The sequence below is a fragment of the Alnus glutinosa genome, chromosome 10 (genome assembly GCF_958979055.1).
Source record: "Alnus glutinosa chromosome 10, dhAlnGlut1.1, whole genome shotgun sequence".
Classification (NCBI taxonomy): domain Eukaryota; kingdom Viridiplantae; phylum Streptophyta; class Magnoliopsida; order Fagales; family Betulaceae; genus Alnus; species Alnus glutinosa.
The window spans coordinates 4,373,064-4,445,000 of record NC_084895.1 but is presented as its reverse complement, the minus strand read 5'-3'; the positions used below and the strand labels follow the sequence as shown (position 1 = coordinate 4,445,000).

General features: G+C 35.3%; 2 protein-coding genes and 1 pseudogene across 3 annotated transcripts; all 3 read right to left on the bottom strand.

Annotated features, from left to right (window-relative positions):
- Positions 1–38,256: 38,256 nt before the first annotated feature.
- On the bottom strand, positions 38,257–42,750 carry LOC133879325 (uncharacterized). Of its 2 annotated transcripts, XM_062317850.1 has the most exons (3): positions 42,383–42,750; positions 41,915–41,996; positions 38,257–38,966 (listed from the first exon to the last, which is right to left on the bottom strand). In XM_062317850.1, exons 1-3 carry the CDS (start codon positions 42,727–42,729, stop codon positions 38,937–38,939), a joined length of 459 nt encoding a protein of 152 aa, XP_062173834.1. In that variant the 5' UTR covers positions 42,730–42,750; the 3' UTR covers positions 38,257–38,936. The 2 variants fall into 2 exon arrangements, with proteins under 2 accessions (XP_062173834.1, XP_062173835.1); XM_062317851.1 differs by lacking the exon at positions 41,915–41,996.
- A 3,942-nt stretch (positions 42,751–46,692) lies between these two features.
- Positions 46,693–51,386, bottom strand: LOC133880541 (PHD finger protein MALE MEIOCYTE DEATH 1-like). Its single transcript, XM_062319490.1, has 3 exons — positions 51,073–51,386; positions 48,649–48,896; positions 46,693–48,560 (listed from the first exon to the last, which is right to left on the bottom strand). The coding sequence occupies exons 1-3, from the start codon at positions 51,196–51,198 to the stop codon at positions 47,066–47,068; spliced, it is 1,869 nt and encodes a 622-aa protein (XP_062175474.1). The 5' UTR covers positions 51,199–51,386; the 3' UTR covers positions 46,693–47,065.
- A 3,216-nt stretch (positions 51,387–54,602) lies between these two features.
- LOC133880485 (probable inactive leucine-rich repeat receptor-like protein kinase At3g03770) lies at positions 54,603–61,416 on the bottom strand (annotated as a pseudogene).
- Positions 61,417–71,937: the final 10,521 nt, after the last annotated feature.

Here is a 71,937-nt window from a genome sequence, read left to right as displayed (position 1 = left end):
ATATGTAGTAGTGCAAGTAAGGGTCGATCCCACAAAGAGTAATTAGCCGAGTTTTATGCTACGTGAACAAGGATTGGGAGGGTTTTTGAGTCTGAAAGTAATAACAAAGAAACAATTTAAAATTTTAATCAAGTAAGGAAACATTGGTCTAAGTCAACTTTCACCATCGGAATTTTACAACTGATCATCGATGCAAAAATATATCAATTCATACTTGAATATTCACCGTTGGAACTATTTTCCTATCTCTCCTTAGTCGTAGTTAATTAGAAGACAAGCGCTCTAATTAACCCTAACTACTAAACAACCCAAGACAAGCGCTATAGGTCTAATCTAGTAGCAGCCTTAAGAATTAGAGAGATCGATGAAGCGAAACAACACAAGCACAAGCGGTTGCATTTAATTTCGTCAAATGTTCTTCCTAAGATTTAATAATCACTGAGAAGCAGCAAATCATTAAATCTTAGTTGCTTCATAGATTGTAGGGATCAAACAATTACGGATTTGATATCCAACCCAACAATAGATTGCAACGAATAACAAACTAGTAGACTTCCTAGCATTTAATGATCGCCAGCGCGGAAACTCAGTCAAATCATTAAATAAACTAGTTGCTACTAGTGGGCTCCTAGGATTTAATGATCGCCAGCGCAGAAACTCAGTCAAATCATTAAATCTTAGTCATTAAACGAGACAATCATAAAAATAAGTATAGAAAAACATTTGATACTCAAAGCATAAATCGAACAATGAAAACAAATTAGATCTCACAGTTTTATTGATTCCGAGGCTTCCGTTTCCTTCGACCAATTATGAAAGTTTAGCCACACAGGGCCATGACTAAAACTTAGAGAAGAGGGGAGAAGATGGAAGATAGAAGATGGAAGAAGATGTGTCATGGTTCCCCCCTTTTATACACGTTCAGCCCATATGCTAGAAGCCTAGGAAATCTCCTAAAGAAAGATATTGTAAATACTATCCTAAAATAACAATACATAAATCTACTAATTAAGGAAAATATTAAACATAAAATAAAGGCTAGGATAACTAGGAAGGTGATGATTTCAATGGGGACTTTTGTTGCCATATGCTTTATCGATTCTTTCCTTGTTTAAGTCCCCACAAATCAGCCAAGTATGGAGAGAAAATCAATTTGCCTTGTCATGGAAAGAGATGCTCCTTTCATGTTGTCTTCTTCACGTGGTCCCCACAAATCTCTTCTTTATTTTCTTGATCCTCCACGCATCTTTTCTCTCCTTTTCTTCCTTTTGCTTTAACTTTTCATTTATTTGCTTGGCTTGGCTGGAATTGATTGGATGATTATGAAAAAGGCTCCAAGTAAAGAAATTTCCATATCTGAAAACTTCCGCAATTAAACCGCATCAGATCCACATCAGAACGTCAACTTCAAGCCCGATTTCGACCTTGATTCATTCGGTATCTCTCAAAATTCAAAACATAAAAGTTGCAGATCTTTTTCTTGGCGTTTCACAGCATCTTGAATCATCTCAATCGGAGCTTTTATGAGAGAGTTATGCCCAGATTACGAACTGACGTCAAATCTGTCCAAAATCGCCCAATTAGCTTTGTTTTGCATTTAATGCCTCAATTTGTATCCTAAATCAAAATATAAGAATAATGAGTGTATTTAGGCATTAAATAAGTATAAGAGATTAAATATAAAGGGGAAAAATATAACATTTTACATTCTCATCAAAATCTAATAACATTTATTCACTCTCATAAAAGCTCTTGTTAACTTAGCAATCGGAGGAGGTTTTGCCGGCCAACCCCAGGTGGTCCTTTGTTATTCTGCATATTCGTGTACTTGGTCCCTTGGAGAACAAATCAGGAACTGACACGTCACCACACTGAAAACTGTATCAACATAATCCATTAGATGATGACTTGAATGATTTTTTATTGTTCGGTCCAAATTAAAGTTGTTGCATCATGAGGAATACCGGGATCTCAATAAAAAAAACGAGTATCGTGCAACTTTGATTTAGTGATTTTAGTACTTTTATCAAACAAGTGTTATGTAGAATTAATCAATTGTTTGTCCAAAATCATAGAAAAGAAGCTTAGATTGGATTATTATTAGAATAGAAAGACCAATAATAGTAACAACTGTTTGTATTGTATTGAGATGTATGTACACCTTTAGGGTGTCTGATTATGCTTCACCTTTGTGGTGTCTGCTGTTGTAATGCTATTTGTTTTTCAATGAAAGGTTTTCTTTTCCTAAAAAAGAAAAAAAAAAAAAAAAAGTTGGACTCCACGACACCTAATTTGAGAGCTCTCGGTCAATTCATTTTAGGAAAAAAATGAAAAAATAAATAAAATATTTTCTAATGTGCCCTATTACAGAAAAAAGGATGAATATGTCATTTCACATTTGCCTCATCCAACGCAAGCCCATTTGAAATGGGCTTTTTCACTTTTGTCCTTTTCCCACAAAGTAGGGCATTCCATCAAAAAGCCGAACTGTCGCCTGACGTCAGCCATTGCATCCTCAGCTATCATTCACATGTGGCCAACAATCCAGCAATTTATGCCAACTCATATCCCTGCTGGCATCAACGGCAACTTGCCCTCCCGGCCACCTACAAAATAAAAAAGAGAAGGAAAACATGATTTTTTTTTTTTTTTAAAAAAAAAAAAAAAAAAAAAAATCTTTTTCCACTTTGAGAAAATTACCATACCACATGGGATTTGGATAACGTAGAATTCCTTAAATTTAACCATCGTTTTCAACTTAATTAATAATTCAAATTTTACGACTGTTTATTTATCATTTCAAAATAATCTAAATTCAAATTGATAAATAATAAATGCTAAATTAGTGATTGAAATGATAAAATATGAATCATTGAATTTATAAACAATAAATAAAATTTTAATATGTCCAAGACTATCCTTGTCCCAATTCAGGTTGGGATTGACTGCAATTTACTGTTCGAATTGCATTTTGTTCAAACCCTCTAAAGAGAGAGGATCTTAATGGTACCATCTGGTGGTTTTAGCACATTCATAGTCTGCATAATCGCAAACTGTAGTGTCAATTGTTCAATAAACACTACAAAGTCAATTTCGCCTTAACGAGATTTCCTACATAATACGCTAACCACGACATTGGATTAAATTGTATAATAGAACATCTTGCACTCAAAATCTTCCAAACTACGAGCCATTATTGTTGCCTCATATTTAAGTTTGTCCTCAAAGAGACTTAAGCGAGCAGTATGATTTTTACACACTTCATCGTAGAGGTAGTATCAATATCTTAGCAAGGGTACAATCGACCATTCCAAACTCCAAATCATGAGGAACATCAAGATCCCATATATTTAGGCATATATCCAAATAGCTCGAGACCTACTTGGGGCAAGTAGATTCTATTGAGACCCTCTCTCAATTGCATGGCCAAGTTAATTGCAAGGGAACTCAGTTTTGCACCCGTCTCTTTAACACGTTAAAAGCTATAGCCTTACTTGTCAATTTGTCCAATTTCTTTTTTTAAACTTGTCGAATTGTAACACCCCCCTTCAAAAAAAAAAAAAAAAAAGAAGACAAAATTGCAAGATTTATATTAAAGTAACGCTAAAAATTACATTTTTATTTTATAATTATTTGATAATGTTGATATTGTAGGCTCAACAAATCATTGAATTTATTTATTTTATAACAGTGACTAATCTAAAGATTAGTTGGGACGGTGCACATAATTTTTAGTATTTTTCTTTATATTAACTTCGGTTTTGCAGATATTAAATTGAAAAAGAAGAAAAGAGGGACGTTTCTTTATTCGGTTGTGGGTTTAACTTGCGTTTGACATTACTTTTGGAGGGCATGTCTGAAGTGAGAGATCTGGCCATTAAGCTATTCGGGAGGAATATTTCGTTGAGGGACTCTCAGATTCCGTCAGCTTCTGAACAAGACTCCGACTCGCAGTGTCAAACTCCGTCAATACCTCCGGTCATGGTAATTCAGGCCACTTTACCCATTTACGGATTTTCTTTTCGATTGGTCTAGCTTCTGGAACGTGTGTTCATCACCATAATGGATCTTCTTTTTCTTTTATGAGGAACGAATAATCGTTTCCCATAGACGGCGCCAAACTGTTGGTACAGTTTCCGGTATAGTGTAAATCTGCACGTTCTTTGATATTCTTCTCGCCTCTCAATAAATCTGCAAAACAAAAACTAGGGGCCCTTCTGGGGATCCCGCTCCGATGCCTAAGTTAGCTTCTATGAGAAAATAATGTTCTATGCATAAAATTGAGTCTTGGTTTATACCTGGGGTATGAGCCTATTTATAGGCAAATAGGTGGAGTCAAACCTGGATTAGGACTCCTGCTCCTTGTTGATCTAGAACTGCCGTCAAAGTTCTAATTGGACTCTGACCCCTTATTAGAATTCTAATATGATATCTTTATTAGACTTCTGATATGATCATTCTTCTTATCTGATATCTTATTTGACTTTTGAATCTCCTCCTTGGATCGGGTTGAGTGGGATTTATCCCCAACAATAAGGAATAGGAAGTTGGCTTCAGTATTGATGTTTTGGCTGAATATGGTGTTTGTTGTTAGTATGTCTTTCCAATTACTATGCCTTATGGTAGAATATCGTATTCAAAAGAAATCCCTAAAAGCTACATATTTTAATTGTTTTTACTCAAGGCGAGTAAGAGGACTTTTAGGTCAAAAAAGAAGTTGAAGTATCAAAGATAACATGGCCCACACAATGAAAGAAGTTGGAAATATGCTTGCAATAGCTATAAAGGAAGGATTGGATAATCTTACAAGGCAATTACCGAGACGGTAACATTTGAGAAAAGATCAAGAATTAATGAGGAGCTATCAAAAATAATTGGTTTTAACATTAAGGAGCATCTCAAGACAGCAAGATTGATTGTTTGTTAATTTAAACTAATGGATGTTTTTTTTAGCATTCCAGATGACGAAAGGAAAGAATGGATGAATGGAGTTATTATTAATAACATCTAAGTAGTTGATGAAAATTGGATCTTTTTAGTTTGCATTTATGTTTTGCTTTAATTTTAAAAAAATAATTGGTGCTATGTCATTTTAGGATGGTTGAATTATTATTATAACCAAATAGCATGTTTCACCATATCTTTGTTGATTATGAGCACTATAATTGACGGTTAACTTATTTCATTTCAGTCATAATTATTATTTTTTTCAATAAAATAATAATTTCACATACCAAACGTACCTAAAGTATAGTTAACTGAAGATCATGAATAAGTTAATTGAAAGCAGTTTCAAATATTAATTGATTTAGCCTTGAGTCACGTTTTATTACAGTTTGGTTCTTCCAAGGGGAGTACACTTTAAAGTAAGATTTAACTCAGTCATATATTGTTAACTATATAAAAACACCACTAAAATCACAAAAAAAGTAAATATTTTAACCAAGTCTTCTTGGGGTCTATTAATTTATCTTAGTGACGGGATAAGTTACTAAAATTTAATTAAAATTACGGTTCGATCTCAAAAAGGACATCTGCTCTATTATTATGTTAAATAAAATTTAAATCAAATATGTGCACAAAAAGAAAAAAAAAAAACCGAATGGATTTAATTATTTAATTAATGTTTTTTTTTTTTCTACTATACTATTTAAACTTTGTTGGGTTGGGACTTTGATGACATGGTTGAAGAATAAATTGTAAATCTTAAATTCCGGTGAATAATCTGTGGACGATTGTTGATTTGTTCTTCGAGTTAGGGCTGGACAATTGGGGCTTCTCACAGCCATTGTTTTTAAAGTACTTATGAACTAATGGGTAAAGATGTCCCTTGCATATGCTTTCCTATATACATGTGTGAAGAGCGATGTGATTTCAACAAGACAAGAGGACTTGGAATAGACTTCAACTACCTATTCTTTAAGTGCAGAATGAAATATGATTTATTTCATAAACTTTTTTTTTTTTTTTTGAAGAAGTTTATTTCTTTATTTCATAAACTAAGAATATCAAATGGTCGCACTTTCAAGAACCATCAGAACAATAGGAAGAATTTTCTGTCATTTACTACCACTACAAAAAAAAAAAAGAAAAAAAAAAGAAAGAAAGAAAGAAAAGAAAGCCCATTTCAGGCGTAAAATAAATGCCTAGAAGCAGCTATTAAACGTTAGAAAACACGATCATTGTGTTCATAGTGCATAATTTATACACCAAGAAACATATGAAAAAATATATATATTTTTTTTAAAGAATAGTATAATTTTGAAAGGTATATCTTCATATCTTGCAAAATTTGAAAAGTTCTCCCCTTAGAGCAGAATTATGCTTGATTTACGGATGAAGATCCCATACAAATTAGCTATCTAAATTGTACACAATTTTGGCAGCTTCACATTTAAGGAAGTTGTGGAGTCTACTTGCTCCAAGTAGCTCAGGTGCAAGGCTTACCTGTCTAAAGTTGACCCTGCAGCCCCCTCTATGTGGAGGTGCCCGAGTTGTATATCATTTAGGTGCAACTCTAAACACCTAGCACTTGAAGGGTTCATAGGAGTATTCCATGTTGCTAGTCCAGTTCCTTCAACTATTGTACCAAATCCCGAGGCAAGAATATCTAACTATGAATTTTATTTTTTTTCCCCCTACCTCAATACTTTTGCATTAATTGGTATAAAATATAATCAAGAGAAATCCTTAATAATATCCTTATAACAAGTGAACATGCAATGCAATGTAGTCATTATGATATTATGTAATTTCCTAAGCTATTTTCATATATCTTTTGTGAAGGTACAAGTGATTGAAATTGCAGTAAATGGCTGGTTGAAGCATTTTAAATCACTATTTATCCTAAAAGTCTATAGTTAAAGGATGAAACATGTTGCTTTGATAAGGAATACTACTAAGGTAATCAATTAGAAAATCGCAATTGTGTTTAGCTCGTAGCTCTATTTTACACAGTCATGTTCCAATACATTTTTATTGATATGAGTTGCATAACGATTGTCCAAATCTTTCTATATGTACTTTGAGTGCATAATTATGTAACCGTATGTTCCACTTAGTTTGGGTCCAATGTTGCAGCCTACGGTGAATGCAAGTAGCTTAGTTCTCATTAGTTGTTACAAACCTGAATATCATGTCCGTAACGGGGTAATTTCGAGTAGGTTTTTACTGAGAACTTGAACTGTCTTTGTGATGCCTCGAATAAAAGCTAACAATTTTTTTACAATTTAAAAACTTATGAATATTTTTGTAATCCTCACCCAAAAAATTATTTACAAAGTACCTTTTGAGTTGCCTTGAACATTCTCATTCCCTAGAACGAATGTTCGTCATTCTCTCACGAACAATCGATGGTTGCCCTTCGATAACGTTTGAAGTTCTCATTGCGAACGTTTGATGACGTATTGTACTGTGTGTCAGAAGGTACATCCTACGCTTTCAACATGTGTGTCATATCGTACATCGAACGATCGAAATCGTATAACAAACGTTCATCTAACCCTAAATAGTACATGAACATTCGAGCCTCACTTGAAGAACATTCGCTCGATGACAGATCAGTTGATCCTTATCCTCTGCATTTGTTTTCCTATAAATACTCATTTCCCCTACGTTTTCCTTGCTCCATTTTTCTCCCATGCACTTATCCTATCCCATTTTTTGCTTAGGGTGAATTAGAGAAATGAGTTAGAAACATAATCCATCCTCACTAGGGCCTTGTTAAGTTTGCGGAATGGGTATTCTATTAGGAAAATGAATAGCTAGTCCCAGGAATAAAAAAGAATGATTATTACTAATCTTTAGTTTGATAAAATTTTTTTTTTTTTTTTTTGAAAAATGGTGGGTGGTCAACCCACCAAAGAGCGGCTGTGACCATCCCTGAAGCCTATTAGGTAGGGTTGACAATTTTTGACACGACCCGCGAACCCGACATGGAAAAATAAGGTTTGGGTTTTCTATAATCGGGTTGACCCAGACACGATTCTGACCCGGTTATTAAAAAAAAAAAACTAACCCGAAAGTCCGAAACGAAATGCCCATTTGTGATTCACTGATTCTGTAAAACATATGAAAATTGAAGGAGAGATGCAGATGAGAGAGAGAGATCAGTTGAGGGAGAGATGCAGATGAGAGGGAGAGAACCCGAGAGAGACATAGAGAGAGGGATTGAGCAGAAGAGAGTGAGACGAAACAAGGAGAGAGAGAGCTGGAAAAGCGGGAGAAGACCCTATGAAGTATGAACCCCGTGACTGTCGACGCCGAGGGAACCAGGACTCGATCTTCCGATGGATCAACGCCGGCGAAGCAGAAGGTGATTTCTGGTGACTGGGCAGAAAACTACCCCTTTGATGATTTCTGATGGGTTTCTTAGAAGCTCTTAAGGGTAATTTCTTGTAATTAATTGAGTGATAAATTCTGGATTACTTTTGTGTTGTTTGATTATGGATTTATGGGTATGTAATTAATGTGAATTTCTTGTTGGTTTTTGGTGTGGGGTGTGATCTCCCCTGTTTTGGCTGATCATGGGTATGGAGTTGGGCTGTTTCGCTGTTGTGGTATGAAATTTTGAATGTGTGTGTGTGTGTTGGCTAAGCAGTGGTGCAAGAACTGATTTTTGATTGAATTTATGGGTTTTGGGTTGATGTTAGCCGATTGAAACTAGATGGTGATTTTGGATGGTATTTTGATGTTGGCCATGTATGGATTGATTTGGGGGTTATTTAGGTGTTACGGCCAAGCCCTGTTCCGGCCACTTACTGTAGTATATAGCAACCATACTATGAAATTGATGTCAGGTCGGGTCGAGTTAACAAGTTACACGATTATTAGTCGTGTTTATCGGGTCGTGTTCGGGGCACGTGTCACAACCCGATTAATAATCGGGTCGGGTTTGTGTCAGACCCGTTTACTTAAACAGGTTGGTCGGGCTAACATGAACCCGACCTGCGAACCCGAATTGCCAAGCCTACCATCAGCTGGCTTGTGCCACCCCCCATTGCGCCGAGGGTGTTGTGACCACCCCCGGAACGCCTCAGGAGTCCACCACGAGTTGTTCTGAGGGTGGTGGGCGCCCTATGTGGCGGGCCAACCACCCCACCCAGGGTGGTCAGCCAGCAAGGGTTGGAGTTTCATTTTTTTCATTTTTTTTTGAAAAGAAAAATTGAAAGAAAATAAAAAAATAAGAGTTTTTTTTTTTTTTTTTTTTTTTTTTTTTTTTTTATTTTATAGAAATTGTAGTCCATTCTCACTGGAATAGCTATTCCTCTCATTTTTAAGAGGAATCGGTATTCCTCTTCGTAAGGGAATAATTATTCAAATGGGAATAACTATTCCTATGGAGTAATCATTTCATTCTAGGGGTTTATTCCGCGAACCAAACGAGGCCTAGATGTAACCCTTGATATCTAACTTCTCTTTCATGTTGTTAATATTCTATCTTTATTAGTTTCGTGTTTTTACAAATTTTAAGTATGTAAGCTTTATAGGTTATCCATTTTATGTTTTTTCTAAACAATAGTTTATGCACACTCTTGATTTTCATAAGTGATCACGATAATATGTTCTCTAAGCCTTTATCGAACATTCTTTACCCGAGAGTCGAACAACCTTTCTTATGGTCGAACGTTCGAAGGATGCCAAAAATGCTAAAATAGGGTTTTATTAATAAATTCAAGAGTATTATTAATTTTATGGTATGTTTCCTAGTAGCAGGAACTCATGATGTCTAAGTTTTTGGATGAGTAGACAAGGTAAGTAATACTTATAAAATTGATATTACAGAAAATGTGATATGTCAGCTAATTGAACATGATTTACTTTTCTTAATAGTATGTATAAGCCTGTTGAAATTACATAACATTTTATAACTGTTTCAAAATAAGTATTATTGATAAGAGTTGAATGTGCCCTTAATTCACATATGTTAAACCTTAGTTTCTATTGTAATATAATATTTTGTTGTGTTTTAGTGTTTTGTCTTATTTTTAGGTCTTAATGGAAAATACAAGCAAAACAATTGAAATTAGGCCTAAGATGCAGTAAGGTAAGCTGAAGATTATCAAGTGGATCGAGCCCCAGCCCCAACACTAGCTATCAATCACTGCAGAAACTGAAGGCGATCGATCGCCAAAATATGTGGATCGATCGCCCCCGGTTCTTCCAGAAACATCAAAATATATGTAGACAGCAAATGACAAAAAGTTGGTTATTTAATCAAAGATTGCGGCTTGGTAGGCGATTGTCGGCGTCGACTTATCACTTCAAAGACATCCCAAGCCAACTTGACTCTCTTTCCTTATTTTAATGATGATTCCTACTCCTCTTTCTTTATAAAAGAGACTCATCTGAGAGAGTGAGGAGAGTTAGATAGTTTTTGTTCTGGTTAATTTTACAAGCTTAATTTCATTATTCTAGTGCTCTGGTAGAAGGTAGAAGCGCGACCCTTAGTTCAAATAAAGTCTAGGAAATGATTTCCTCTCTTTCAATAGAGATTTCCAAATCCTTATAGGGTTTTGATATAATTCTTTCCAAATGCCATGGTTGGATTGTGTTTTTCTTAGGATTTTCTGCATATGTATAATGATTGCATAGCCTAGAGGAATGCAAAACATTTGTAAATCGTTCTTAATGCTTATGTTCATTCATGAAAAAACATTTATCTTGTTGTCTATAAGAAATCTTTTGTCTTGAATGAATTCAAACATTTCTATTTTCTGTGATTATGGGAATGATGGCTATGCAATGATGCTTTTTGACATAAATTCATGTGAGTTTGATAAGCCACGTTAGGGGACACGAATCAATCCACATCTTAGTGTAGTGTAACATAGGTGGGAGATTGGTGCAAAACTAATATGACTTATGCTTTTTCCTTGAAATATGTATGCTTACTAGGAAATTTTGTAGGCCATGCTAGGGAACACGAATCGTTTTACAATTAGATGTTAGGTGAACGATTAGTTATTTCTTAACACAAGTATTTTCGTGTTAAGGTCGTCAAATGGTTGACAACCATTACATGCCCATATTATACATATAATGAGAATCCATGTTAGACACAATCCGCCATTGGTATGAGGTTTGGGTGAAATCAAGTCCCTATACTTCTCCTTCTACCTTTATCTCCATTTTACTTGTCATTAGTTTATGCTTACTTTAGTTTTAAATTCAAAAACAAAACAATATCTTTTTTGAGTTGAGTTGGATAAAGTCTTAAATATTTTATAAGTAAACAACCACCATAGTCCTTAAGGTTTGATACCCTCTCTATAGTCAATTCTGCAAAAATTCGTTCTATTACGAGTGGTTATAAATTTATCATTAAAAATCCATGTATTAATTAAGTTGGTATCAATTACCTATTTTATAATGACAATAAAAGAACCATATTATTGTATCGTATGACATAGTACACCGTCTAGTTCGGGATAACAGCCATGAACTTACTATTATGTATGTTATTCTTTATGGTCAAAAGTTGATGATGTGTTATAATGGGCCTTGGATCCAATAGTTGTTTTGAGACTGGTACACCATACTTGAATGAGGGTTACAGTTACGGCTTTGCTAGTAGCATGGGCCACACTAGGTTGGACTTGGTCGGGCTACTGGTGTATGACTGTATGCATACACATTCGAAGCACCGGTATTGTATTATAGGTCACTCAGGACAGTGCCAATCTTGTTGGGAATGGGTTAATATCTTAGGTAGACCATGAGGAATTGAACTATGATACATGTACAATTATAACATGATTTTTCTTGCATTAAAATGTAGGTGTTGTTGTCGGAATTATGCCTAGTAATTATTCAAGAGTGTAATGACGGGGGCAACACCCATAAGCTTTGTGAAAATTCATGTTTACGATTCCGCCAATAAAATTGATACTCGAGGCTTATTACATAACAAATTTTGTAATGATTTATTTACTAAGTCTTAGACTTATATAGTGTTTGTTTCCCCTCCCTCGTTAAACACCTTGGCCTTTGCGATTTCGCAAGTTCTAGTGTTCGACCGGGAAATTCGTTAGGATAAAGGCCCTAAGCGAATGACTCGTAGTTGCAGGTTTGTTTTTGTTAGATTAATATTGGGCAACCCTTGGTCTACGATTGATGATACTGATGTTGAAATTATGTTACACTTAGATTCTCATATTCATCATGTCTTTCCGCTTTTTGCTTTACTAGATAATTGTTCCGGTGGAGTTGTCAGTAACTCTCAAAGTTAACTAAAACCATTGCCTAATTTTAGGAGCATTACATTCTTCAAATCAAGGGTTTAAAAATAAACTTCTCTGTCTCTCTCTCTCTCTCTCTCTCTATATATATATATATATATATATATTTATATATATTAAATAGACTTACAATCATCGTAATTGAGTCATATTGCAAAAGAACTAAAAAACTCCTAAACTCTTACTGATGTAAAGACCCCAAATATAAAATGACATACAATTAAAGACTCCTAATTATAACTCAAATACTTGAGGCATAAAGACAAATGAGCATCAAGTCCTAAGCATTGAGGGACCGTAACATTAGTCTTCTTAAAGGTACTTGTGATATATATATATATACTTGTATTCTATGATTCCAATTCTTTAAATGTAATGTTTATTAATAGTTATTTTTGGTCATAGAACACCTTTTGTAATTGTATGTAAAGGTTTCAATGTGTTTCTCACTCTATGTGTGTGCTGTAATACTCCAAAATAATAAAATGAAAATTACAAGTAATTAACCGTTATATACTCATACTGCTAAATTTATTCAATTAAGTGCCCTAAAATAATTTTCTTACAAATATCAAAACAAATAGATAACTTTAACCCCTATTCGAACGTTCAAAGCATCTGTGGAACGTTCGATGTGACCCATTTCCTTGCTAAAAAACAGTACATCGAACGAACGATTATGCTTAAAAAGTAAATAACCTACTATCTACATAATTCAGTCTTATCCCCTTCAACCCACGCCTATTTAAGCCTTCCCACGCCCTTCATACTTCTATACTCGTCCATGCATCCTAGCCACCCCATTTCTTGAGAGAGAGAGATTCTAGAGGGAGAAAGAGGCGGTCTTGGTGTTGTCCAATCTTCATTAAGGTAAACTTTGAATCTTAAACTCATTTTTCATGTTGTTAGTATTTTGTTTATGTTATATTTATAATGTTTTTATGAGTTTTGATGGTTCTGGCTTCGGCTCTGAGATCTTAACAAAGACATATGAATAGAAGAGTGTATTGCTCCAGAGTCAACAAGTACGATAGCCTTGTAAGAAGAAACTGGAATAATACTTGTCACCGGGGAGTGATCCTTGCACTCTTTGTGCACAACAATGGTACAACACCAAGGCACATTAGGGTGGGGCCCAAACCCACCCCAATGTTTGGGCCCCACCCCAATGTGCCTTGGTGTTGTGTCATTGTTGTGCATTGTGAGTGTTTTGATCATTTCCCCTTGTCACCACTTCGTTGGTTTTTCAACATGAAAGAGAAACCATGGTGTTTGTGGTTTCTTAATCAATTCAGGTGGTTTATCGCTTGATTAGGCTACATGGAGCAACCATGATGTTTGTTGCTTAGGTAGAGTACAAGAGTACAATTTACAAGTTGTCATTATTGTGGGTTTATTGTTGGTTGTATTGATGATCAATCCAACATTGTTGATGGTTATGGTTGAACATTGTTGTTTGTATTGATCATCAAACCTATGTTGTTGTTTGTTGTATTGATTCTCAATCAAACATTTTTATTTGTTACTGGTAGTATTGATCATCAATCAAACGTTATTGTTGGTTATCTGTTGTTGGTTGTTTTAATGATCAATCCAATTTTGCTGGTTACAATTGAGCATTGTTGGTTGTATTGATGATCAATCCAACGGTGGTTATTAGTTTTGGTTGAGCATTGTTGATTGTATTAATGATCAATCCAATGGTTGTTATTGGTTTTGGTTGAACGTTGATGATTGTATTGATCAGTCCAATGTTGTTAGTTGTTCGTTGATTGTTGCTGGTAGTATTGTTTATCAATCAAATGTTGTTAGATCTTTGTTGTTGGTTGTTTTGATGACCAATCGAGCGTTGTTGATGGTTGTCGTTGAGCGTTCCTGGTTGTACTAATAATCAATCAAATGTTGTTGGTTGTTGAATTTATTGATAATCAATCCAACTTGGGAAAAATACAATTTAGCCCCCCAAATTACCAAGGCTTGCACTCTGGCCCTCCAAACTACAAAATCTTTGAATTTTAACCTTGAATTTACTAAGATGTCCCTTGGGATAAAGACACATGTATGAGTGGGGAAGGCCAGAAAATTACAAAATTGCCATTCGGGTACTTAAAGTGATGAATAGATGCTCGGCGTGTGTGTTTTCGAGCGGCACATCGATCACGTAGCACTCGATCACAACAGTGCCATTGCCAGTGAGTGAGGGATGGAGTGTGGTGACCGACCGATAGTTGGCGAGGCGGTGGTTGCCACCGACGATGCTGAAGTTGATAACGTGGCGCTCTTCGTCGAGGACCAGACGGTGGAGACCGGCGTGGCGATATCCTACACCACAGCAGAGCAGCACTTGTTGGGTCCCACCAGGTGCGTGTGGTAGCGCACCACTGTATCTAGCACTTGGGTGGCACAGGTGAGAGGGAACCACTCGTGCACTTACTGCATGGTGGTGTTGGTGGGTGTGGCGTTGATTCTGTGGAGTAGGAGTGAGGATTTGGGAGGAGAAGGAGGGCTCGAAAGTATTTTTGGACGATCTTTTTGTGTCGATGGGGGTTTAGATTATGAGGAGTAACATGGACCTTTTCTGTTCACCTTTGTTTTCATGTTCTAAAACAGAGGTGAACAGAGTCATGAAAAGGTCCCTGTTTAGAGGAGTCCAGAATCTGTTTTTTTTTTTTCTCTGTGCTTAAGGGACAACACTGATGATGCCAAGAGAGTGAAGAGAAGAGCTGCCGACGACTACAAAGGTATTACCAGAACCCTGCTACTATTCGACCCGACGAAGTACTTTGCCTGGCTTAGCCTTTTGCAGAACCGAACTAACTTTTTGTTGATGGTCGAATTGCTCCTCCTCAAACTGGTTCAGATATGGAAAGGAGAAAAGATGGAGGAGTAGAGCATGGTAATGGGGTTGGAGTTCCCTTGCTATGTTCATGCATGTGTGGCCAACCATCCGACTAAACAAACATGTGTGGAAGTTTTGAACTCCTGTTTTTGGCAAAAAAGAAAGAAAGTGTAAAGCCTATACGCGTGGCAAAAAAAAAGTGTAAAGCCCTTCATTTTGATGTTGTCTTCGGTTATAACCTAGGATGAGTAATTTATTGGAGGGACATATATAATGTATTTCTCAAATTGCATGTATAGAGTAAACATCAAGAAACAGGACATGATCCAATATAGTTCACGAGCTAAAAGATCTAATGCCCATAATAACACCGGCATTAACACTAGTTACAAAGTCTCTTTGAGTACGCTACATCAGAGAGGGAAGGAAATATGTGATGCAATGGAAACAAGCAAAACTGGTTTGATTACCATCTTTGAGCCTTTCCTTTTCTTTGAAGATGACTACATGACTTTTTGGATAAATACAAACCATTCCGCCATTGTTATTTTGTGGGATTAAGGCGGAAACATGTTGTTTGTGATAAAAAAAGGTGAACCATTTGATATAAGGTTTACGGTTGAAGAATTCAAGAACTCTGTGGGATGTGGATCGGTGTATCTCACAAGAAACATAGTGACATTCCTCGATCTATTTGTCTTTCTTGGTGGAGTTCAGCCTGCTAACGAAAGACCAAGAACTTTTAGTCCTCTTCAAGCGGTTGAAGGTGTTGCTAGAAGGAAAAGAAAAAGAGATGAATCTGATACTGTTAGAGGTTTATTCAACAATGGTGGTTTAGAGGAGAGCTTACAGCACCATTCTCCACGACGGTCTTGATGAATTTGCAAAGAGACTTGGTGTTGAATTTGTGGCTGGCCACTTGTCTTTGGAATTTCCAGGATTCGCCGTCCACGTTGAAGATCCCATCGCCGAGGAAGTCTTTGAAGGTTACGTTGAAAAAGTACTCTCCCTTGCCGTAATTGTGGAAGTTGGTCTTGAGGATGTGCTGGACAACGGCTGCATTGGCGGTTAACACCTACGTCTGGATCATGCCGATGCTGCGGTGGAGGATCTAGGTGGCCGAGGGTGAGTGTGACGACCTCTTTTTTTTTTTTTTGTATAAAACATTTTTAAAACATAAAGGGTCATCACAGTGGCACGACTACGTGTCGCTCAGCCAACCTACATACATGCTCCATATCATGTACCTGATATTCAGAGTAATATCTAACAGTGGAATAATCATAACACTAAAACTCATAACGGAAAGCGTATCTAAAAATACATGTGGTCCATACAAAAGAGCCATATATCTGTCTAACTGTTTAAGGCTTACAATTACCCACTATTACAAAAGAATGGCTACACAAAAGAATATGTGACACCTACGTCACTAGCCATATACAAAATACCCCAAAAGAGTGAACTCCATAGTCCAACTCAATACAACTATTGCGGAGTGCTTCAATCGTAGTATCTCAAATACGCAGCTATAGGGTCCTCCTCTAAGTCAGGTGTACCTGCAGTCAAAGGGACATCATCTATATGGTTGTGGGGGTTTGCCACATCCATATAGGTGAAATGATGAGTTCACTGCCTCAGTACTTAATACCGAGACCTCAGTGATATTAACCTTCATCATTTTACCTTTTTTTTTTATTATTATTATTTTATTATTTTCTTTTCTTTTATTTTATTTTTTATTTCTTATTCCTTTTGTAATTCCTAATTCTTTTTTTTTTTAGACTTAAAAATGTTCTCTTGCATTTTATTTTTTTGGCTACCAATTACAAGTCTATAGGATCAAAATAAATTTTATTTTATTTTACCACACACATGATAAACCCATTAAATATTTTCTAGGGCATTACATCCTCCCCTCCTTATAAAAATTCCGTCCTCGAAATTTGGACATTAGACCGCTATACGATCATGCAAACATGCACTTCTATAGAGAATCGAAAAAAAAAAAAATCATACTTGGGTTTACTCAAACAAGTGAGGGTATTTATCCCGCATTTGCTGTTCAAGTTCCCATGAAGCTTCCTCAACTTCGTGATTCCGCCATAAAACTTTGTACGGGCAACTCCTCATATGTCAAGTTAGGCTGAATATCAAAAGGCTCATGATTTATCACCTTGGACTAAGCTTGCCCTTGTTGCCAAAACGGAATACATTCCTCATTGGTGACACTTTGAGATACACAAGGTCACCAATTGCAAATTTTAACTCTCGACGTCGCTTATCCGCATAGCTTTTCTGTCGACTTTGCGAGGTAAGCATGCGCTTTCGGATCAGTGCTATCTTTTCTTTCATCACTTGCATTAATTTTGGCCCCAACAACTGTCTCTCACCTACATCATCCCAATATAGAGGCAATTGACATTTGCGCCCATACAACACCTCATAAGGTGTCATGCCAAATAGTTGCCTAATAACCATTATTATAGGCAAATTCAACTAAAGGCAAATGACGTATCCAGCTTTCCTTGAAATCCAATACGCACAACCTAAGCATATCCTCAAGAGTTTGAATGGTTCTCTCCGATTGGCCGTCAGTTTACGGATGGTAAACCGTGCTAAAGTTCAACTTTGTTCCCATAGCACTCTGTAATTTCTCCCAAAACCTCGAAGTGAACCGTGGGTCACGGTCCGACACAATGGAGATAGGTACTCCATGTAGCCTCACAATCTCCCGCACATATAAATCTGCTAACCTTTCCATCGAGTTAGTGATCTTGATGGGAAGGAAATGGGCACTCTTTGTCAATCTGTCAACAATAACCCATATAGCATCTTGCCCACTTGGTGTTCTTGGAAGACCCACTACAAAATCCATAGAGATCTGATCCCACTTCCACATAGGCACTTCAAGTGGTTTAAGTAGCCCTGCTGGCTTTTGAAGTTCAGCTTTAACAAGCTGACAAGAATGACACTGTGCAACATACTCTACAATATCCTTCTTCATGCCACGCCACCAAAATCTCTTCTTCAAGTCCTGATACATCTTGTTATTGCCAGGGTGGACAGTGTAGCGTATCTGGTGCACTTTATCAAGGATATCTCTCCTCAACTTGGTATCACAAGGGATGACTGTTTTCCCACTGCTGGTCTTTAAAGTCCCGTTTTCAGTGAGATAGAACCCATTTGCCTCTCTTTGCCTGGCCTTAAACCTGACATTTTGTAACTTAGGGTCGCTTTCCTGTGCTATTCTGATTCTTTCAATACTCATAGGCTCTACCACAACTGTTGCCATAATAGGAGCTCTACCTGTCATCACTTCATCAATCTGCACAAGGGCAAACTGCTGAGATAGCTCTCCCATAATTTCTTCTGGGTTAGTCTCTTCTTCTTGAGACTTTCTACTCAATGCATCAGCTACTACATTACCTTTAGCTGGATGGTAAAACACCTTGCTATCATAGTCCTTCAAGACTTCGAGCCATCTCCTTTGCCTCATATTTAAGTCTCTCTGTGTGAAAAAGTATTTGAGACTCTAGTGATCGGTGTGAATTTCGCACTTCTCTCCATAGAGATAATGTCTCCATATTTTTAATGCGTAGACCACTGCTGCCAACTCTAAGTCATGAGTAGGGTTAGTTTCTTTTCATGCTCTTTTAGCTGTCTTGAAGCATAGGCCACAACCCGGCCTTGTTGCATAAGAACACATCCCAAGACCTTCTTCGATGCATCTGTATAAACCACATACCCAACTGACTCCATAGGCAATGTCTACACTGGTGCAATAACCAATCTGCGCTTCAATTCCTGAAAACTGGCTTCACATTTATCACTCCATACAAATGGGACATTCTTCCTTGTAAGAGCAGTGAGTGGCCCTGACAATGAAGAAAACCCCTCAATAAACCTCTTGTAATACCCTGCTAAGCCTAAGAAACTACGGATTTCCCGTACACTAGTTGGCCTTTCCCATTCCACAACTGCTTGTACTTTGGCTGGATCCACTGCTAGACCATCCTTGCTTACAACATGGCCCAAAAATGCTACTTCTTCAAGTCAAAACTCGCACTTCTTAAATTTGGCAAATAATTTCTTTCCTCGCAGCTTCTCCAACACAATCTTCAAGTGTTCCTCATGCTTCGCACGATTGGCTGAATAAACCAATTTGTCATCAATAAATACCACCACAAAAGAATCTAAGTATTCGTGGAATACCCGGTTCATCAAAAATTCAAAATGGCCATACCTTGTTCGAATCGCCGTCTTGGGAATATCTTCTTCTCTCACCTTCAATTGGTGGTATCCTGAAAGAATGTCTATCTTTGAAAATATTGAGGCTCCCTTGAGTTGATCAAACAAGTCATCGATCCTTGGTAAGGGGTACTTATTTTTTATAATAACCCTATTCAACTCGCGGTAGTCTATACACATCCGCAGGGATCTATCCTTTTTCTTCACGAATAACACCAGCGCTCCATATGGTGATACACTTGGGCGGATGAAGCCCCGATCAAGCAACTCTTGAAGCTGCTCTTTCAACTCCCTTAACTCTGTTGGTGCCATACGGTAAGGTGCCTTGTGAATAGGCTGAGTTCCAGACACTAAGTCAATAGAGAACTCAACCTTACGGTACGAAGGCAAGCCCGTGATTTCAGAGAAAACATCTGAATAGTGACATACTATCGGAATCTCTTCCAACTTTGCCTTAAATGTAGTTGTTGGTTGTCTTGATGATCAATTCAATGTTGTTAATTGTTATGGTTGAGCGTCATTGGTTACATTGATGATTAATCCAATGTTGTTGATTGTTGGTTGTTTGTTGAATTCATGATAATCTAGCGTTGTTGTTGGTTGTATTGATGATCAATCAAACGTTGTTAGTTTTATGAATTACAATCTAATGTTGTTGTCTGTTGTTTGTTTTTTGTTGCTGGTAGTATTGATCATTAATCAAATGTTGTTGTTGGTTGTATTGATGTTCAATCCAATGTTGCTGATGTTTGTTGGTTGTACTGAAGATCAATCAAATGCTTTGTTAGTTGTTCAATGTTTGTTATATTGAGATGATCAATCTAGTGTTGTTGTCGGTTATGGTTAAGCATTATTAATCGTATTACAGTTGACTGTTGTTGGTTATATTAGGAGTGTTATTCAATATATTGATTATCAATCGAATGTTGTTGGTTTTCTATTGTTTGTTGCTGATAGTATTGATCATCAATCAAATGTTGTTAGTGGTTATCTTTTGTTGATTCTTTTGATGATTAATCCACTGTTGTTGATGGTTGTGGTTAAACATTGTTGGTTTTACTGATGATCAATCCAATGTTGTTGCGTGTTGGTTGTTTGTTAGATTAATGATCAATCCAATGTTGTTCTTGGTTGGGGTTGAGCGTTGTTGGTTGTAATGATAATACATCAAAAGTTGTTAGTTGTGGTTGAGCATTGTTGGTTGTACTGATGATCAATCACATGTTGTGGGTGTTTGCTGTATTGATGATTAATAGAACGTTGTTGGTTGTCTATTGCATATAGATTATCAATCAAATGTTAATGTCGGTTGTATTAATAATCAATCAAACACTATTGTTGGTTGTGCCTGAGCGTTGTTGTTGGTTGTCCAATGTTAGATGTTGGTTGCATTGATCATCAGTGAAACATTTTTGTAAGTTGTCTGTTGTTCGTTGTTTTGATAATCTTTCCAACGTTGTTGAGGGTTCTAGTTAATCTTTTTTGTTGTAATAATGAACAATCCAATGTTTTTATTGTGTGTTGTTTGTTCATTGTATTGATCATCAATCAAACATTGTTGTTTGTTGTGGTTGAGCGTTGTTGGTTTTATTGATGAATCAATCCAATTTCATTGCTGGTTGTTTAGTGTCTGTTGTTTTGCTGGTTGTTGGTTGCTGGTAGTTATGATTATCAATCAAACGTTGTTGTCGGTTGTGGTTGAGAGTGGTTGGTTATATATTGAGGATCAATCCAATGTTGTCGTTCATTATTCGACGTTAGTTGTATTGATGATTAATACAAAGTTGTTGTTGGTTGTCTGTTGTTTGTGGTTGGTTGTATTGTATTAATCATCAATCCTTGAGCATTGTTGGTTGTATTGATGATTAATTTGATGTTGAGCGATGTTTGTTGTATCGATGATTAATTTGATGTTGTTGTTGGGTTGTCTGCTGTTTGTGGTTGGTTGTATTGAATTGATCATCAATCCTTGAGCATTGTTGGTTGTATTGATGATTAATTTGATGTTGAGTGATGTTCGTTGTATCGATGATTAATTTGATGTTGTTGGGTTGTATGTTGTTTGTGGTTGGTTGTATTGTATTGATCATCAATCCTTGAGCGTTGTTGGTTGTATTGATGATTAATTTGATGTTGAGCGATGTTCGTTGTATCGATGATTAATTTGATGTTATTGTTGGGTTGTCTATTGTTTGTGGTTGGTTGTATTGTATTGATCATCAATCCTTGAGTGTTGTTGGTTGTGTCGATGATTAATTCGATTGTTGGTTGTCTGTTGTTTGTGATTGGTTGCATTGATCATCAATCCAACGTTGTTGTTAGTTGTGGTTGTAGTGTCCGTTCTTTGTTGTTGGTTGTATTGATGATTAATCTAATGTCATTGGTTGTGCGTTTTTTGTTGTATATATGATCAATCAAACATTGTTGTTGGTTGTAGATGAGCGTTGTTGATTGTATTGATGATAAATCTAATATTGTTGTTGGTTGTCTAATGTTAGTTGTTGCTTGTACTAATCATCAATCAAACGTTGTTGTTGTGGTTTGTTGTGGTTGAGCGGTGTTGGCTGTATTGATGATCAATTAAACATTGTTGGTTGTGGTAGAGCGTTGTTAATTGTATTGATGATCGGATGTTGGTGTTGATTCTCTGATGTTAATTGTAGGATGTATTGATCATCAATCAAACGTTTTTGGTTGTTTTGATGATCAATCCAATTGTTGATGGTTGTGGTTGAGCGTTGTTAATTTTATTGATGACAATCCAATGTTTGGTTGTATTGATGATAAATCCAATGTTGTTGTTGGTTATCTATTGTTGGTTGTAACATTGTTGTCGATTGTGGTTTTATTGATGATCAATTATTGGTTGTCCATTGTTGGTAGTATTGATCATCAATCGAGTGTAATTGGTTGGTTGGATTGATCACGGGCACGTGATCGTCGTTGGTTGTTGATCATATTGATCACTGGAATTGCGATTGTCGTTGTTGGTAGTTGACATCATATCGGCATTGTTATTTTGCGGTGGATTTCATCCAGTTGTTGGTATTTTCCAGTGAAATGCAACCAGTTTTGGTGGTTTGTTGCAAGGTCCAATCGACTCTTTGTGCGGCAAGATCCGATCGACCTTGGTGTTTTACGATGACTTCCGAATGGTTGTTGGTGTTTTCCGGATCGATTCGAGTGGCCCTAGTTTTTTGCAACGAGATTCGACTACTCATTGTAGTTCTTCTAGCATGATTTCAACCGGCGTTGAAATTTTTGGCGAATTTTTTATTTAAGTTGTGTTTTTGTGGAATTTTTTATTTGTTATGCTTGGTTTACGCATTTTCTTATTCATGTTTTTCTTATAAGTTTGTCTATGTGTTGTGTCCTCCAAACTGGTCTAGCTTGAAGGGGAATATTAGAAGAGTTTGACAGGTTTTAGAGTACATGTATATTTTTGTCATTGTAACATTTTCAACCTATATAATAAAATATGTGAAACTATGTGAAGGGTAACGAGCCTACTCCTCACGAAAGATGTCTAAATACTTGTTCCCAATCATAATATCTTCAATCATTGCTTCGTGTTTTTCCTTTGTGACACAAGCGAGAAATCCCGAACATCTTTGTTGCAACAATCAAGTAGCTTGAAGGGAAGGCTGATACGAGCTTAGGAAAACGACAGCCTTGATCACCTCAAATTATAAACTACTGACTCGAAGGAAAGCATAACACTACTTTGGGAAAGCAATCTACACGCATGCTAGGTGGACAACTAGTCCATGCCTAAAATAACGTTGATGCTTGTTTCTGCGTTGCTGGGGCCTCTCATCAGAGGAGGGTGTGGATAGATCGGCATCTTCCACCTATTCGGCATCTCTGTGATGGGGGATATTTGGGGGTGTGGTTACGTTTTATAGCATTGCAGATTAGTTGAACTGGCATGGCTCGGGTTGACCGTTTTGTCGTTCCTTGCAAAGTCTTCGTGAGGTTTCAGGATTGTATGGACACCATTTGTGACTGCTTTACATTCTCATAGACGGCACCAATTGTTAATGCAATTGTCACGCTTGGCGGCCGACGGTCTTGGGATCCTACAAGACAGACAGGAAAGCAAGTGTCGTCTGTCGTGCAAAGGGGGGGATGGGGGTGACACTACCTCCAATGCTAAATTCAGTAAACAAGTAAATCACAATCAAAATAACTATAATCAAAGCATAATAAACAAGAGTAAAACAATGTGTTCAAGTGTAACAGAGTATGTACCTTTGGTCGGGATCCTGTTAAGGCTTTAATAAAATGGTCCCTTTGTTCCTTCAAGTCTTGGGGATTGATTTCTGGCTTGATTGACTACGGTGTCTCTCGGGCTTTCCATACTTGGGTTATCTTCCTTTATTCTAGGAATTGGCCATGAAGTTACCCGTTGGGAGTTTCCGTGATTTGCGCAGTATCATAAGGTTCTGGCGAGATTGGTTTGAGTCGTGATTAGCACGCCTGGACCTGGGCTACTTGGGTCGTTGCAAGTATCAAAGTTGTCTTGCTAAGTTGGGTCAGCAAGATCATGAGTTGAGAGAAGAGCCCAACGCGTTTTGGGCCACGAGGTGTGGGCCAACAAGAATGAGAGAGAAGACCCATTACAATGATCAATCCAAAGTTGTTTGTTGTAGTTGCGTGTTGTTGGGTATACTGATGATCAATCTCATGTTGGTTGTCCATTGTTTGTTGCTGGTACTATTGATTATCCATCAAACCTTTTTGTTGCTTGTATTGATAATCAATTAAAGATTCTTATTGGTTGTGGTTGAGAGTTATTGGTTATATTGATGATCAATCGAATGTTACCGTTGGTTGTTCGTCATTAGTTGTTTTGATCATCAATACAATGTTGTTTGTGATTGTGGTTTAGCGTTATTGATTGTATTGATGATTAATTTGAGGTTGTTGGTGGTATTGATAATCAATCAAACATTGTTGTTGGTTATATGTTGTTGGTTGTTTTGTTGATCAATCCAACATTGTTGTTGGTTGTAGTTGAGCGTTGTTGGTTGTATTGCTCGTTCTTAGTTGTTATTTGTATTCGTGATGAATCCAATGTTGTTTTTGGTTGCTCATCGTTAGTTGTATTGACGATCAATCAAACGTTGTCGTTGGATGTGGTTAAGCGTTGTTAGTTGTATCGATGATTAATTTGATTTTGTTATTTGGTTGTTCTAATGATCAATCAAACGTTCTTGTTGGTTGTAATGTTTGTTCTTTATTGTTGGTTGTATTTATGATAAATGCGATGTTGTGGTTGGTTGTATATATGATCTATCAAACATTGTTATTGGTTGTAATTGAGCGTTGTTGATTGTTTTTATGATCAATCTAATGTTGTTGGTGGTGGTCCGATGTTAGTTGTTGGTTGTATCGATCATAAAAGAAACATTTCGTAGGTTGTCTGTTGTTGGTTGTTTTGTTGATCAATCCAACGTTGTTGATGATTGTGATTGATCATTTTTGTTGTATTGATGATCAATCAAATGTTGTTATTGCATGTTGTTTGTTCGTTGTTGTAGTTGAGCATATTGCTTGTTTTTATGATCAATATAATGTTGTTGGTTGCATCAATCATCAAAGAAGCGTTTCATAGGTTGTCTGTTGTTGGTTGTTTTGATGATCAATCCAACGTTGTTGATGGTTGTGTATGATCTTTTTTGTTGTATTGATGATCAATCAAATGTTATTGCGTGTTGTTTGTTCGTTGTATTGATCATCAATCAAACATTGTTGTTTGTTTTGGTTGAACGATGTTGGTTGTATTAATGAATCAATCCAATTTCGTTGTTGGTTGTTCAGTGTTTTGTTGTGTTGATGATCAATCTAACATTGTTGTTGATTGCCCACCCCAGTTGTTTGTTATACTGATGATCAATCCCATGTTGTCATTGATTGTTCGATGTTAGTTTTAATAATAATCAATACAAGATTGTTGTTGGTTGTGGTTGAGTGTTGTTGATTGTTCAATATTTCGTTATATTAATGATCAATCCAACGTTGTTGGTTGCTGGTAGTTATGATTTCAATCAAACGTTGTTGTTGGTTATATTGATAATCAAACAAACATTATTATTCGCTGTGGTTGAGTTGTTGGTTATATTAATGATCAATCCAATATTGTCGTTAGTTGTTTGATGTTAGTTGTAATGATGATCAACATAACGTTGTTATATGTTGTGGTTGAACGTTGTTGGTTCTGTCGATGATCAATTTGATGTATTTGCTTATCTGTTGTCTGTTGTTTGTTGTTGATTGTATTGACCATCAATCCAACGTTTGTTGTTAGCTGTAGTTGAGCGGTGTTGGTTGTAGTGATGATAAATGCAATGTTGTTGTTGGGGTTGTCCATTGTTGATTGTATATATGATCAATCAAACATTGTTGTTCCTTGTAGTTGAGCATGGTTGATTTTTTTTATGATCAATCTAATGTTGTTGTTGGTTGCCTGATGATAGTTTTTGGTTGCATTGATCAACAATGAAACGCTTTCATAAGTTGTCTACTGTTGGTTGTTTTGATGATCAATCCAACGTTGTTGATTGCATTGATCATCAATAAAACGTTTCATAGGTTGTCTGATGTTAGTTGTTTTGATGATAAATACAACGTACAAATGGTTGTGGTTGATCGTTTTTGGTTGAGTGATGATCAATCAAATGCTGTTATTGCATATTATTTGTTCGTTGTTTTGATCATCAATCAAATATTTCTTTTGTTGTGGTTGAGTGTTGTTGGTTGTTCAGTGTTTCGTTATATTGATGATCAATCCAACGTTGTTGGTAGTTATGATTTTCAATCAAACGTTGTTGTTGGTTATATTGATAATCAAACAAAAATTATTATTCGTTGTGGTTGAGAGTTGTTGGTTATATTAATGATCAATCCAATGTTGTCATTGGTTGTTCAAAGTTAGTTGTAATGATGATCAACATAACGTTGTCGTATGTTGTGGTTGAGCGATGTTGGTTCTATCGATGATCAATTTGATGTGGTTGCTTATCTGTTGTCTGTTGTTGATTGTATTGACCATCAATCCAACATTTGTTGTTAGTTGTATTTGAGCGTTGTTCGTTGTAGTGATGAGCATGGTTGATTTTTTTTTTTTATGATCAATCTAATGTTGTTGATCGTTGCCTGATGATAGTTTTTGGTTGCATTGATCAACAATGAAACGTTTTCGTAAGTTGTCTATTGTTGGTTGTTTTGATGATCAATCCAACGTTGTTGATTGCATTGATCATCAATAAAACGTTTCCGTAGGTTGTTTGATGTTGGTTGTTTTGATAATAAATACAACGTACAGGTGGTTGTGGTTGATCGTTTTTGGTTGAGTGATGATCAATCAAATATTGTTTTTTGTTGTGGTTGAGTGTTGTTGGTTGTTTAGTGTTTCGTTATATTGATGATCAATCCAACATTGTTGGTTTCCCGTTGTTTGTTGCTGGTAGTTATGATTCTCAATCAAAGGTTGTTGTTGGTTATATTGATAATCAAACAAACATTATTATTCGTTGTGGTTGAGAGTAGTTGGTTATATTAATGATCAATCCAATGTTGTCGTTGGTTGTTCAATGTTAGTTGTAATGATGAACATAACGTTGTTGTATGTTGTGGTTGAACGTTGTTGGTTCTGTCGATGATCAATTTGATGTGGTTGCTTATCTGTTGTCTATTGTTTGTTGTTGATTGTATTGACCATCAATCCAACGTTTGTTGTTAGGTTCAGTTGAGCGTTGTTGGTTGTAGTGATGATAAATGCAATGTTGTTGTTGGGGTTGTCCATTGTTGGTTTTATATATGATCAATCAAACATAGTTGTTGCTTGTAGTTGAGCATGGTTATTTTTTTTACGATCAATCTAATGTTGTTGTTGGTTGCCTGATGATAGTTTTTGGTTGTATTGATCAACAATTAAACGTAAGTTGTCTATTGTTGGTTGTTTTGATGATCAATCTAACGTTGTTGATTGCGTTGATTATCAATAAAACGTTTTCGTAGGTTGTCTAATTCTGGTTGTCTTGATGATCAATCCAACGTACAGATAGTTGTGGTTGATCATTTTTTGTTGTAGTAATGATCAATCAAATGCTATTATTGCATATTATTTGTTCGTTGTATTGATTATCAATCAAACATTGATATTTGTTATGGTTGAGTGTTGTTAGTTGTTCAGTTTTTCGTTATACTGATGATCAATCCAACGTTGTTGGTTGCCCGTTGTTTGTTGCTGGTAGTTATGATTCTCAATCAAACGTTGTTGTTGGTTATATTGATAACCAAATAAACATTATTATTCGTTGTTGTTGAGAGTTGTTGGTTATATTAATGATCAATCAAATGTTGTCATTGGTTGTTTGAAGTTAGTTGTAATGATGATCAACAAAACGTTGTTGTATGTTGTGGTTGAGTGTTGTTGGTTCTATCGATGATCAATTTGATGTGGTTGCTTATCTGTTGTCCGTTGTTTGTTGTTGATTGTATTGACCATCAATCCAACATTTGTTGTTAATTTGTAGTTCAGCGTTTTTAGTTGTAGTGATTATAAATGCAATGTTGTTGTTGGGGTTGTCCATTATTGGTTGTATATATGATCAATCAAACATTGTTGTTGCTTCTAGTTGAGCATGGTTGATTTTTTTGATGATCAATTTAATGTTGTTGATGGTTGCCTGATGATAGTTTTTGGTTGCATTGATCAACAATGAAACGTTTTCGTAAGTTGTCTATTGTTGGTTGTTTTGATGATCAATCGAACGTTGTTGGTTATCATCAATAAGTTGTTTTCGTAGGTTGTCTGATGTTGGTTGTTTTGATGATCAATCCAACGTACAGATGCTTGTGGTTGATCATTTTTTGTTGTAATGATTATCAATCAAATGATGTTATTGCATATTATTTGGTCGTTGTATTGATCATCAATCAAACATTGTTATTTGTTGTGGTTGAGTGTTGTTAGTTGTTTAGTGTTTCATTATGTTGATGATCAAAATCCAACGTTGTTGGTTGCCCGTTGTTTGTTTCTGGTAGTTATGATTCTCAATCAAACGTTGTTGTTGGTTATATTGATAATCAAACAAACATTATTATTCGTTGTTTTTGAGAGTTGTAGGTTATATTAATGATCAATCCAATGTTGTCATTGGTTGTTCGAAGTTAGTTGTAATGATGATCAACATAACGTTGTTGTATGTTGTGGTTGAGCGTTGTTGGTTCTATCGATGATCAATTTGATGTGGTTGCTTATCTGTTGTCTGTTGTTTGTTGTTGATTGTATTGACCATCAATCCAACGTTTGTTGTTAGTTGTAGTTGAGCGTTGTTGGTTGTAGTGATGATAAATGCAATGTTGTTGTTGGGGTTGTCCATTGTTGGTTGTATATATAATTAATCAAACATTGTTGTTGCTAGTAGTTGAGTATGGTTGATTGTTTTGATGATCAATCTAATGTTATTGTTGGTTGCCTGATGATAGTTTTTGTTTGCATTGGTCAACAATGAAACGTTTTCGTAAGTCGTCTATTTTTTGTTGTTTTGATGATCAATCCAACGTTGATTGCATTGATAATCAATAAAACATTTTCGTAGGTTGTCTGATGTTGGTTGTTTTGATGATCAATCCAACGTACATATGGTTGTGGTTGATACTTTTTTGTTGTAATGATTATCAATCAAATGCTGTTATTGCATATTATTTGTTCGTTGTATTGATCATCAATCAAACATTGTTATTTGTTGTGGTTGAGTGTTGTTAGTTGTTTAGTGTTTCATTATGTTGATGATCAATCCAATGTTGTTGGTTGCCCATTGTTTGTTTCTGGCAGTTATAATTCTCAATCAAACGATGTTGTTGGTTATATTGATAATCAAACATTATTATTCGTTGTCGTTGAGAGTTGTTGGTTATATTAATGATCAATCCAATGTTGTCGTTGGTTGTTTGATGTTAGTTGTAATGATGATCAACATAACGTTGTTGTATGTTGTGGTTGAGCGTTGTTGGTTCTATCGATGATCAATATGATGTGTTTGCTTATCTGTTGTCTGTTGTTTGTTGTTGATTGTTTTGACCATCAATCCAACGTTTGTTGTTAGTTGTAGTTGAACGTTGTTGGTTGCAGTGATGATAAATGCAATGTTGTTGTTGGGGTTGTCCATTGTTGGTTGTATATATGATTTATCAAACATTGTTGTTTCTTGTAGTTGAGCATGGTTGATTGTTTTGATGATCAATCTAATGTTGTTGTTGGTTGCCTGATGATAGTTTTTGTTTGCATTGGTCAACAATGAAACGTTTTCGTAAGTCGTCTATTTTTGGTTGTTTTGATGATCAATCCAACGTTGTTGATTGCATTGATAATCAATAAAACGTTTTCGTAGGTTGTCTGATTTTGGTTGTTTTGATGATCAATCCAACGTACAGATGGTTGTTTTGATGATCCAAACAAATGTTGTTATTGCATATTATTTGTTCGTTGTATTGATCGTCAATCAAACATTGTTATTTATTGTGGTTGAGAGTTGTTGGTTATATTAATGATCAATCCAATGTTGTCGTTAGTTGTTCGAAGTTAGTCGTAATGATGATTAACATAACGTTGTTGTATGTTGTAGTTGAGCGTTGTTGGTTCTATCGATGATCAATTTGATGTGGTTGCTTATCTGTTGTCTGTTGTTTGTTGTTGATTGTATTGACCATCAGTCCAACGTTTGTTGTTAATTGTTGTTGAGCGTTGTTGTTTGTAGTGATGATAAATGCAATGTTGTTGTGGGGTTGTCCATTGTTGGTTGTATATATGATCAATCAAACATTGTTGTTGCTTGTATTTGAGCATGATTGATTGTTTTGATGATCAATCTAATGTTGTTGTTGGTTGCCTGATGATAGATTTTGGTTGTATTGATCAACAATGAAACGTTTTTGTAAGTTGGGTTTTTGTGGAATTTTGTCTTTGTTATGTTTGGTTTAAGCATTTTCTTGTTCATGTTTTTGTTATACGTTTGTCTTTGTGTTGTGTGCTTCAAATTGCTCCAGCTTGAGCGGGAGTATTAGAAGAGTTTGTTAGGGTTTAGAGTATTTGTATATTTTTGTCATTGTAACATTTTTCAACCTACATAATAAAATATGTGAAGCTATGCGAGGGGTAATATCTTCAATCTTTGCTTCGTGTTTCTCCTTCGTGACACAATCGAGAAATCCTGAACATCCATGTTGCAGCAATCAAGTAGCTTGAAAGCAAGCATAACACTACTTCTTTGCGAAAGTAATCTATGCATGCATGATAGGTCGACAACAAGTGCATGCCTAAACTAACATTGAGGGTGCGGTTATGTTTTATGGCATTGTGGGTTGCTTGTTCTTGCATGGCACTACCTTACCTTATCGTTCATCGTTCCTAGCAGTCTTCGTGAGGTTTCGAGATCGTATGGCCACCATTTGTGACTTTTTTTGTATTGTGAATGATGAGCTTTTGTTACTGCATTATGTTCCCACAGACAATGCCAATTGTTAATGTTGTTGTCACGCTTGGCAGCCGACAGTCTTGAGATCCTACTAGACAAACAAGAAATCAAGTGTGGTGTGCCATGCAAAAGGGGATGGTGGCGACACCACTTCTGATGCTAAATTCAGTAAAACAAGAAAATCACAATCAAAATAGCTATAATCAGAGCATAATAAACAAGAATAAACAGTGTAAGAGAGTATGCACCTTTGGTCGGGATCCAGCTAAGGTTTTTATAGAATGGTCCCTTTACTCATTCAAGTCTAAGGGAGTGATTTCTAGCTAGATTGGCTATGGTATCTCCCGAGCTTTCATACCTAAGTGATCTTCCTTGATTCTAGGAACTGGCCATGAAGTCACCCGATGCGAGTTTCCCCAATGAGGCCATTGTCCACGCTGAAGCTAAGTATCTTCCATTTCTAGTGTTATTATTTTTTGTGGTTCTTTCCTCTTGAGGTTACTTCCCTTTTTTGGTGTGATTTTTCCTGGTGATTTGCACAGTATCATAAGGTTCTAGCGGGATTGGTTTGAGGCCTAGTCAGCACACCTGGACCTAGGCTGTTTGGGCCATTGCAGGTATCAAAGTTATCTTGCTAAGTTTGGTTTGCAAGACCTTGAGCTGGGAGAGGAGCCCGAATGTGGACCAACGGGAATGAGAGAAGACCAATTCCAATGATCAATCCAAACTTATTTGTTGTAGTTGCTCGTTGTTGGGTTTATTGATGATCAATCCCATGTTGGTTGTCTGTTGTTTGTTGCTGTTAGTATAGATCATCAATCAAACGTTGTTGATTGTCCGTTGTTTGAAGATTTAATGTTGTTGGTTGTCCGTTGTTTGTTGCTGGTTGTATTGATAATCAATCAAATATTCTTGTTGGTAGTTTTGAGAGAGTTATTGCTTATATTGATGATCAATCGAATGTTGCCGTTGATTGTTTGTCGTTAGTTGTATTGATGATCAATACAATGTTATTGGTGGTTGTGGTTGAGCGTTGTTGGTTGAATTGATGATTAATTTGATGTCGTTGTTGGTTGTATTGATAATCAATGAAACATTGTTGGTTGTACGTTGTTAGTTGTTTTGTTGATCAATCCAACGTTTGTTTTAGTTTAGCATCATCGTAGCATTGCCAGTTCTTTGTTATTTGTATTCAAGATGAATCCAATTTGTTGTTAGTTGTTCATCATTATTTGTATTGATGATCAATCAAACGTTTTTGTTGAATGAGGTTGAGCGTTGTTGGTTGTATTGATGATTAATTTGATGTTGTTGGTTGTATTGATGATTAATTTGATGTTGTTGGTTGTTAGTTGTATGTTGTTTGTTGTTGATTATTCTGATGACCAATCCAACGTTGTTGGTTGTGGTTGAGCATTGTTGGTTGTATTGTTTGTTCTTTGTTGTTAGTTGTACTGATGATAAATGCAATCATGTTGTTAGTTGTATAAACGATCAATCAAATATTTTTGTTGGTTGTAGTTGAGCGTGGTTGATTGCATTGATGATCAGTGCAATGTTGTTGGTTATATTGTTCGTTCTTTCTTGTCGCTTGTATTGATCATAAATGCAATGTTGTTGTTGTTGGTTGTATATATAATCAATCAAACATTGTTGTTGTTCATTATTTTGATGATCAATCTAATGTTGTTGTTGCTTGTCCGATGTTAGTTGTTCGTTGCATTGATCATCAATGAAACGTTTTTGTAGGTTGTCTATTGTTAGTTGTCTTGATAATCAATCCAATGTTGTTATTACATGTTGTTTGTTCGTTGTATCGATTATATCAATCAAACATTGTTGTTTGTTGTGGTTAAGAATTGTTGATTGTATTGACGAATCAATCCAATTTCGTTGTTGGTTGTTTAGTGTTTTGTTGTATTGATGATCAATCCAACATTGTTATTGGTTGCCTGTTGTTTGTTGCTGGTAGTTATGATTATCAATCAAACGTTGTTGTTGGTTGTGGTTGAGTGTTGTTGGTTATATCGATGATCAATCCAATGTTGTCGTTGGTTGTTCGACATTAATTGTAATGATGATCAATACAACGTTGTTGTTGGATGTGGTTGAGCATTGTTGGTTGTCTATTGTTTGTTATTGGTTGTATTGACCATCAATCCAACGTTGTTGTTAGTTGTTGGATGTAGTGTCAGTTCTTTGCTGTTGGTTGTATTGATGATAAATCTAATGTTGTTAGTTGTATATATGATCAATACAATGTTGTTGTTGGTTGTCTGTTATCTGTTGTTTGTGGTTGGTTGTATTAACTCTCAATCCAACGTTGTTGTTAGTTGTAATATTCGTTCTTTGTTGTAGGTTATATTGATGATAACTTCTCACGAAAGATGTCCAAATATTTGTTCCTAATCGTAATATCTTCAATCTTTTTGCTTCGTGTTTCTCCTTCAAGACAAAAGCGAGAAATCCAGAACATCCTTGTTGTAGCAACCAAGTAGCTTGAAGGGCCGGCCAATACGAGCTTGAGAAAAAGACAGCCTCAATCACTTCAAATTATGAACTACTCACCCGAAAGCAAGCATAACACTACTACTTTGCAAAAGCAATCTACACATGCTTAATAGGTCGACAACTAGTCCATGCCTAAAATAACGTTGAGGCATGTTTATGAAGCGTTGTTGAGCTTCTCACCGGAGTAAGGAGTGGATCCTTTCCGCCAAGACTGGCATTCTCCATTTGCTCAACATCGTAGTGGCCGGGATATTTAAGGGTGCGGTTACGTTTTATGGCATTGAGAGTGGCTCGTTCTGGCATGGCTTTAGCTGACCATTCATTGTTCCTTGAAGAGTCTTCATGAAGTTTCGGGATCGTATGGCCACCATTTGTAACTCTTGTCGTATTGTGAACAACAAGCTTTTGTGATCCTCTATGTTCCTACAGACAGCGCCAACTATTAAGGCAGTTGTCAGGCCTGATAGCCGATGGTCTCGGGATCCTACCAGACAAACAGGAAATCAAGTATGGTGTGTCGTGCAAGGAGAGATGGCAGCGACACCACCTCTAATACTAAATTCAATAAACGAGTATATCACAATCGAACTAACTATAATCATAGCATAATAAACAAGAGTAAACAGTGTAAGAGAGGGTAAGCGAGTAAGTACCTTTTGTGGTGTGTTGTGCAAGGGGGGATGGCAGCGACACCACCTCTAATGCTAAATTCAGTAAACAAGTATATGACAATCGAAATAGCTATAATCATAGCATAATAAATAAGAGTAAACAATGTAAGAGAGGGTAAGCGAGTAAGTACCTTTTGTCGAGATCCAGCTAAGGTTTTTATAGAATGGTCCATTTACTCCTTCAAGTCTACAAAAGTGATTTAAGGTTGAATTGACTACAGTGTCTCCCATGCTTTTCATACTTGGGTGATCTTCCTTGATTTTAGGAATTGGCCATGAAGTCACCCGTTGGGAGTTTCCTTCATGAGGCGCCTGTCCTCGCTAAAGCTGAGTATCTTCATTCTCTAGCTTTAGTATTTTCGGTGGTTCTTTCTTTTTTAGGTTACTTCCCTTTTTTGGGGTGAGATTTCATGGTGATTTGTGAAGCACCATAAGGTCCTGGTTGGATTGGTTTGAGGCTTGGTCAGCACGCTTGGACCTGGGCTGTTTGGGACGTCGCAGGGATCAAAGTTGTCTTGCTAAGTTGGGTTTGTAAGACCTTGAATTGAGAGAGGAGCCTGTCGCGTTTTGGGCCACGAGGTGTGTGCCAACGAGAATGAGAGAGAAGACCCATTCCAATGATTAATCCAAAGTTGTTTGATGTGGTTGAGCGTTGTTGGTGTATTGATGATCAATTTGATATTGTTGGTTGTTTGTTGTTTGTTATTTGTTCTTGGTCGTATTGATAATCAATCAAATGTTGTTGTTGGACGTTGTTAGTTGTATCGATGATTAGTTTGATGTTGTTTTTGGTTGTCTATTGTTTGTTCTTGGTTGTATTGATGATCAATCAAATGTTGTTGTCGGTTGTTTTGATGATCAATCCAACGTTGTTGTTTGTTGTGGTTGGGCTTTGTTGGTTGTATTGTTCATTCTTTGTTATTGGTTGTATTGATGATAAATGAAATGTTGTTGGTTGTATATACGATCAATCAAATATTCTTGTTGGTTGTAGTTGAGCGTTGTTGATTGTATTGATTATCAATCTAATGTTGTTGGTTGCATTGATCATCAATGAAACGTTTTTGTAGGTTGTCTGTTGTGGTTGATCTTTTTTGTTGTATTGATGATCAATACAATGTTGTTATTTTGTGTTGTTTGTTCGTTGTATTGATCATCAATCAAATATTGTTGTTTGTTGTGGTTGAGCGTTGTTAGTTGTATTGATGAATCAATCTAATTTCGTTGTTGGTTATTCAGTGTTTTGTTGTATTGATAATCAATCCAATGTTGTTGTTGTTGGTTGCATTGATCATCAATGAAACGTTTCTGTAGGTTGTCTGTTGTTGATGGTTGTGGTTGATCTTTTTTTGTTGTATTGATGATCAATACAATGTTGTTATTTCGTTTTGTTTGTTCGTTGTATTGATCATCAATCAAATATTGTTGTTTGTTGTGGTTGAGCGTTGTTGGTTGTATTGATGAATCAATCCAATTTCGTTGTTGGTTGTTCAGTGTTTTGTTGTATTGATGATCAATCCAACGTTGTTGTTGTTGGTTGCACTGATCATCAATGAAACGTTTCTGTAGGTTGTTTGTTGTTGATGGTTGTAGTTGATCTTTTTTTGTTGTATTGTTGTTATTTCGTGTTGTTTGTTCGTTGTATTGATCATCAATCAAATATTGTTATTTGTTGTGGTTGAGCGTTGTTGGTTGTATTGATGAATCAATCCAATTTCGTTGTTGGTTGTTCAATGTTTTGTTGTATTGATGATCAATCTAACGTTGTTGTTGTTGGTTGCATTGATCATCAATGAAACGTTTCTGTAGGTTGTCTATTGTTGATGGTTGTGGTTGATCTTTTTTTGTTGTACTGATGATCAATACAATGTTGTTATTTTGTGTTGTTTGTTCGTTGTATTGATCATCAATCAAATATTGTTGTTTGTTGTGGTTGAGCGTTGTTAGTTGTATTGATGAATCAATCTAATTTCGTTGTTGGTTATTCAGTGTTTTGTTGTATTGATAATCAATCCAATGTTGTTGTTGTTGGTTGCATTGATCATCAATGAAACGTTTCTGTAGGTTGTCTGTTGTTGATGGTTGTGGTTGATCTTTTTTTGTTGTATTGATGATCAATACAATGTTGTTATTTCGTTTTGTTTGTTCGTTGTATTGATCATCAATCAAATATTGCTGTTTGTTGTGGTTGAGCGTTGTTGGTTGTATTGATGAATCAATCCAATTTCGTTGTTGGTTGTTCAGTGTTTTGTTGTATTGATGATCAATCCAACGTTGTTGTTGTTGGTTGCACTGATCATCAATGAAACGTTTCTGTAGGTTGTTTGTTGTTGATGGTTGTGGTTGATCTTTTTTTGTTGTATTGATGATCAATACAATGTTGTTATTTCGTGTTGTTTGTTCGTTGTATTGATCATCAATCAAATATTGTTATTTGTTGTGGTTGAGCGTTGTTGGTTGTATTGATGAATCAATCCAATTTCGTTGTTGGTTGTTCAATGTTTTGTTGTATTGATGATCAATCTAACGTTGTTGTTGTTGGTTGCATTGATCATCAATGAAACGTTTCTGTAGGTTGTCTGTTGTTGATGGTTGTGGTTGATCTTTTTTTGTTGTATTGATGATCAATACAATGTTGTTATTTTGTGTTGTTTGTTCGTTGTTTTGATCATCAATCAAATATTGTTGTTTGTTGTGGTTGAGCGTTGTTGATTGTATCGATGATTAATTTGATGATGTTGTTGACTGTCTGGTGTTAGTTGTTGGATGTATTAATCATCAATCCAATGTTGTATTAGCTGTGGTTGAGCATTGTTGGTTGTATTGATGATAAATTCAATGTGTTGGTTGTACATTGTAGGTTGTATATATATGATCAATCAAACATTGTTGTTGGTTGTAGTTAAGTGTTGTTGATTGTATTGATGATCAATCTAATGTTGTTGTTGGTTCTCCGATGTTAGTTGTTGGTTGTTTTGATGATCAATGTAACGATGTGGTTTGTCGTGGTTGAGTGTTGTTGGTTGTATTGTCCGCTCTTTGTTGTTGGTCGTATTGATGATAAATCTAATGTTGTTGGTTGTTTGTTGATTGTGTTGATGATCAATCAAACATTGTTGTTGGTTGTGGTTGAGCGTTGTTGATTGTATTGATAATCAATCCAATGTTGTTGTTGGTTCTCCGATGTTAGTTGTTGAATGTATTGATCATCAATTAAACGTTTTTGTTGGTTGTCTGTTATTGGTTGTTTTGATGACCAATCCAATTGTTGATAATTGTGGTTGAGCGTTGGTTGTATCGATGACAATCCAATGTTGTTGTTTACTGTCTATTCTTTGTTGTTGTTGTATTGATGATAAATCTAATGTCGTTGTTGGTTGTTTTGATGATCAATCAAACATTGTTGTTGGTTGTGGTTGTATTGATGATCAATTGTTGATTATCCATTGTTGGTTGTATTGATCATCAATCAAGTGTAATTGGTTGGTTGGATTGATCAAAGGACACGTGATCGTCGTTGGTTGTTGATAGTATTGATCAATGGAATCGTGATTGTCATTGTTGGTTGTTGACATCTGACCGGCCTTCTTATTTTGTTGTGGGTTATGATCAGTTGTTGGTATTTTCTAGTGAAATGCAATCGGCTTTGGTGGTTTGTTGCAAGATCCAATTGACTTTTTTGCGGTGAGATCCGACCGGCCTTGGTGTTTTGCGATGATTTGAGAATGGCTGTTGGTGTTTTCCGGCATTCGAGTGACCCTAATGTTTTGCAATGAGATCCGACTGCCAGTGTAGTTCTTCTGGCATGTTTTCGACCAGTGTTGAAATTTTTGGGGAATTTTCGATCTTGTTGGGTTTTTGTAGATTTTTGTCTTTGTTATGTTTGGTTTACACATTTTCTTGTTCATATTTTTTCTTAGAGTAAGTGGATATTTTTGTCATTGTAACATTTTTCAAACTATATAACAAAATATGTGAGGCTATATGAGGGGCAACGAGCCTACTCCTCACGAAAGATGTCCAAATACTCATTCTCAATCATAATATCTTTAATCCTTGCTTTGTGTTTCTCCTTTGTGACACAAGTGAAAAATCCCGAACATCTTTGTTGCAGCAATCAAGTAGCTTGAAGGACTAATACGAGCTTAGGAAAACGACAGCCTCAATCACCTCAAATTATGAACTACTCACCTAAAAGACAAGCATAACACTACTTTATAAAAGCAATCTACCCACGCATGATAGGTGAACAACTAGTCCATGCCTAAAATAACGTCAAACCTGTGCATCTCAAACCCTATGAGACTTGCAGACAAGATGTGCTCTTCCATTCTAACAGGACAATCCTTAACCATCAATCTAAACCACTACACTACTGATGAGCCTGGCTTCGGCTTATGCCTTTCCAACAAGAAAGCAATGGTGACAGTAACCAGAGAAACACTACAATCATACTATAAGCCAAACAGACCCCAGATGGTATTTTTTCACGCATATAATTATCGAATTTGAGGGAAGGTTGACCAAGAAGAGAATAACATGTGACATAATTAGGAAATATTGACATTATGCATCCAACATTAGCACTAATAATGCTGCCAACTGTGAGATAATATTAGTTGGCTAGCTCCAAACACGCGAAAAACAATTCCGGCACATAGCAAGTACAATAAAATAGAGGCTTAGAAAACCCACAATCACATAAAACAAGTAACATAAAAACAGAGAAATACCTTGTAGTGTGTCAATAAACTGTTCCACAGTGGCTGTTTGCTCAGGACTGTAGGATTCCCCAGAATGACAATACCATATCGAGCACGTGTTAAGCCTTTTGCTCCTAAACAAAACTCTCATCTTCCAAGAGATAAGCCTTTTGCTCCATGTGAAACTTTGCAGTAACATTTTCAACCGAATAAATCAATCCTTGATTCTCATGAGGGGACTACATTGTAAGTGCTTGCTTAAGAATTTCCTGGATTGTAAGTTCAGAAACAAATCAAGTTGTAATTTTTTTATTGTAGGAATCCTAAACAGATAACAAATTACAAAAACAGAAGAATGACCCCTGGATACAGTTGGCTGATGAGAGGGATGGGAGTAAATCAGGTAGAAGTTCACATCCTTGTTTTGTCTTTATCAATCCTACTGTGTTCAGTGTAGTTATCACAACATGGTAGCACGGGGACACATGCATTAGATGCATATCTTAATCACAAAGTACTTTTGCAACTTAAAAAAAAAAAACAAAAATCACATCTCAATCATATGTAATCAATTTGTTTTACTAAAGCTCTTGTTAAGAAAATTGCCACAAGGCTAATCTTATATATATTAGTATATATTATTTATGTGTTATGTGTGTGTGTGTGTGTGTGTGTGGGGGGGGGGGGGGGGGGGGGGGGTGGAAACAACCACAAGAAAAGTTTTTAAAAAAAAGAGTCGGCATGAGAACCTAATCCTATCAAAATCTGAAAACCGTTTTAACTATTTGTTTCATATCATAAATGAAAGAAATATAGACAGCAAGAATAATCTATGGCAAATGATTTTACATCATGTAACCTATGATGACCTGTAATATTCATGCTACAGGCTTTAATACAATTCATCTATCTGATATAGGAAGTCCAACTAAGAGCCTATTAGAGAGAAAATAGTTTTCCTTTTGCTTGAGTTTTTGGAATTTAGATAATACCAACACAAGAAGATTAACAGGTAAGAGAAGTAGTCAGTGAATAGATATATTAAAAAAAATTGAAAAATAAAAACAAAACAGGGAGGCTACTCAATGTTGTCTTCCTGAGACAATTTGAAAAAAAAAAAAAAAAAAAAACAGAATTAGAAACATTATTTACCCAAAGTATTGAAAAGTCAAACTATCCCTCATCAATTAAAATGCTGAGGCAAACGAAATTAGAAGGGAATTTAACATTTTATACAAAGACTATCTTAAAACTCATAGTTAAGATAAATGCCAGATTATTTTCATTGTTTGAAACTCCAAACAAAACTTGTATCTGCTCTTTCTCAAAAAAGCAGGCATTTTCCTGGAAAATACAGCCTCAGTTAGGGAACCAAGAGCACATCCCAATAAGTTTCAAAAAGATGTGGAAACCAATTATCCATTATTTTGTAGACATTCATTTTACCAAAAAATCATCCAGCTCTGGTGTCTCGAATTGTATACATACAAAGTTGTGTGTGTATACACTCCAGAGAAGCTTAAATAATGTGGGTTGGTGTGCCTCCACTAAAGAGCCAAAATATTCTTACAAATAACCTATGGAAGCTTGTTGAGCCCTGCGGGCCACTGAAATAGCAGCAAGTAAATCTATGAATTCAAGCTACTAATTTTAGCAACACCACAATTTCCGCAGCTAAATAAATATGCAGTGTAAAAATGAGCAACACCGGCCAATATGTATGGATTCATTATAAAGTGGGTCGGGGGATATGTATTGTTATATATACTATTCCTAGTCATTAATAATGCCACTACTGTTTATTGGAGGTATCTTGAGCCGACACTACATAACTAGAGTTTATCCATCTCCTATAATTTGAACATCTATCTCTTACAGAGGGATTCATATCCCAAGCTCTGATATGCTGCCAAGAGTTGAGTACTAACAATTTTCCTTCAAAACTGTTGTTGGTACAGAATTTGTGAAGTTAATAATTCTTTGAACATTTCTAAAGAAACATGAATAAATAGATATAACTCCTATGTAATGAACTTTAAGACTAACAATCATATACGATTTGGCCACGAATCAGTAATATCAGTATCATCAGGGACGAAACTACATATAGACCAAAGAGGGCATGGCCTCATTGATTTTCAAATTCTCTTTTAATATTTTTTTTATTAAGCTATATATATAGGCTTAACAATTAGGCTTCGTTCCTATTAAAATTAGGTTTGACCCCTATTCATATTAACCAAAGATAGTGTTCTTCACTATGCCAGTATGGATTTGATTACCGTTGATGCTAGATTTACAAAAAGGAAAAATGATTTAGGAAACCCATCGTGAAACAGGCTCGTGCCTGCAGAATTTACAACAATCATCTTATTTATAAATAAAGACAACCTATAGCTTATTTACAAGAGCACAAAATTGACAACAGTCAGATTACTTTGATAAACGGAAACCTTTTTTTGGTTTTGAAAAACTATTTATTTTGTTAACTTTGTTATATAAAAACCAGCTTATTTTGGAAAGCAAGTACCAAAGGCAAGGGAAAGAGAGAGTTAGGAAATCAAATAATCAACTTTCAGCAACAAGTCCCAAATATAACCCAGAATACCCCCTTAAGGTAGATACAACCAAACTAGCAAGCAATAAAACAAGAGGAAAACCTGCAGAAAACAAATACCTTTTACAAAGGCAAGGAAGTAGCACAACAAGAGATCATTAAAAATCAACCTACAAAAAGTGAATAAATAGCACAACTGATATTTTTCATATATTATTGAGCATTTCTCTAATACAAGCGTAAACAAACTCTATATATCTGTGATGAATCGGATATTTTTAAAGGTTAAGCCTGACTTCTCGCCCTGCACCTACTCGAGCTTTGGGGAGAATGCAGGAAAATGGGGTAAATGTGGTGACAGATTGTATTGCTCCAATATGACCAATTATTGCCTAAAACCCAATAGGAATAAAAGGTTTAAAGCCAGAAGTATTTATTTAGTGTATTGTTTCAGACTTGCTGTTGCCCACATAATTCACCAAATGAGTCCATCAACTTGACTTCACCAAAAGTTCAAGTCAACACATTGTGTAGTTCAATGTGTAAATACTCATCAACTTTCCTTTAAGAGTGATGACAGTCTTTCATTGCCTATTTGGTCAACAAAATTTAGCAGGTCCTTTGCAAGGATTAAATAAAGAAATTCAAAAGAAGGCAAACCTTCGTATAAAATCTGAGCTCCCGGTAGTGGGTTGGGCTGTACTTTCGCTTGCTGTTTCCAGATTGATGGAAACAAGACTCCCTGAAGAAATAAATCCACCAACCTTCAACCAGTGTTCAGTATAAATCTAGTGGCATATTACGTTATGAGCGTGTATTTGGACAAGGTTTTGTGAGCACAGGAGGGATAGGTATGCCTTACTGACTGCACCTGCTCTCTCTCTCTCTCTCTCTGTCTCTCCATTTTAGATAGTTGATTATTTGAAACTCACCAAACACAAATCTGTATTCAATTATTTGAAACTCACCAAAACACAAATCTGTATTCAATTAAAACTAACACGATCATTTTATTTCAATTGCTGGAAACATGAATCGCATAAGTAAATCCAATTTCCATTATCTTTCCATTTTTCTCCAAATCTCCAGCGATTTCCATTTGAAAGAAGGGCACAAAGAAAAGAAAACCTGGAAGCGGCAGCGGGGTTCAAGGGCGGAGGGGTCGTGGACCATCTGGAGAATGAGGAGGCGGCGGTTGCCCAAGGAGGGCTTCGAGGAGAGAGCTCTTGCCGTCGGATTGGCCACCCAGGACCACGATCTCTGTAATCCGGAAGGCCGCAGCCGCCGCCTGGAGATGGTTGTAGGCCTCGAACCGAGAAAAGCGAGCCGGAGACGGCGTTGGGGTTGGGGTTGGGGTTGGGGTTGGGGTGTTTGCGGAACTTGTCGGAGGGGGTCTTGGAGGGCGTGCTGAGAAAGGTATTGGTGGTCACCATTGGAGAGAGGGAGAGAGAGGGGGAACGAGGGATGGGAAACATTTTTCTTTCTATATTTTTGAGAGCAAGAGGATGGGGACTTATTTGAATTTGAATTTGGCTCACGAAGCCGTTGGGGAAACGGATCTTTAAATGAAATGCGTCTCTTTAAAGAAAAACGTTTCAAATATTTGGTTTTGGGTTTTTAAATCGATTTTTGGAAAATGTGAAATTGAGAATTATTGTGGGGGCTTTATTTGAAAAGAGAAATACTACCTTATATACAACAATCCCACTACTATCTCACCCGATCCTACGTTGTTTTATTATTATTTTTTTTGGAAAAATTATAGTTTAGACTTCTAAATTGTCGGTCATTTTGAAAGTAGCTACTCGAACTACTAACGCTTAAACTCTACATCTCAAACTACCAAAAAATTTTAAAAAGGCATCTTTTGTCAAAATATGCCTATAATACCCTGCTACATGGCAAACTCTCAATTTTTTTTATTGGTTTTGGTCCTTAGAGGTGGTCAAACCACCCCCATGGCCAAAATGAGGGTGGCCGGCCACCCCCTGGCCAAGGGCGGTCAACCACCCCTCGTTTTGTTTTTTCTTTTTTTCAATTTTTTTTTAAAAATTTTATTATTTTATTATTTTTAATTAATTTTTAAAGATTTTTAGTTTTTTTTTATATATATATAGTACCACGTGTCAACCTAAGCGACTGACACGTGCCAAGTCGTTAAAATTTGGACAAAAAATTTAATAGAGGTACTAACTGAGTTTTTACCCCTAATTCAAATATCATATTTGATACAAAATAAAAATCAGGTACTAAATTTAAAATAGCTTAAAATCCAAATACCATTGGAATATTTAACCCTTTCTTTTTTTAATATTTTTGGATAATGATTATCCAAATCAACTAGATGACACGATCGAACACTTGGTAATCTGAATCATAATAGTAATCACCTATTTCGAAGTAATTACCATATGCACTTGAATCAGATCAAAGCTAGCAGATAGAAGTAATTGTTTTCAATCTCCTTCTTTATTAAACACAATCATATATAAAATTAAACCAAAGTACTCAAAAATTGTTCAAGTCGATGTAGTTGATACACAGTACTGTCATAATTGATGATTTATATTTCATTTGTTTCGACATAAAATGATTTTTGTCGTAAAATTATTTTCGGAAAATTATTTTTTTAAAAATATTTTTCGTCGAAAACATTTTTTGGTGTTTAATGCATACGGAAAATCACAAATATTTCTTATATTTTCATTAAATCATATTAATTTATAAAAATCAATTTTTATTCACAATATATAAATATTAATGTAAAATAATATAAAAATTATCGGTGATGAGATTCCGTCACTGATCGGCAGGATTCCGGCCATTTTCACTGAATTTTGGCTAGTGTTACCGAAATCTGGACAGTTTCATCAAAATCTGGGTTGGTCGAATACTGGCGAAAAATGGCCGGAATCTGGACATTTTTTGCTGGAATCCGGTCAGTTGGCCAAAATCCGACCATTCTAGTCGTCGAAATCTGGGCTGATCGGATTCTGGGGACAGTGGCCGAACGTTGTCAGATTCCGGCACCGGCTATATTTCGATGGTGGTCAACTGCTTGAATATGAAGGTCGACTGCGTCGTTTAAAAGAGGGTTGAATGCGTCTGTCCTTTAGGGAATATGATTTACACTTTTAAAAAGCGTAAATCATTTTCTGAAATTTACTAAGCTTTTTGGTCAAATGGAAATCATTTTCTGATTGACTATTATTTTCGCCCCCAACAAACACTGAAAAATGCCAAAATCATTTTTCAGAAACCATTTTACACTGAAACAAACGGAGCATTCGAAGAAACTAATTAAAGAAATTATAAACCTTCATTATTTTTTATCCCGCAAAATATAATAAATAAAATAACCAAAAAATTTCCTTTCATAATTAAAAATTTCAATAGCACAACAGCACAAGTTGAATCAAGGTCATCTTCGAAAATTTTAAGGTCAATATTTTATTTAATTACATCTAATAATGTACATGGTACACAATATTCAAAAAATGAGACATGTTATTTAGTACACTTGGGTTCTTCTCCCATCTTTCCATTTTAAAAATTAATCATTCGATTTAAAAATTTACATAGGATCCACGTGTGGGTCTTACAAATTCAATGATTAATTTTTTTTAAAAAAAAAAAAATTAATAAGAGAATGATAGAAAAATATAAAAAATAAAAAAATAAAAATAAAAATCTCTTTCTCAATATTTTGACAGTATCGCCTAAATTCATTGATTTGGTATAAGCGGTGGCTTAGAAGGGAAGTCTTTTATGCAATTGAAACCTTTGCTTAGGGATGGGCAAATTATCCGATTACCAACTACCGAAAACCCGCCGACCGCCAACGAACCGCTTATCGAAAAAAAAATGTAATTTCGAATTTACTATTGGGTCGGTAATCGGTAATAGATAGTTTTTGGCGGTAGCCGACCCGACCCGACCCGACAATGGTAAGGTGTCTTTTTTACTCCTTATTATGAGTAAAACGAAGACGTTTTGCAAATTCTAATGCGACTATATATTCGTATTTTTCGGCCTAAATTCACAACTTCATCCTTCACGAATCACACAGCGCCCTAACCCTTTTGCTCCCGCCTACTTAAAAAAAATCCCAGAATCACTCCCTGTCGCCCGTCCGCCCATGCCTGCACCATCCCCAGCTTCTTTCTCTCTCTCACTTTGGATAACGATTATTAAAATCCAAAGTTCAAGGCACTTTGCGAAAATTGCATGGCAAGAGGCCGACACTAGGGTGTGGCCCTGGCTTTCTGATTCCCCAAGATTATGCATTGTGTCCCTTCCTCTATCCTCATTAAAATAACAATTATACAAAAAAAAAAAAAAAAAAAAAAAAAAAGTTCCAAATAATCAAATTTAAAAATTATGGGTCATTTGCTTATTCTGCTGGAAATGCTATTACCTATAACTTTGACAACGTAACTGTGTTAGTCATTCCTAGTTGGTCCAATTTTACCTAAAGCCTAAAGGGGTGTTGCCGCATTACAATTTTAACTATAATTATTTTATAAATTGACATGACAGCATGTAATTAATAAAATAAGCATAATAACTAAATTATCAATCATACAATTTTAATTATAAAAAAAATCATATACTCTTAACTATTTTACTTACAAAAAAAAAAAATCATACTGTCTTAATTATTTTACGAATTATAAATTACCACATCAATTTGTTAGAAAAAATTTGAAAAATTACGACTGTTATTATAAAGTCACTTACAAACTGTGGTGATGTATGGTTGACTTTGTAAGGAACAATTTTTTGGAAAATGATCATTTCCATTCAATTCCCTTGAGATGCAAAGAAATCATTGCATGATTATAATTTTATTTTGTTACATTTAAACGATATACAATATGTCACATCATTTTTTAAATAATATGGTAACATATTCACCATATGATATCATGTACACCATTAACACAAAAAATAAAATATTGATCATAAAATAGCTCATCTCCATTTCAATTTAAATAGAGAGAATCTTATTCCTAAATTTTTTGATCAATTATAAACTTCCACATTAGATCGTTAAGAATTTAATAGTAAAAATTGTAATACTTGACCATTCTTTTACGAAAAGTATAATTTAACTAAGAGAATGTGTTTACAGCATCAAAACAAAATTCTCAGTTCATTACAACATCAAGACAAAACGTTCTGGTGATCTCTCAACATTTTCACATATTCTGTTTACTAAGAACAACATTTTTCACATATTCTCTCAACATCAAATACATCCTGAAGCAATCAACAACATAATTTCATCAATTTCCAAAATCAAGAGCCAACAATGTTAATCCAATGTGTTCAGTTATGCAGTGGCTTTCAAAAGAGCAATTTTGTAGGAGATAAACAATCAAAGCTGGAACAAAATATCAATGCAGCAAAGCAAGGCAATACGTTTTACAACATCAAAACAAAAATCTCAATCCATTATATTGGAATAGTGAACTTAATCCTGAAAGTATACATTAGAACCAATTAATCTTAAAGGTACACCTCAGACCTATCTAAAGCAGAAATCTCAATCCAAGGTACACCTTTGAAAAAATATACAGTTCTAACTCGAATAGCACCTCCTCTCCATACAAAAACAAAGTAGAGGGTGAGTGCTTCTAACGTGTCAATAACAATCGAATAAAGAATAAAAGTATGTTATATAGCGAGTGCTTCTAAATTCTAATGCACAACATTGGTTAGACAAAGGAAAATGCCGCCCACCATTTTTGTGCAATGGTAGCTCTTCAACTCTATGCAGGCATTAGAAACGCGCTCTCGAACTCAAAGCTACAAGGTGTCCTCGTACTGAAAGCAACAAGAAGACTCAGCTGTGAGTGCAGCAACCGAGGTGGAGACCTTGCACCCTCTGCAGATGTACCGCGGCAGGATGGCTTCAATATCCTCAATGCCAAGGCAGTGAGTGTTCAGCCACACATCACAAATATCACATGCAACCATCCTCTCCCCGTCGTCATCTTCAGTGCCGCATATGCACCTCACTGTTGAATTTTCAACCCCAGCTTGGCACCTCAGAGGATTCTCCAAAGCTAACCCGCTACCTATAATAGAAAGGCCTATTCCTGAGGCTACTGCTCCAAGAAGAACTGCCTCATCCTTGAAACCCTCTAGCTCCTCAATCTCCATAACCAAAAAATTTTCTGCAACGCAGTATGTATCCCTCACTGCATTCTCCACCGCCTGTTTTAACTCTCCAACCGTTGCATGCAGTGGAACAACCACAACAACTTCCCCAGGTGGTAACCCCTTCTGCAATTCAGTTTCTATCTCACCCAAAATTGGAATCAATCGGCAAGTAAATGTCAGAAACTGATCATTGTCATCAATAAATGGCAACTCCTTCACAAAATACTTGCTGTTCAGCACTGCCTGAGTTGCCTTATTTACCCAATCCGATCCAGGGTAATCCACCAGTATATTTCTATACAAATAAACCAGATCACAGTAAACATCAACTCCTGGTAACGGAGCTGGTGCTGAAAAGGGCTTTGGAAGTACTTCTGTGTCTGGTTCAGAGGACTTAATCCCATTATCAAGCTCATGGAGTGAGTATTCATAAATTCGAGTTGTCGGGTTCTTCATACGACACATAACATGGGTTCCTACAATCACATTGTCCAGTGATTTTAGCACATAATCCAGCAGACCTGTATCACCAATTTTAACTCGAGCTGCATCTCGCAAATCTGGTCGGGTCATCTTGCCGTGACAGAATTTTCCAGCGTTATTCTCTTTCAATGCATTTACAATCACTTCTGCAGCATATTCTAGTCTTTTTGCAGGCCTGTTGCCATCCTCCATATCGGCGATTACACTTTTTAAACTTCTATGCTCCATTGATATTCCCTTCACCAAAGGCTTGTTCTGGAGGATAATTCCGGTTGATGGTTTTGAGGTGGAAGATGAAAGAGCAGCAGTGGCCTTCTTGTTTATATGCACCGGAGCATGAGACCTGATAGTTAGCATGAACCCGAGAAGATCATTGAGTGTCAACAGCTGGGCTTCACTCATATCTCTGTAGTGACGAAATATTTGATTGATTTCTCTGCATTTGTCCGTGTCACTAAAATCTTTGACAATTTGGTCAAGTTCCAATGAGCTAAGATCTTGCATGGCTCCATAATAATCATGTTCTGACACTCCAAAGCCTCCACGGCAGAATTTGTATCCCCATTTACCATACCAAGAATGACCATAACCAACCCCATAGAGCAACCGAAGATCCATGGACTTCTTCCTTGACAAATCCTGAACTGTGATTTTCCTAAAAGAGAGCAAAAAACTGCATAAATTCCAAGTCTTTAATGTTCATAAACCTAAAAGAAACCAAGTAATTTGGTGCTTTCACTTACCGGGTTCGAAGTTTTGTGCAAATCCGGTACCACAAATCCATGAGTTCTTTGCCACGGAGATGTTTTGAACCCCCCGCAATTCCATTGATGTAGAGCAAATGACCAAACCCATTGCAGTGAATCAGCCCGTGCAAGAGATGGGTCTGAAGATCAACAAAGTCATCAGCCAAAGGCTTATTCCACTCATCAGCTGCTGGGATTATCAAATGATAATTTCTTTTTGATATATACAAAATGATTGCCCCAACCTAAGTAAGTGAAAAAAGAATTAAACACATATATCCAAAATCAAAAACCCTAGCTATCTCTCCCATCAATATGAAAAGAGCCACAAGTCAATGGGCTTTCTTTGAAACTAAAATTTTAAAAATGCATTGGCATAAAAATAATAGATGAATAAATAAAGCCAAAAGCATATAGAGAATAAGGCAACAAACGACCACAATAATAGATAAAACTTTTTTGAAAATTGAGTTTGATCCAACAAACTACTTTACAAACTTGCAGCACTGCTGGTGATTTAGGCTCATCAAAGAATCCATGTCATACAAAATTTCAGGGCCCAATATTTCATTTTCAATAACTAAGTCCTAGTTAAAAAAGAAAATAATGGAACGTTGGTAAAATCAATTTGAGAAAAAGATTTATGTTACAAGCACAGCTGCCAAATATCGTATGGTGAGCATAGGCAGATAGTCCTGTGATGTAGGAAGCTAGGGGGTTTGCATTGCAAATGCCTCATTCGATACTACTAAATACGTTTTGCTGCATCTAATTCCACATATGTAGAATTCTAATTTAGTCTTTTTCAGATCAGTAAACAAAGGGTAGAAACATGCAAGAGCCTCCCAAGTCAAGCCAATAACATCCATGATATTTCCAATAACTCCTTTAACCTAAAATAATTTTATTTTATTTATGCTGAACTAGTTCAATCAGATGGGTTTAAACCCCACATAAGGCACAGTGAAAATGCCTTCCGAACCACAGTACTGTCCCTAAAGAATACCTTATTCCAACAGGCTACCAAATTTTGCCACTTAAAATTTTGGGTTAATTATAAAGCCCCCCCCCCCCCCCCCCCCCCCCAAAAAAAAAAAAAAAACAATACGAGACGTTTTTAAAGTAGCCCCCTGATCTACCATGTGTACTAATAAGACCTCCCAAACTTAGGGGGTGGTTCCCCCATTGGCCAAAATTTGGACTTCATATTTTTTTAGTTTTTTTTTTTTTTTTTCTAAAAAAAAAATTATTATATATTTTGAGTCTTTCTTTGACTTTTAAATTTAATTTTTAAAATGTTTTAATTTTTTTAATTGAATATATGACACGTGACAAGGGTATTATAGAAATATTTTGACAAAAGTGGTTTTTTTGGCACTCTTTGATAGTTTTGGGAGTCATATTCATACACTTGATAGTTCAAAGGCTACTTTAAAAACGACTGGTAGTTTGGGGGGTTTTTTATAAAACCCTAAAATTTTACACCAAAGCTGCCGACCATACAAAAAGTAGGGTGGGCAATTTGGGTTGGCGTGTCGGGTTCGAGTCAACCCACTAACCCAGTTAGGTCAACCCGAATCCGACACGATTATTAATTGGGTGGTTGAAACCCGTAACCCAAACACGATACGACTAACCCATCGGGTTACCCGGCATGACACGATTAAACAAGCAGGTCATGTTAAACCGACACGACCCGAATTTTTTAAAGATTTTTCCAAAGCAGAATTGTGTTTACTTTTATGTTTTCTTGGTAATAAATTTTGTGTATATGATGCTAAGCTTGTTACTTTTAGGGAAATGAATTTAGGGTTGGCAAAGAACAATACGAAATGAATTTAGAGTTCCAACTTTACAATTTTGATATATATATTTTTAAAAAATATTTTAATAAGTAAATGGGTTGAACACGCCAACCCGCAAGTTGGTGGGTGACCCAATTGCTAAATGGGATGTAAATAGGTTGGTGGGTCAACCTGAGAATTGACATACCAACCCGTTTATAATTGTGTTAGTAAATGGTCAACCCGTCAACTCGTTTAGCCTAAACTCTAATTCTATAATTTCGTATCGTGTTAGTGTTAGGTTCGTATGTTATGTCAAAATTGCCACCCTAATAAAAAGCCACACTCTAAATAGAGCTCTAACCTGAAATTACGATTATAGCCATGACATCGTACCATCACCAACCCTGACTAAATGGAAGCATAACAGCTTTGGTGTCGAAACAGCTCTTTACATGCTTTGGACAGTTTTCTAACAGCTCTATGCACTATATCTATCGATTCAATTCCAATCCCAAAATCAAAAAACCCTATCTATATATCTCTCCCATCAATATGAAAAAACCACCCAATACTCAAAAGTCAAAACCCATATGAAAACGAGATAACCCCATATATGAAAAGGATATATCCTTACCGGTGCATCGACAGTGATCGCAGTAGGGCTGCTGAGTTCGCCGGACGTCCTCCACAATGGTGTAGAGAGGGACAACGACTTCGTTGGAGGAGCCGTGCCCAAGGCGAAGTAGCGTGCGTCGGACATGCTTCTGGTGTGGTTCGGCGCACTCTTGAAGCAACAGCCGGATGTTGTCGCGGAAGGCGCCCTTGGGGTCGATGGGAAAACCTGCGTCGGCGAAAGTGTGAAAATCGTAGACGTTTGATGCCGTCCGCTTCCTCTTCTTACAGGCCGCCGCAATAACAGACATTTTTCTGCTTTAAAACCTCAAAACAGAGAGACGTGGTTCAGAGAGAAGTCAAAATGTGAACTGAAATTATGGGGATAACCCTTTATGTGAGACTTAATTACGAAATTACCGCGAAGTGTCCAAAGTGATGGGGGTATCGTAGTCATTTCACGATATGAACGATGGAAGAAGTCTTGACTCTCTAGTTGGTCAACAGGAAACGTGACAGAGAAGTTATCTTAAATTACGACTCTCTAGTTATATCCGTTGGACTGTTGCACTTCACTTCACTTAATTGCACACTTATCCTAAATTGAAGAAGGGGGTTTTGGCCATAATAACTGCGGCTGAGTTCCTCAACTATCTCACCTGAACCGGTGTTTCTAAAATTCTTATTTATCTCTCTGCTCATTCTGAGGAGGAAGAACTGTCTGCTCTGTTTCTTATGTCATTTTTCTTTTGAGTTTGTAAGACAAACCACTGAATGCTGGTAGTCAATCGAGTCCAACTATTTGGTGGCAATCTAGGTGTTTTTTACATTCCTTTCCAATCCAAATAAACGAAAGGGTGTTCTTTTTCCCGTATATAATCAGGCATCAGGCTATCCATTCCGGAAACAATATTAATACCACCCTGTTGTAACAGAGAGTATGGAAAAACGAGAGGAATTAAGGAAAATGTAAGAAGAACGGAAAAAAAAAAAAGGAAAGTTGGAAAAGACTTCCCTGCCAATACTTGATGAAATCTCCATAGTTTCCTATTTATAGCTCACGTGAGCTAAATAGGAAACTATGGAGATTCCTATGGAGATTTAAAGGAGTAGTTCAGGGTCCATGGCCTAAGGCCCCTAATTTAATAAGGCCCCTAATTTAAAAATATTAATAGAGATTTATTTCTCAAAAAAAAAAAAATTAAGGCATTAAAATTAGGGTTGGCAATTCGGGTTCACGGGTCGGGTCGTGTCAACCCGACTGACCCGATTACATTAACGGGTCTGACACGAACCTGACCCGATTATTAATCGGGTTGTGACACGCGACCCGAACACGACCCGATTAATAATCGGGTAACCTGAACACGACTAATAAGCGTGTCACCCGTTTTAACCGACCCGACCTGACACAGCATTAATTTCACTGTTTTCACATGTTTCAACCTTCAATTTTAGTTTTTAATCGGGTTATAATCGTATTGGCGGGTCAACCCGCGTAATCGGGTTATACTCGTGTTGGCGAGTAATCATGTTAGCAGGTCAACCCACATAATTGGGTTATAATCGTGTTATAATCGGATCAACCCGAACCCGATTATAACAAACCCAAACTCGGTTTTTTCGTGCCGGGTTCGCGGGTCGTGTCAAAAATTACCAACCCTACATTAAATATGATCAATACACTTAAATAAGGCCCCAAATCTTGGTAAAATAAAATTAAAAAAGGCAATAATATAATGCAGTGCCCAATTTAATAAGGCCTCAATTAATGAATATTTATTTTAAGAAAAAAAAATGCTTACAAAAAGACGAATCATCAAAGCATTGTTTCCGGTAATGCCCCCAGTCAATGCCTTAAAATATGCTGCCTAGGGGCCTTCTCCTTTCAAAAACCTGCAGGTTAAAAAAAAAAAAAAAAAATCAGGCCTTAATTAATTACCAACGACTTGTGAGATATGAAAAGTCTAAATTGAAGGCCTTTAATTTTTTGTACGTCTAATTACCAACGACTTGTAACTTATGAGATATGGAAAGTCTCTGCATGAAAGGCCTTCAATTTCTTTGAACATTGACGTTCAAAATAGAATTGAAGGCCTTAATTACTCACATTAAAAATTGAAGGCTTTATGTTCAATGTTCAAAAAAGTGAAGGTCTTAAGTCCAATGTTCTATAATCAAAATAAAATGAAAAAATAAAAAATAAATGCTAAGAAAATGAAAAGTCTCTAAGTTTCCATTTTAAATCCTATTCTTTATAATTTTTTTTTTTTATTTTTTTATTTTTTTTATTTTTTTATTTTTTTATCTCAATTTCCCTATTCAAGTCTTATTTGAATTTCTCTCTTCTCAATTTTCATTATTTCCCAATAGCTTATCATTCAAGTTCTTAAAATCATTCCATATCTGATTAGTGATTAAAAAATTAATTAATTACCAAAACTCAATTAATCAATTGCATTAATTTTTTTTTATCGGTTTTAGGAAATATTCTAACACTAATTTTTCTTTCCTTTGACAAATCAAGTTTTACTATTATATTTTTTAAATTAATTAATATTTAATTTTTTTTTTTTTTTAAAAATGCCTCATTTAAATTTTTTGCCTAAGGCCCCAAAATATATTGAGCCGGCCCTGGAGTAGTTAGTAAAGTTTCATTACATACAAATAAACTTTTTTTGAACTCCAAACACATGCATTAATCAAGTTTCATTACATAGATCGTGAACATATGCCTAATACTAACTTCTTAGAGAAGTTTTCGCAGGAGAGAGAAGGGTGCCTGTGATGACTTTTTAGAATTTTTCATAAGCTTCTTGTTTTGATCATTGATAGATGTCACTTTCTACATAATTAATAATACAAGTCTAGCTGAAATTAAGCTTGGATTTGATGTTTAAACTTTCTCGTGTTTCTTGTAATAATTATTTTCGTTGTCTACATATGGATAAAGTCGTGTGGATGGAATGTTTTAAGTATATTTATTTATTTTTTAATAATATTTTTTTATTAAGATGGACATGTGTCGCATTCTTATATTGGTTTGACGTGGCGCTGACGTGGCATTTAACAGAATTTGTCAAAAATTTTAACGAAATTTGATGTCAGGGATCGATTTGTAATTATTGCTTACCATAAGGACCTATCATGAACTTTTTAAACCATATGAAGTGAAAAATAATTATGGCATACTACAGGGACCAATGATGCAATTATCCCAAAATAAAATAGTGACATAATATATACTTTTCATGAACATAGCAAGTGAAAAGCCATATTGTAAAATAAAACAGGCCTTTTGCTAATACATTTTGAGTAAATTACAATACATATGTTGTAATTACAACGAACATGTCTTTGATAATTGTAACCCTAAAAAGCCCCCATGTTCTCCCTTATAGTGAATTAAATTTATTATTTTTTATCAATTTAAACTTTTAAGATAAATGATATCCCACACAAAAAGCTTTTAAATGAGCGACTTGGACCGATGCCACACCTTTTTTTTTATTTATTATTATTATGTTTTGGTTTTTCCTTTTGAATGAATGATTCTTTAAATCAAATATTCTTCCCTTCAAAATGATACCTGCTAATTTTGCATTTGACCAAAATGAACCAGGGAACAAATAGGGGGAAACATACACCTGGGCATGTGTACATGCCCATAGACAATAAGCATTTTGAAAGTGCCTTGTAGATGCTTATATGCTTTGTGTTGCACTGGACTTGTATATCACTACATACACTGCACACTAAACATGCAAGCATAGGAGGTTGAAAGTTTCATTTCTAAGGAGGATGTCTGTCACAGCTCAGTCTTCATTGTTCTGGGTGTCTCCGTAAACGAATCCTGAAGTACTTGTGCGGCAAATTGCAGATTCCAAAGAACATCTCCAGCAGAAGGCCTATCAGTTGGTTTGCTGGAAAGACACCTGACACATATCTCCATCACTGTCTTCAATGATTCAACTGAGCACTCCTTTTGAACTGCCGGATCGACGATATTCCTTCGACCGATATCATCAGTCATAATGCTTACTTGTACCTGCATAAGAAGCAAAAGCAAGTAGCTTGATTTAGCAGAAATCACATTTTCAACCCCATATGTTCAACTTGTCTATTCTGGAACTGAAATGACTTGGTTCCTTAAGCAACTTGGAAATTAGATTCGAAGTGATAAAAGAGAAAATACTCACAAGATCTTTTAAGACGCCAACTTCATTATGGAACATGATTGACCTTCCCAAAATGATCTCTAGTAAGATTACTCCAATGTCATAGACATCATTCTTATCCTCATGATTTACCCTGTAAACATAGAAATGACAGCTATCTAAGAAATTTTTGTAACAGTAAAAAGACAATCTCTTGAGAACAGTAAACAACAATGTGTTTATTTGATCATTGATAAAAATACAGTAATTCATTTTGACCTTAAAGCGGTTTGTTATACATAGCTTATCTTCAGTGTTTACAAGCCTAATAAAATGTTTTTAATGAAATGAGGTATGTAAGGGCAGACTCTAGAATGTCAATTGAATTTTTAACCTGTAAAGAGATGATGTGTAGTTTAAATGATTCAGAATATGCAGGAGCAAGATAATAACAGAATACAAGGGTTTCAAGATGTTGGGGTTTTGTGGAAAAATGTGTGTCAATATTTGGTTATCTTGGATAATCTTTCGATGAAAAATGCGAATCTAAGGCCGATTTTGCTTATAGAACTATAGTTGAATAGAGGAAGAAGCATTTCCAAAGTCCTGACTCCTGTGCAGCCATGCACCATATAAATTGAGAATAAAAATTACACAAGACAGATATGAGGCTTGCCATATCCAATGGTACATAGGATTGGATAATAGGCACAACTTTTTCAAAGCTTAGCATGGTTGAGCCAAGGTTGATAAGTGAGTAGCAATACAGGAAATGATAAAAAGAAAAGAAAAAAAGAAACTGAATGTATTTTTGCGAAGATAGAGCTGACATCAATGAGGAGGACCTCTAAATAAGATGGTCTGCTTATTTGCAATGATGGGAACTTTTTGCAGCAAGGATAACTAATTTGGCTCAGCACAAAGACACCAAGAGAATAGGAATGCCATGAGAAACTAAATTCAGGTTGTTAAAAAAAGACCGATGAATGTTAACAGGGAAAGCTGGAAGGTGAAGAAGGATCTATGTAGCCTCAACCAAACAGTTGGAGATAAAGGCAATGCTGTGTTCTATTTCTACATGAAGCCAAAGAGGGCACTACATTATCAACACTTTTACACAACAGACCTTATTTCATATTCAGATCAAAGCTAAGATTTGGTATTTGGAAAATATAAGGACAGGAATTTCTTATTACCCTTCTGACTTACTTCCTTTTGGTCCAGGATATGAACCTCCACCTACCTGAAAGACTCAGAACAAAAATTAACTTGGAGATTAGAATCAAGGAAAGACTATTAAGCTAAATGGAGTAAAAACAAGTTTCTTTTGTCATACCGTTCCCCTATTTTCGGCTAACAGAGGCAGATTATAAGTTTTGATTTTAGCATGAAGATTATGATCAAATGAAATGTCTGTTATCTTCAGGTTATTTGAATACAGCCCAGGAACAATCCCTGTGTGCAGAAATTGAATACCCTTCACAACTCCAATTGCGGCTCCTATTCTCTGGATCCATGTAAATTTTTGTAATGGAAGTCCTGGCAAACCAAGTTTTCGATGTAAGTATCCAACTGATGGAAAGTTTAAGAGTGAAATACTGAATTTGGAATTCGATATCAAGGGATCCAAACTGTTAGGATTAAGTCCACTCAAGAAGAACGGATGAATATGTATTGAAACTAAATCAAGTATTTCCTAGATATAAATAGCTTGTAGAAAGATGCAACAAAAACTGACTCTACCAGAGATGTAGTCTCTTAGGGTCCCATTTGAGACAAACTCGAAGATAAGAAATATTCTGCAGACGCTTGAGTCATCCTGGTAGCACTCAAAGCAGTGTCCAAGAGCACTAACCAAATGGCAATGCCTAAGTCTTGAAATCAGCTCAATGTGGTGCATATAAGTCTGGAGGCTGTGCCTCTTTCTCATTTTTAAGCTTCTTATGGCGATGAGACTTCCATCAGACAGCTTCCCTTTATATATCTGACAATGCAATGGAAACAGTACAGGTTAATCAGAAATCATTTCAAATAGCTACCTATTATACCTAAGAAAAACTCTAAAGTCTTCCCTCTATTTATCTGACAATATAATGGAAGCAGTACATGTTAATCCGAAAAAATTTTCATGTAGCTACATATTTTAAGCTTAAGAAAAAATTTAATGTCTCCTATATATTGTACAAATTTTCAAAATCAATAATAGATTTACTTATTAGTTTTTTTTTTTTTTTTTGGAGATTTATTAGATGAAGTGCAATTTAATGGTTTAAGATTAGTTTAACTATTCAGAACATCACTATGGTTGGTAAAAAGGTGCCATTAAATAAATAAATAGCCCAATTTAGTAGCAAAATTTAATCATTCAAAAACAATACAATCTATCATTCTCTCTTTCAAAAGACTTTTATTACTCTTGAAAACTTTTTCTTCAAAATCTCATATTAGAATGTGTTTACTGTAGAAACAGAGTTCTAATCTCTTGACAGTATAGTATCTCTGAAGGTATTCAGGTTTAACTTCGTTTGTGCATAACATAGCTTTACAACATATCAAATCTGGGCTTTATTGCATCCTAGAGGCGAATTTGCTGTAACCTAGTGCACACCAATTACATTGATTTGGCAGGGGCAAATATTGTCATAAGGATAGCGACTTTGTAACGTGCCTTGAAGCAATCTGTTATTCTTTTCTTTTACAGCATCAACAATTTTCTCAAACACTACAACAGACCAGTATATCTTTACAATAGTGCAGAAGGTGTGAACTAAAGCAAAGATATTCACATTCGTGCATATGAGGGAATCTTCTTGCGGATCTTGATGTTCAAGGTAGGTTTTTTCTGGCAAACATGATCTAAGCACCCTCTTTTCTTCTTTTGCTTTTCTAACTGTTTACCATTCAAAATCTTAGTTTGTCACAACAAGAGAAAATAGGAATGGCAAATGAGAGAATCTTGATGAAAAGAGGGTGCTGTATCTTAATCCAGGTCAAACAGACTACAAAACATGTGCTATAGCCATGTCCATCATCATGGACATCAAGCATGTGCTTGACAAGCCTATACTCGTAGCATATCCAACAATTGGTTCAGACGAAAGGAAGAAAGGATCATATGTCTACTGGCAGTTGGATAAAAAGTTCTTTATTGCTTCCTCTATGACGTAATTGCTATAAAAGGCATTAAGACTTGATAAAGACTGACAATCTAGCCTGCACTCGTTTGTGAGGCCTCGGTAATCCAACGCCTAGACACATAAATGCACCCAGCAATCCAGCATGCATAACCAAGCCTCTGAAGTATATTAGCTGTCCAAGTTTTTCTACAATTAGCCTGATTATGCAAGTAATGGATCTTGTTCATGGAAATGTATACCGAGTTGACTTCACTAGGAAAATTTGTTATCCAAATTAAGAGATCAATGCAACTTAACTATGCCTTAATCCTAACAAATACAGGTTGGCTATAGTTAATCCTTTCCCACAATTCAGATACAAGTAAGGTCATATTCTCTGTAACAGTCAGGAAGATAAGTTTGACAACAATGAAGTGCTTCTTGAATGATTCAAAGTTTTTCGTGAATTTGTAAGAGCAGCAGCACAACAACGAAATCGAAATGCATCAGTGTCTTACAATCAGGAAGATAAGTATGACAAAAATGAAGTACTTCTTGAATGATTAAAACTTCGTTTCTGGTTTAATTATCCAAAATCTGTACCTGACCAAGTGAACCTTCACCTATGAGAGATGATGCATCAAAGTTTTGTGTTGCCTCCTTAAGCTCCTCCAAAGAATAGGTTCGATATGCAGGAAGGCTAGCTCCCAGCTTCATTGTTTCAGATATATACCCTGCAGCAAAAGATTTCAAATAGGCATGTAGTCACATGCATAAAGGAAGAAAATTTAAGACTTGAGAGTTCATTCTTCTTCTTTCCCAGTGAGTCAGTGACTATACAATACAGCAGAATTTTAAAGCAGAACCTGATATACTATTCAGAAAATGCAAACCAGTTAAATGCTAGCAATATTAAAATTTTTGAAAACAATATCTCAATGTTCTCCTTTTATAAATTTATTAGCTTTCAAACACAAATTTGGATTGCATTAATGCCTATTGATGGAGTAACTAAATTGGCTGAACCACAATATGGAAGGCCATCTTTTGGTAACCAAACTAAATCCACCTAGAGAAGCTACCTCAGTAGATTGTTAGATTATTAATTAAATGATTAAATTTATCATTTCCTCCAATTTCAATTAAATATTTAGCGTGTTGGACCTTACTTATTAAGGATGAATTTGAGCCAACATGCAAGAGAGAGTGTTAAATTATTAATTAAATAATTAAATTTATCATTTCCTATCGATAGAAACAATAGGGAGCAGAGAAGAAGGGGACTCTAGAGATTCTGAATACGTAGCATGATGAAGGTGGGAAGGGGCATGAACTGTAAGCAGAATAGAGAGCATACAAGAATAAAATAAAATAGATAAAGTAAAAAATCTCCTTCCCCAGACTGAAGAAGAAAAATGAGAAAGAGATCTTACTAGCATCTGAAAGTAGTTTTGCTGTATTTACTGCAGACACACGCTCAACTATTGACCTTGTTGGAGAAGTTTTTACAGAAGCCTTCCTGCTTTCCCTCCTGCTAACCAAGAAAACCACCCCAACAATGGCGATACCTCCTACAATCAATCCTGCTGTACTTGAAGCAAGAACTGTTTTAGCAATAGGTGTAGTATGCTTTTGCTCGTGAGGTAGAATTTTCACTGCCAGAGCTTCTTTCTGGCAAAAGTTAGAAGGATTCTGTTCTTGAGCTTCATTTGACAAACAATTTCTATGATACACTACAACCCTGCTTCTGGAATCCAAGCGCAGGCAAGTTGGCAACTCTCCTTTCAAAAGATTAGAAGACAAGTTGACAAATACAAGCTCAGCATTGCAAGACATGTTTTGGAACAGCATCCCCGTGAACTTGTTTTTCGATATGTCGAGGTAATTAATTGAAGGCAGTGAAAGTAAGGATGGCAAAAATGGTCCAACAAATTCATTCAAAGAAATGTCCAGCTTTTGAAGCTGATAGCTGTAGCCTAATTCAGCAGGTATGCCAAAGCCAAACTTGTTCTTTCTGAGCACAAGAGAAACCAACTTGGTAGGCAAAGTAGGGAAATGAGGCCCAAAATAATTATCTTCCAAATCAAGAACTTGAAGGTTTGTCAAGTTGCTAAGATTAGGCACTTCTCCTGAAAAATTATTCTTTGAAAGAGCAAGAACTCTTATATTCTGCAGAGCTGTCACAGAATCAGGCAGAAACCCACTTAGTGAATTGTTCTTCACACTCAGAACTGCCAAAACTGGGAGTGAACTTAGCCAACCAGGAACCTGGCCTGTGAACTTGTTATTGTCTAATATGACTGTCTGGAGGCTCCTTAAAGCTGAAAGCTGTACTGGGATATCGCCATTGAAGTAATTTCTGCTTACATTTAGTATTTCCAGTGAAGAAATACTTCCAATACTTCTAGGCAGTGGCCCCCATAGACCCAGAGAAACCAAAGAGAGCACTTTCAAGCTTGATAGACTACCAAGAGCAGCAAAAAAAGTGTCGGTGGAGAAATTTTGAGGCAGTGGAAAATCTCCATTGTTTCCAAACATGTACAACTGCGTTATGCTGTCTTCATAGCAAGCTAGAGTGAAGGATGGGGTTGGTTCAATGCTGCAGAAGTCTGTGGAGTTTTTCAAGACACTTAAAGCTGGTGGGTAGTTAAGAAGCTGCTGGATTTGTAAAAGGGAAAAAATTTGAGAGGGTGGCAGCTGGTCTGAATGATGGGTAGCAAGAAAAAGTATGAGCAGAAGAAGATGAAATGAATGAAGAACTGGTTTTGCCATTAAAACCATGAGCTTGGTTGGCAGTTGGAAAAGTAATTAAGGTTACAGAGTTGCTCTCTCTTTCCAGAGAAAATTAAGCTGGGTTTTCAGTAATTACCAGAAGAGAAGCATTTCCAACTCTTGAAGACAACTTGGAGCCAGGTCTTTGTATGATGACCACCAGACTTTGGAAGCAAGGAGATGACATTTTCAATTACACTGATGACTGAACTCAGCAAGCCAGATGCCAACCACTTTTTAGTAACAGTAATTTGTCCTCTTTTACCACCCTATTTATGAGCTCATATCTTCTCCTAGCTCATTAGTGGGGAATTTATGGCTTCGTTATTTGCAAGAAGAGTTTAGAGTTCCACCTTAAATATAAGGATACTCTATCCTTTTAGTATTTAGAATTGGTGTATTTATATATATTAGCACGTTTTTTTTTAAAAAAAAATTAATATGAAATTATGTACATGGTTAATTACACCGAGTTTAAATCTTAACTATAAAAGGAATAATATCTAATTCATTTGAAATGGAGAGGATTTTACCCTTTCATCTCATGTCACTCAAGATGCATTTTTACCTACCAAATATGTCATTTTAGGATCAAAATTTTATTTTACAGATTTAATAGTATAAATGATATCAAATATTGTCACATGACATCATGTACACCATTATATACATTTTGTATGTGGCATTATATACATGATGACGTATCATTAGGTATACCGTTAAATATAACAAAATAAAATTTTGATTATATATAGAACGGTTCTAAATCTAGTTTATAAAAAGAAATTATAATAATAATTAAATAATTTATTTATTTTTTATGTTAGTTTAAAATTTTAAAATAAATGGTAATTTAATATGTTACAAATGTTAAACAAAATGTGGAATTTATGGCTTCGTTATTTTTAAGAAGAGTTTAACTTCCATCTCCTGCCTACCACGGCTCTAGATTGGTCCATGAATCCGGTTTATGAACAAAAATTTATTAAATGATTAAATTTATTTTTCTTGCCAGTTTAAATTTTTAACAACTCGTTATTTAATATCTTACCAATGTTAAGCAAAATAGAGAAGAATTATCTCATTCTTCATATGATTTAAAAATTTTAAATGACGTAGCGTTATATATATATATATATATATATATATATATATATATATATATATATATATATATATATATATATATTATTAATTGCAACAAAATAAAATTTGGACTATAAAATAAAAAGGATCCAATCTTTTGATTTGTTGATGGAGATTATTAAAAGAGTAATGCTAAAAAACATATTTTTATCTCACAATTATCTTATAATTTTAATGTGGTAGTTCCAATCAATCTTTGAATCAGCCTTCATTAATATATATATTTTGGTAGGTTGAGATTGGCAAGTTAGCAGTGTCGAATAGTTGAGTAATAAAAATGTAGTTTTTAGTATTACTCTTATTTGTATTAATTAAATGATTAAGTTTAATTTTTTTTTTTTGGACAAGTGATAATTTATTAACTTTAATCCGTAAGATAGGATTTTACTCACCACACAAATTGCTTGAACATACAAACCTATAAATTATCAAAAAAAAAAAGAAAAAAAGAAGAAGAAATGCTATAAACAAGGAAATAAGTTTTATTAATTCATACAAAGTAATATAGCACCATGTTTTATACATCATAGATTCATAATTCTTAATAGAATCCCCACAAGATTTAGTATGCAAGAAATTTCTATTCTTAAACAAAAGATTAGGCTATTATATTGTCTATTTAATAAAAAATTAATAGAACGAATAAAACATTTTTTTTTTAAAAAATAATCTTCAAAAGTAGAAATACTGCTTTGAAGTACTTTTGAGCTTCTCCATTACCCATGGCAAAGAAGTACACAGATTCTGCAAGAATGAGTTCCAACTCAAGTATAAAGTTTAATTAATTATCATAAAAAAAAAACTATAAAAATAAATAAAGCTTAATTAAAAAAGAAGTGCAAAAGAAAACAAAGAGTGAATATAAATAAGTGTGGGTGTGTCAGATGTATCATTGTCTTTTACGTCAGAAATGGGCATGCACATTGTAACAAATGAAGCAAAAAGTATCTAACATTTTTGTACCCATCTATTTTGTACTATCTATAATCAAGTTTTGAACTTAGGAATTATTTGGCATCATTGATAATTCCCACTTAGACTAATTGGAAAACTAAAAAAAATTTCCCAGTATAGTCAAGCTTTACACTTTTCATTTTGGTTTACAATTGATAGAATAATTCTTAAAACCCTAGAATTCCATACCCGAATTAGTGTCCGTTCAGTTTAACAGTTCTAAAACCTATTATTTGAAAAAATAGCGATTTCAAAACGTAGTATATTAAATTGTAATTTTTAAAAACGTAATTAAGTATTTAATAAAGTTGCAGTCCGACTTTTAAAATCGCGGTTACGTTTTTTAAACCACACCTATTGTTTGATGTTTGAAAACGTAAATATTTTTTGACTACAATGTTGTTTTTTTTTTTTTTTCAAACGACACTTTTCGTAATTTTTACGTAAAAATACGTGTTTAGTATGCAAAATCACAAGGCCAAACGCTTTAATTTTTTAGATCGTTTGAACACTGAATATTTGATTAGTGGATAAAAGAGCTTGTGGTGAATAATGAACAAGCTTTTGGTCAAGCAAAGAACGGTAGGTAGATAAATATAATGGACAACAAAGGAACTATTTCAGTTTTTGTAGTGTCATACAATAGTAAATATCAAAGACAACCCAACAAAAAAGGACAGATTTCGATGAATTTAGCTGAGGTGTCGGAAAAAAAAAATCTACATTATATATGTTGTAGTATTTTCAACCGTTTAAATTTTAAGTTTTTTTTATGTGAAAAAGAAAATATCAAATTAAACACGAATTCGTTGGAATAAGTGGCTCGTGTTCTTTCAAGCGTAGAGAGTAATACGAGAGTATCAGTATAATGTTCAATTGACAAAGCATCGTGACGCCAATGGCTTGCTGGGTGCAATTAAGTTTATGTTGCCCTGGGGACGATTAGGTTATAAAGGGTGTGGGGACGGTAAAGTACAAAGTATTTTAAGGTTTTTTATATATGTCCGTACAGTAGGGTTTTGTTATAAATATGTTGTGCTGTAACCTTAAATCATTATTGAATATAGCCGCACTCCTATGGACATCGGCACATTGCCAAACCATCTAAATCTGTGTCTTCATTTTTTTTTTGCTCTCTCTTCTTCATTTCATATTATTCATCATTTTTGTGTACGGTTAACAACAGAACCATTGAAAAAATTAAAAGACATGTTGTAGTTTTTTAATGCATGTATTTAAATTATTATTATTATTATTGGTATTTCAATTATTTGAAGAATCAGTTCACGGGTAGAAATCAGCTGAAGAAAAGCAAGTTCTCAACAAGTGTTGGAATGAATACGCTTTTTTCATATCAATGAAACAGACAGGCATAGAGGTACGAGATGGTCGTGTCTTTACAATAAAAACAAGCTTTGTGTCTTTTGAGTCACGGGTTTCTCTAGAATTGCAAGTACAGCCTGGGGCTGCTGAAATTGAAATTGAAATTGATATTTAATCAATGAGTGTGATACCACTGAAATATAGCATTGTCATTTTCTAACAAAATCAATGGCATATCAACCATCTTGTGACTATCCATGGTGGGGAAACAGGTATATGCATATCAACCATCTTGTGACTATCCATGGTGGGGAATCAGGTTATAGGTATAGGTGGAGGTGGAGTCAGGTCGGAGCAAAAATGGCTTCGGTCGGAAAAAAAAGTTGGAAGCTTTCCGACCCTTCTAACCCCGATTGAGGTGGAACCGTGGAATGCATAAACCCTATTTTTAATTCTCACATCTCTAATGCACACCCCTACTCATACGCCTATTGTGTCCCTAGTGTGTTGCTAATTGTCAAGTACAATAGAATTGTGTAAGAGCATTCACATCAACTTCTTTTTAATTTTTCTTAAAAATATTTTGTATTAAAATAATGAATATGAAAGCTCTTTTTATTGGTTACACATTAAGCAGAACTGTAACATTCACAATGCTTAAAAAACCGATAGAGCATTTGCCGTTGGTGGTTTTTTTGTATTATTATTATTATTATTATTTTTCCCTATATGTATAGAAGGGAATGAGCTATAGGGAAGCTATTTGAAATGCAATAAGGGTGGTAATTTTTATTTGGGTCATGTTGAAGCATGAGTATAATTTTATAGATGTTAATCGTAATCCGACCCATTTAAAGATTTAATTAAACAGGTCAAACCTTTTAATTTAAACTTGTCAATTTTATGTAGTATTCAGATCAAATTCATAAATCGCGTAAAAAATTAAGAACCTTACCGAGGGAAGGCTTGGGGGTTGCAAATTGTTGCATATGGGGTTGAAAGCAATTGCGTGTGGCAGGGCCAACATGTGCAAGCGTGATGCCGTGGTAGGCATGGAAAGCCCAGCGTGCGGGAGGTGCATGGCTATTTGTGACCAGTGGCTATTCTAGACCGATCTGACACGTGACGAGTTTAAAGGAAGAAAGCTACCTCGATCTCAGTAGTCTATTTAAACATATATATATATATATATATATATATATATATATATATATATATATGTGTGTGTGTGTGAAATGCTGGGGCTCATTTTATCCTATTTAATTTTTTTGCTTAAAAATAGCATTTCGTATGTCACATTTTGAGATAATTTTTTTATTTATTAAATTCATGTTATTCATAAAAACACCAGAAAGACGTTAGAATGAACTCTAGCATTTCTCATTATATATACCTCTGTAAGGCCAAAAAAAAAAAATGAAAAAAGAAAAGAAAAGAAAAGAAAAATGTTGTCTTTAGACTAAGTGAAAATATATATATATATATATATATATATATATATATATATATATATATATATATATATATATATATATATGGGTTAAATACCTTTGACCTAATGTGGTTTAACAATTTTATCTTTTGCTTTATATGATTCATTTTGTATCATAGATCATAGATGATATTTCTCTTATGGCTAAAAACGAAAAATGGTACTTCTATCCAAAGATTAACAGAAGTCTACGTTCTTGATTTTCCTTAAGAGCCATACCCCATAGAACTCCGTAAAAGTTTTTAGGGTTTCATTTGTCAACCTAATAATTAAACAAAATATAGAGTTTGAGTCTTACCTTGATTGCCAACCCAAATTGGAGTTTCTCCGCACCACACTCTAACCTGTTGCATAGAAATTGTTTAGAACTCCTCTAAACACCAAATGCCTAGAGAAATTTGAGGGATTAAATTCAAACTCTGAGAATCAATACCGAATGTAAAAAAAGTTAGGGTTCGTGGATTCATAATACTTAAATGTCTTTTTAATATTTCTATGCAATTGGGAGAATGTCTTTTGAACAGTTACTTTGAACTAATATAATGCCATTATTAAATTATACATTTTTACTTATTTACTTTTTATATCACATCTTTACCTATGCAGTACCTTCAGCGGTTGCATATATATATATATCAACCAAGTTTCATTAGGTCCAATAAACGTGTGAAAGAGTTTATGTAATATTGTTTTGTCTTTTTGAATTGAGGTGGTTGCTTCAAGATATATAATTAAGTTAATCTTTCTTATTAAAGATATTAATTATGTAAGTTTCTCTCTCTCTCTCTCTCTCTCTCTCTCTCTCTCTCTCTCTATATATATATATATATATATATATATAGTTGAGCATAAGTTGTATTCATCAATCAATATTATGAAGGCCTATGTTGTCGCTGGCTGACATGTCACTAATTAATATTAATTAAGGCTTTTTATCCGGATCATTAGTATAGCTCTTTGGTATGATTAAATTAAATTCTAAAATTCTCATATACCTCACGTAATACGATGAATTACGCTTTCAATCTAATTTATTTAACCCCATTCATAAATCTTGAATGTTAATAATAATTTATATGCAAATTTTATGGTGCAATGTCTTATGCCCCTTTTTATATCTCTCTTTTGAACCCAACATGTTCTTTTGCATATGCTTAAGAAAAGGCATATGAAATGAAAACAGACAACTTTTTCCAATAACAAAAACTCAAATGCAAAATACATTCTCGACTAGACGCAGCTCTTCCCAATAACAAAAACTCTTAGAAATTACCCGATGAGTATAATGAAGTCTCAAGGGTCAAGACTCAAGAGACATGAACTAAACCAAAATTCATGTTACTCAAAAGGCATCAAACACTTAAATAATTAAATTAAAAAGAAAGGAAAACTATTGACTTCTTCTAAAACCAAATTAAACTTCAAACTATGATATCTATAAATTCAAAATGTCTTCATAGATTATGGATTCATCCTGGATATCCCAAAAAAAAAATGAGAGGAACTATTGATGGAAATGCTATGAAAGGACTTATAGTGATGATAATGTTGTTAGTGACCCTTTTTGTAGTTCTGGTGCATGCAGAGGATCGTCGTCCCTTTTCCCTTTTTCACTCCCCCTTTGCTACCCTCTCTCACCCCTTTCCACTTCCCACTCGATTTCTGTCTTTCTCTCCACATGATGATGCAAAATCACGAAAGAAGAAAACTCATCGAGGAAGTAATGGTTCTAAATCAAAAAAGAAGAGAACTCCTCAAGAAAGTAGTGGTTCAACAGGGCATACCGAAGAAGAAAAGGAAAAATTAAAAAAGTGTTATCAAGACTGCTATAAGAAAAACAGCCTCAGAAGGGGAATGAAACTTACATATGTGCTGCATATGGTTGGAAAATGCAAAGAAGATTGCCGACGCACACTAGGCTTCATGAGAACCAATAATGGATCTAGTATCACTCCTCCTTCCGAGTAATTCTAGAAGCTCTTCATGTGTCACTTTTGTGTCATTCTAAAAATTAGATGGCTTTTAAAATTATTATTTGATCAAAATTCAATAGTGATCAATCACAAGCTCAATGGTGATTTTAAAAACCACCTCATTTTTGAAGAGACACAAGAGTAACACAATAAAAACTTTTAACATTACTCTGATCCAGCCTCGTAAAGTTGGAATCGGTTTGTTAGTAATTAGTATCTCTGCCTACCTCTCTCGTGTACTGTGAGTAGTAATTGGTCATTATATTATTTTGTCTTAATTTCTTTCCGTGCAAGAGTTGTATTTTCCTTTCGATGTTAGAGTCTTTGTAGTAGTCTATTTACTTCCATATGGGAGTTATTTCAATGTAAGAGTCTAAGTCCTATTTGGGTAGAGATCACATAGACCTAAAACGTGTAGAACAAGAAGTCCCAATGCTTTAGGTAAGTCGGTCATGTAAACTCTATTTAAGGACATAAGAAATAAAGTATAGGCAGAGAGTATTTAACCTAAATCAACCTTGTGTTGTGAGGTGAATTCTTCTTAACCTCAAACCCTATATTCCATCTTTTCTATCTCACCATACGTAAGCTACGCAAGACAGATCCTGCAGGTTTAACAATTACATGTAATTGGCCTAAATTACAAATCACTCCCTGCGATATAAAAATAATTCAGAAGTCATCATGGTAGTCCAAAATAAGAATTTAGTCCTTGTAGTTAAAACACTTGACAAATTTCGTTAGTATCCATGTCAGCACCAATAAAATGATGGCATGTGTTACTCTTAGTAAAAAAAAAATGAAAAATAATAAATTAGTTTTTGTTGTTTTCCTGATTTATAATTAACTTTATATGGCATCAAAATGAACTTAGAGGTCCTTGTCGTGTGCCAAAAATAAAAGTCACTCCCTCTAGGTCAAAACATTTGACGGATTCCTTTACTGTGTCACGTCAGCGCCAATAAAATGACGACATGTGTCACTGTTAATAATATATATATATATAAAACTAAAAAGTTAAAGAAATTAAAACTTAAAATTTTCTAATTAAAAAAAACAAACCAAGGGGTGGCTCGACAGTCACCCCCTGGCTGGGGGCAGCTTACGTACCACCCGAGAAGTGGCTAGGGGTGAGCCGCTGCCACCCCCACCCCATTGGGGTGTCCACACGCCACCCCTGGCCACCTCTAGGGTGGCTTGTTGGCCACCTCCAACCAATTGGTAGTTATCGAGCCACCCTTTGGTTTTTTCTTCTTTTTCTTCTTTTTTGTTAATGAAAAAAAAATAATAAAGTTTTAAATTTTTTAGATTTCTATTTTGTTTGTTTAAAATATATATATATATATTTTTTTCTATTTTAGTTTTTAAGAGAATAAATGTAGTATCGGAAAAAAATTACCTTTTTAGCACACCTTGGTAGTTTGATTGGTCACTTTAGCATATTTGAAAATTTAGGAGGTTATTTTAAAATCGGTTGTTAGTTGATGGAGCTTTTTAATATTTTTCCTAAAAAAATATAATGCTTTGATGAGTGCCAAATATTGTGTATTTGGACCCCTTGATTTACATAAGTTAGACCTTTAGCCTTGTTATTTTCTGATGTTTTGGTTAGTTTTTGTATTTTTATGTTTTGTAGGTTAATAAGTGAGGTATGACAAAATTCATGTGGAATTGCTTGGAAAATTCGGAAGTTCTGAAGAACTCGATCGATCGAACTTAAAAGTCGATCGATCGAATTTTGCCCGAAGTCGATTGATCGAGTAAAAGTCGATCGATCGAAATTTCCCAGAACTTACTTTTTGCAGAAGCGCGCCAGAACACCCAATCAGGAGCTTCTCCATGACAAAAATTAGTTCTCCCTCTGATTTTCGCAGCAGAACACGCTGGTTGCATGACCTTGGTTGTCTATAGCAAGAGAGGAACCCTAGAGGGGGTTAGATGAGTCATTTTACATGGGTTTCTAGCCCTAATTTCCTTCTATAAAAGCCATAGCCATACCTCATTGTTGAGAGAGTTCAGAGAACAGTAGCTATGTTTAATTTCGTGCGTTTTGTAGTGTATTCCAGTAGCTTTTGTTCTTAGACACTTTCTTTTTGTAAAGCTTTCCTTTTATTTCCATGGTTGTTCTTCATTCTCTTGTGGTGTTCTTAGTCATGGAAGGCTAGTAACCTCAACTAAGGTTGAGGATGAAACCTTTCCATTGATGACACTCACACTCTTGTTATAATACTTGCACATTTGATGATATATCATATTTGTTATTCAAGTTCCATTCATTTAAATGCTTTATCTTTTGCAATGAATGTGGTTGTTGGTAGATATAGGACATTTAATGTGTTTCAACCGATGGATACATTATTTTATCGGTTTGAATGATGATATTCATTGTGATTTGTTCATTGAATGGATACATTGGATGATTTGATTTCAAATGGGTACTCTTTGTGATTTATCTTTGAGTTGGATTCATTTAATGGTTCTAGAATATGTGGTTAAGAAACTTGAATGACATCCTAAGCTTAATGTTCTTTGGGTGTTCAAGTAGAAACCAAGAAGTGTGAGTTGTTAGATTTGGTTTGGTAGATTCCTTAGCCTTAGTTCCTTTTAATTTGCACATTCCATTTCATCTCTTTTGTTTAGTCTTTTACTCTTGAATCAATCCTCAAACCTTTGGAACTAGGTTAAAATGAAGTTGATTAAACAAGACACCAACATTTGACAATTTCCCTGTGGATTGGACCTCGCACTTGCATACACGATATTGCAAACGATTTGTGCGCTTGCGAGTACTCATTAAAACACACATCATGCTTTCAAAATTGGTAAATTCTATGTAGAGTTTTTATCGAATAACTCAACTTATTCTTTTATATAATTTGTGGATTATATAATATTTTTTACAAATGTGCTTTTGTGTAGATATGAAATATAAAATAACACGTTAAATGAAAATATATTAATAATACAATGAAAAAACACCCGCGCTATAGGTTAGTATATATAATTGTCGGGGATTATGCACGTATTGAGTAAGTGTAGCGGAAACCGATCCCAGAAAAAATTTTGCTTCAAGATAAACTAAGCTAGATTAAAACAATTATACAAGTTTGTTGTATTTACAATCGAATTCGGCCTCTTCTAAGCATGTATGGCTATTTTCTCTGGCTGAGATTATCCTTACATATTGAATGATCAAAAACAAGTTCTTGATGTTCTTAATTAAACCTTCATAAATTCTCTTTGATGACTGATTATGACCGTGAATGTGGTCTCACAAACTATTCTCAAATCAATAAAATAGGTAGAAGCATAACCTTGAGAAAACCAAATATTCTCACTTGAATATTTTTTAACGATCCTTTTGCATGTTCTTGTGCCTTTCACAAAAATATTTGTGAAACTTGAATCTCGCAGTTTTCAATTTATGAATCAATGAATTATATCAATCAGTGAATTGGTGAATTTCGCTTCACTATGGTCTTCTATTTATAGACTTATATTTGGCTTAGGTGTCATGGATGAACCTAAATTGGACCCACAGTAGAACTAGGACTGGATTCATAGAAGAACTAAGACTCCTAATCCTATCCTATAAGTTTTTAACCCTAGCCTACTACTACATACTCTTAAGCATGGGCTTGGGTTTTATCCCTTAGGCCCAATGCTCCTTTAACTCTATTTAAGCCTATTGGAATACATTCCAAGAGTCTAAAGCTCTTTAATTGCTTAAGCCATTAGGAAATCAATTTTTAAGCCCAATCATCTTTGAGTAATAAGCACTTAGAAATCTTATTTCTTTGACCCATGTTTTATCAAATAAAAAAATCTAAATAAATAAATGCATAATCGATGCCCAAATCAAATAGTCAATTTATATCAACTCAAAGACGGACCTAAAGGGAAAAAAAAATACAATTAGCTTCAATAGGTTTGTGACGATATCACACGACACTA

Coding starts and splice junctions, on each gene's coding strand:
- LOC133880541 (XM_062319490.1), bottom strand. CDS start 51,198: ATGTCCGACGCACGCTACTTCGCCTTGGGCACGGCTCCTCCAACGAAG. Junction 48,897..51,072: donor CGATCACTGTCGATGCACCG/GTAAGGATATAT, acceptor TCACTTACTTAG/GTTGGGGCAATCATTTTGTA. Junction 48,561..48,648: donor TGCACAAAACTTCGAACCCG/GTAAGTGAAAGC, acceptor GCTCTCTTTTAG/GAAAATCACAGTTCAGGATT.
- LOC133879325 (XM_062317850.1), bottom strand. CDS start 42,729: ATGTTTCCCATCCCTCGTTCCCCCTCTCTCTCCCTCTCTCCAATGGTG. Junction 41,997..42,382: donor AACCCCGCTGCCGCTTCCAG/GTTTTCTTTTCT, acceptor TTATTTCTTCAG/GGAGTCTTGTTTCCATCAAT. Junction 38,967..41,914: donor AGCTCAGATTTTATACGAAG/GTTTGCCTTCTT, acceptor CTTACAATCCAG/GAAATTCTTAAGCAAGCACT.